Source organism: Rhinatrema bivittatum, chromosome 2, assembly GCF_901001135.1.
Source record: "Rhinatrema bivittatum chromosome 2, aRhiBiv1.1, whole genome shotgun sequence".
Lineage (NCBI taxonomy): Eukaryota > Metazoa > Chordata > Amphibia > Gymnophiona > Rhinatrematidae > Rhinatrema > Rhinatrema bivittatum.
In genome coordinates, this window is record NC_042616.1 from 14,992,796 (window position 1) to 15,064,884 (window position 72,089).

General features: G+C 47.6%; 1 protein-coding gene and 1 long non-coding RNA gene across 3 annotated transcripts; both read right to left on the bottom strand.

Annotated features, from left to right (window-relative positions):
- Positions 1-4,669: 4,669 nt before the first annotated feature.
- LOC115083581 (oocyte zinc finger protein XlCOF6-like) lies at positions 4,670-24,389 on the bottom strand (the record flags this gene model as incomplete). Its single annotated transcript, XM_029587492.1, has 3 exons — positions 24,334-24,389; positions 4,861-7,281; positions 4,670-4,776 (listed from the first exon to the last, which is right to left on the bottom strand). Coding segments are annotated over exons 1-3 (2,562 nt in total), but the record flags the coding sequence as incomplete, so codon positions are not given.
- An 8-nt stretch (positions 24,390-24,397) lies between these two features.
- Positions 24,398-33,925, bottom strand: LOC115083597. 2 transcript variants are annotated; one of them, XR_003854363.1, is made up of 3 exons: positions 33,730-33,922; positions 25,878-26,019; positions 24,398-24,460 (listed from the first exon to the last, which is right to left on the bottom strand). It is a non-coding gene; the product is annotated as an uncharacterized LOC115083597 (long non-coding RNA). The 2 variants fall into 2 exon arrangements; XR_003854364.1 differs by having other exon boundaries at positions 24,401-24,460; positions 25,854-26,019; positions 33,730-33,925.
- Positions 33,926-72,089: the final 38,164 nt, after the last annotated feature.

A 72,089-nucleotide genomic window follows, 5' to 3' on the forward strand; every position in this document is an offset into this window, starting at 1 on the left:
GGGCTATAAGGGTGGTCTGGGCCTGGAAATGCGGAAATATCTTCTCCTGGTGGAGGAGTAGGTGCTTTTCCTGGAGAAGATGGTGGTGGAGAATCCTGTGGGGGATCATTCGGTCCTTCCATGGATTTTATATCTTCGAAAAAGGTAGATAACGCCTGAGATATTTTAGACATGGCCTTTGATGCTAAGGTCCTCATAGCATCATAGTTTCACGTCCTTTAGAAGGTGGGTGGGTAGGAAGAGTTGGTAAGAGAATGTTCTGAGCATGTACACTTACGACCTGTTTTAATGGAGGACTAGTAGGCAAAGGTTTTTGTTTTTTAAACAACTGTTCATGCAAGGTTGGAGAATGGCTTTTCCTTTTATAGAATGAAGACAAGTCGGAACAAATGGAGACATCACAGTTGGAGCTCGCCCTGGAAGGAGAAGGCGGGTCAGAGAAAAACTCTATATCCTCATCTGTGAGGGTTGCTCGGGAATGAGACGAGCAGCCAGATGTACAAATGATGTAGCTGGCTTTTCCTTATGCACACGGTGTTTGTGCATCATCTTTGAATGTTGAGTATGAGGTTCTGTTGAATGATGCATCTTCATTTTATGCTTTTGGTAAGTTGCATGCGTCGTAGGGTCCGCATGCATCAATGGCACCGTAGATGGCGCAGCATGCTTCGAAGGCATCGTGGACGGTGCAGTGTGCTTCGAAGGCATTGTGGATGGTGCCAGCTGCTTCGTAGGTGACATAGACGGCTTAGTGTGCCGATGGCACTGTAGACGGCACATGCGTCGTATGTTTGAGCATCGATTGTATGTTTCGATGTTAACGGTGTTGTAGGGTGCAAAGAGCTGGGGACAGGTCCCTGTGCCCCGGATGACGCAGAAGACCTGTTTGGAAACCGGGGGAGTGATTTTCGACCCCTGCTGAATTTTCTTGGGCACAGTAGGTAGAGAGAACCTGGGCCCAGTCGGTGGTAGAAGTTGAGGCTTCTCCCATGGTCCCAGGGAGGAGGCTCTTTTATGATGAGATGATGGAGTCTTCACCCGGCTGGGCGAAGACTGCGCAGACGGCATCCCGGCATAAAAGCCTGATGATCTCAACCTGTCAACTTGCTCAGCGTAATGTCGGCGTGCTTACGGGGACATCCGCCCACAATCACGACAAGATCCCTGGTTGTGATCAAGCCCGAGCCAAATATAAAAGTAATTATGCCTATCTGTGAGGGACATAATTTTTCCGCATTGGCATAATTTGAAACCGGAAGGTTTCGGTGCCATGTTTACGGAGAAAACATGCGAAAAAACGCAATTTGAAAAAAGTCATTGAGAGAAAAAAAAGCCTGCATGCATTCAGCTCGTGGAAAAAAATAGACTGAGGAGGAGATGCCTGATTTGCGTGGGTCACTGAGGTAAGCTCCGCCTACGAAGGTCGCGACGCAATCACATACAGCATGGCTAAATCAGCCTGCTATCGATAGGAAATAATAATATGGCCTGACATAGAACATCAAAACATAAGAAATTGCCATTCTGGGTCAGACTAAGGGTTCATCAAGCCCAGCATATTGTTTCCAACAGAGGCCAAACCAGGCCATAAGAACCTGTGAATTACCCAAACACTAAGAAGATCCCATGCTACTGATGCAATTAATAGCAGTGGCTATTCCCTAAGTAAACTTGATTAATAGCCGTTAATGGACTTCTCCTCCCCGAACATATCCAAACCTTTTTTGAACCCAGCTACACTAACTGCACTAACCACATCCTCTGGCAACAAATTCCAGAGCTTTATTGTGCGTTGAGTGAAAAAGAACTTTCTCCGATTAGTTTTAAATGTGCTACTTGCTACCTTCATGGAATGCCCCCTAGTCCTTCTATTATTCGAAAGTGTAAATAACCGATTCACATCTACTCGTTCAAGACCTCTCATGATCTTAAAGACCTTAAAGTTCTTTTTTACTCAACGCACAATTAAACTCTGGAATTTGTTGCCAGAGGATGTGGTTAGTGCAATTAGTATAGCTGTGTTTAAAAAATGATTGGATAAGTTCTTGGAGAGGTCCATTACCTGCCATTGATTGGGTTGACTTGGAAAATAGCCACTGCTATTACTAGCAACAGTAACATGGAATAGACTTAGTTTTTGGGTTCTTGCCAGGTTCTTATGGCCTGGATTAGCCACTGTTGGAAACAGGATGCTGGGCTTGATGGACCCTTGGTTTGACCCAGTATGGCAGGTTCTTATACACCTCTGTTCATAGCTCTCAGTTCATCAAGTGTTAGATTCAAGCAAAATAATCCCATAACAGGGGGGGAAACAGAGCAGTGACAGGGAATGGAGGGGAGAGGGAGAGCGTGGGCACATGGGATGTAGGAGGGAGAAACAGAGGAGGGAACAGGGCTTGGAGAAGGATAAGAGACAGAGGGAACAGAAGAGGGAGAGAGATAAAACAGAGCAGAGGAGAGGAAAGAGACAGTGGTGGCACAAGGAACAGACAGAAGAGTGAAAGATTCAGGGGCTGAAGACAAATATATGTAAATGCATGCAAATAAGGGGAGGCACCCAGTACACAAGTGTGTAATCCTAGTCTGTGGAAAGGTTGGCATCCAAAAAAAAAATCTCAGCTGACCCCTTCATCAGATGCTGACATAATTTTGACACATATGTATTATATTTATAAAGCAAAGTTTCATATTTAAAAGTACCCATTGTTACAGGATTGTACTGAGATGGTGGTGCTGGGTTTCATAATGAATGATGAATGTAATTATCTCAGGGGCGGGTCAATGAGACTGAAGTTATTTTGGGAGAAAGAGGTACAAGGCTGAAGGTTCACTTAGGGTATTTAATACTCTTGTACCAGCTCTGCCCATAGCACAAAGCCCTTAACACCACACTGGCACCAGCCTGCAAGGGTCAGAAGGTGGAAGTAGCCTCATGCTGCTCTTGCATGGTCCTGCGAGGGCTGGAAGAAGGTAGAGATGTGCGTGCATTGGTCAGCATGGGCCAGAATGAGGAGGCAGCATGCGACTGACCTCCCATCAGCCAACAAGGAGTAAAGCTGCAGCAGCATCAGATTAATGGGGCAGGAGAGATGGAGGAGACTGCTGGGTGTGGCCCTGGCTGAGTCTGATCTTACTCTCTCCAAGTCACTGCTAATGCCCTCTTAGCACTCGCATTGTGTGAAAGGGAATTTCCTGCTGGAGTCCATGGGGAGTTCTATGCACAGGGAGCGTCTCGATGCATTAGACATGTGGCACTCAGTATAATTCAAACAATTTCCGTATCGTTCTGGCACATTTTCTTGGTCTTTGATTGCATCATTTGTTAAATGTCATCACGAGTCACCTGTGTGCATTTTCTGGCGCGGTGAGATGCGAGCGTTCCTAATGAAGCATCTTCTGCATTTATTGCATGAGACTGGTCTGTCTCGGGACAGGGTCTCCATATGAGTTTGTTTTGTGCAGACCTTGATCAGATTGAACCTCATTTGTATGCCATGGTTTATTGGGGATGATCTCATGTCTCCCCTGTGTGGATTTGCATGTGTCTTCTGTGAGAATGTTTTATTACACTCATATGAAAAAGGTCTCATCTGTTTAAACTTTCCTGTGCAAGATTAATGTAAACTTAGCAAGGAAGGTTTTCCTCCACTCAGGACTCCAGTGTGGACTTTCTGGTGTAGTGAGAGATCGGATTCCCCACACTCGGTACAAGACAATGGTCTCTCTCCAGTGTGGACTTTCTGGTGTAGTGAGAGATCGGATTCCCCACACTCGGTACAAGACAATGGTCTCTCTCCAGTGTGGACTTTCTGGTGTAGTGAGAGATCGGATTCCCCACACTCGGTACAAGACAATGGTCTCTCTCCAGTGTGGACTTTCTGGTGTAGTGAGAGATCGGATTCCCCACACTCGGTACAAGACAATGGTCTCTCTCCAGTGTGGACTTTCTGGTGTAGTGAGAGATCGGATTCCCCACACTCGGTACAAGACAATGGTCTCTCTCCTGTGTGGATTTTCTGGTGTGAGATTAGTATATAGTTATTTATGAAGCTTTTCTCACATTTGGCATAAGACAATGGTCATAGATGGTTGGGTGCTGCTTTGAAAATCTACCCCTAAGTGTCTGTTTAGCATGGAAGCTTTACCCACAATCAGGCCATGTAAGTGGTTTGTAGTGGGGCAAATGGATTTTTTGGTGTTTTGAGAGATTTTGCTTCCTAATAAATGAACTTTCATTTTAATGCATGAGAATAGTCTCTCCTATGTGTGAGTTTTCATGTGTGTTGTGAGAGCACCCTTCTGTGTGAAGCTTTTACTACATGCAACTCCAACATTACTCTCTGCATCAACGGTACTCATGCAACTCCAACATTACTCTCTGCATCAACGGTACTCATGCAACTCCAACATTACTCTGCATCTATGGCAGGGGGCGGAAGGAAATTCAAATCAAGCAGTTACCAACAAGGGCCCTGAACTTGGTGGTCGGTGAAACAGATAAGAATGGGAAAATAAGTGTGAGAGCTTGCTGAGAAGACTGGATGGGCCATTTGGTCTTTTTCTGCCATCATTTTTGTTTCTATCTTTTCTCTGAGAATGGTCGCTCCCCTGTGTGGATTCTCATGTGTCTTGTGAGGGCACCCTTCACAGGGAAGCTTTTATTACATTCACTACATGAGAATGGTTGCTCCCCTGTGTGGATTCTCATGTGTCTTATGAGGGCACCCTTCACAGAGAATCTTTTATTACATTCAGTACATGAGAATGGTCGCTCCCCTGTGTGGATTGTCATGTGTCTTATGAGGGCACCCTTCACAGGGAATCTTTTATTATATTTATTACATGGGAATAGTCGCTCACCTGTGTGGATTCTCATGTGTTTTGTGAGGGCACCCTTCACAGGGAAGCTTTTATTACATTCACTACATGAGAATGGTTGCTCCCCTGTGTGGATTCTCATGTGTTTTGTGAGGGCACCCATCACAGGGAAGCTTTTATTACATTCAGTACATGAGAATGGTCGCTCCCCTGTGTGGATTCTCATGTGTCTTATGAGGGCACCCTTCACAGAGAATCTTTTATTACATTCAGTACATGAGAATGGTCGCTCCCCTGTGTGGATTCTCATGTGACTTGTGAGGGCACCCTTCACAGGGAAGCTTTTATTACATTCAGTACATGAGAATGGTTGCTCCCCTGTGTGGATTCTCATGTGTTTTGTGAGGGCACTTTGGTCAGTGAATCTTTTATTACATTCAGTACATAAGAATGGTCGCTCCCCTGTGTGGATTCTCATGTGTCTTATGAGGGCACCCTTCACAGGGAAGCTTTTATTACATTCAGTACATGAGAATGGTCGCTCCCCTGTGTGGATTCTCATGTGACTTGTGAGGGCACCCTTCACAGGGAAGCTTCTATTACATTCACTACATGAGAATGGTCGCTCCCCTGTGTGGATTCTCATGTGACTTGTGAGGGCACCCTTCACAGGGAAGCTTCTATTACATTCACTACATGAGAATGGTCGCTCCCCTGTGTGGATTCTCATGTGTGTGGTGAGGGCACCCTTCACAGGGAAGCTTCTATTACATTCAGTACATGAGAATGGTTGCTCCCCTGTGTGAATTCTCATGTGTGTGGTGAGGGCACCCTTCTCAGTGAATCTTTTATTACATTCAGTACATGAGAATGGTTGCTCCCCTGTGTGGATTCTTATGTGTCTTGTGAGGGCACCCTTCACAGGGAAGCTTTTATTACATTCAGTACATGAGAATGGTCGCTCCCCTGTGTGGATTCTCAGGTGTCTTGTGAGGGCACCCTTCACAGGGAATCTTTTATTACATTCAGTACACGAGAATGGTCGCTTCCCTGTGTGAATTCTCATGTGTCTTGTGAGGGCACCCTTCACAGGGAAGCTTCTATTACATTCAGTACATGAGAATCGTCGCTCCCCTGTGTGGATTCTCATGTGTTTTGAGAGGGCACTTTTCTCAGTGAATCTTTTATTACATTCAGTACATGAGAATCGTCGCTCCCCTGTGTGGATTCTTATGTGTCTTGTGAGGGCACTTTTCTCAGTGAATCTTTTATTACATTCAGTACATGAGAATGGTCTCTCACCTGTGTGGATTCTCAGGTGTCTTGTGAGGGCATCCTTCACAGTGAATCTTTTATTACATTCAGTACATGAGAATGGTCGCTCCCCTGTGTGAATTCTCATGTGTGTGGTGAGGGCACCCTTCTCAGTGAATCTTTTATTACATTCATTACATGAGAATAGTCCCTCACCAGTGTGGCTTCTCAGGTGTTTTGTGAGGGCACCCTTCACAGTGAATCTTTTATTACATTCACTACATGAGAATGGTCGCTCCCCTGTGTGGATTCTCATGTGTATTATGAGGGCACTCTTCACAGTGAATCTTTTATTACATTCACTACATGAGAATGGTCCCTCACCTGTGTGGATTTTCTGGTGTTGGGAGAGGTGTGATTTGCTAATGAAACGTTTTCCACATTCAGTACAGGAGAATGGTCTCTCTCCTGTGTGGATGCGCTGGTGCCACATTAGCCTATCCTTACGACGGAAGCGTTTCCCACACTCCGTGCAGGTAAATGAGTTGTTTCCTGGGTAGTTTTGCTGGTGTTGTGTGATGTTTCTTTTCCTAACAAAACATTTCTCACCTTTAGTGCAAGAGAAGGGTCTCTCTCCAGTGTGGATTTTGTGATGTAATTTTATCTTATACTTACTAATTAAACTTTTCCTCCAATCACTGCAGGGGAAGGGTTTCTCTGTTTTATGTATGTTTAGGTGCACTTTTAGATTTTTCTTCTGACTGAAGCTTTCCCCACATTTAGTGCACAGAAATAATGTTTGGAGTGTGTGGGATTTCTGGTGCAATATTAAATGCGATTCCTTACCAAAGCTTTTACCACAAGAGTCACGCAGAAAGGATTTTTTCCCTTTCCCCTCCCTCTGGTGAAAGTCAGAAGTCTTTTGATCACTGTTATTGCACTGAAAGGGTCTTTCTGGGCTCACATGTCCCTGGTGCGCAGGGATGACTTTGACCTCCATCTCACATGCAGTGACTCCATCCCGTGGGTCTCCTGCAGGGTCTCTCTGCTTCTTCTCTGACTCCTGCTGATTATTCCTTGTGTTTCTCCTCTCAGGCCCCTGCGAAACATTCACAAAACCATGTCCTGATTCTCTTGAGATCAGTCCTTCTTCCATAGGATGTTCTTTTTTATTCTCCTCCTTTATGTGCTGTGTGACCTCATCACTTGCTGGTGATAGAAGAAGACATTAATCAGATATTAGTGATCAGCAAATGGATCTGGGTTTCTGATCTTATAATCACTGCTCTGGCAGTGTCACACAGTGATAAAGCTGTGTGCCCTGCTGACCAAGCACTGATGACCATGAAAAACTTCTAACAATGGGATTTGCACCAAAAGCCTTATGAGATGAGCTCCTAAATATGTATAACCTAGAGGAGAGGAGAAAGGGGGAGATATGATAGAGACACTTACATACCTGAAAGGTAATAATGCTCAAGAAGTAAACTTCTTTAATGGAAAATAATTTGTACAGCAAAGGTTCCAAGGGGGGAGACTAGGAATAATATCAAGAGATATTTTTTGTTCAGAGAAAGTGTGGTGGATGCCTGGAATTACGTATTTGCCAGCATATAGGACGCAGTCGCCTATAAGACGCACCCCCTTTTCTAAACCTAAATTTAAGGGAAAAAATAATTTTTGGGCACTAAATCAGTGTCCGGTGGGGGGGGAGTGTCTTGGTGGCATCTGTGAGCGATTCTGCAGTCCTATTTGCCGGTAAACAAAATTATTAATGTGCGGTGGGGGGAGTGACACGGTGGCATCGGGGAGTGAAGCGAAGGTGCGCCGCCCGATTGGCTGGTGCGGGGCAAAAGGGGCTTGCCGAAGCGCAGCTTCCCGAATCAAAATCACCTGTTAATTTTGATTGGGGAAGCCGCGCTTCAGCAAGCCCCATTGGTCCAGGACTGACCAATCGGGGAGCGATTCTGCAGGTCCTATGCACCGGTAATTTTGACTACCAGCACGTAGGATCTGCAGTATTGCTCCCCGATGCCACCGCGACACTCCCCCCCCCCCCCCACCCAACAGACACTGTTAAAGGAAAATTAGTTTCTTACCTGATAATTTCCGTTCCTGTAGTACCACGGATCAGTCCAGACTCCTGGGTTTTGCCCCCCTCTAGCAGATGGAGACAGAGCAGTTACCATAACAACGCTCCACCTATAAATAAGAATGGTGCCACCTACAGTCCCATAGTATTACTTAATATCAAAGCAGAATGGAACCATCATAACTGTATATAATAAAAGAAACAAACTGGTCCACTTAACCCTCCTGGGACCTGAACCTTGAAAAAACAACTTGAGGACAACACATTAAAAATCTCTGTCAATCTGAAATAACGAAATAGATAAGAACCGGAATAGATAAGAACCGCGTGGACTCTCCCATTCTTCCATGCCTCTGACGGGCGGGACTCTGGACTGATCCGTGGTACTACAGGAACGAAAATTATCAGGGAAGAACTAATTTTCCTTTCTCTGTATGTACCCGGATCAGTCCGGACTCCTGGGATGTACCAGAGCTTTCTTACCTGAGTTGGGATCCGGAGAGGCCCACTCGAAGCACTCCCTCTCCAAATCCTCCTGAAACTGGAGCCTGGACATCCAATCTGTAATGTCTCGCAAAAGTATGCAGAGATTTCCACATAGCCGCCCTGCAAATTTCCTGCGGTGATACCATTTGACACTGCCCAAGACGCCGCTTGTGAACGAGTGGAGTGGGCATGCAGATCCGTAGGAAGGGTTCTACCATGAAGGAGTTAGGCCGACCTAATAGCCTCCTTTAGCCAGCGAGCTATAGTAGCTTTGGACGCCTGCTGTCCTCGTTTAGGACCGCTCCACAGCACAAAAAGATGGTCAGTCACACGAAACTCATTGGTAACCTCAAGGTAACGCAGCAAAGCCCTGCGAACGACAAGCTTCTGCAAGTCACTAGCCAAAGGATCCGAACAGTTTAAGTCCGTGAAGGCCGGCAGCTCCACTGATTGGTTAACATGAAAAGAGGAAACCACTTTCAGCAAGAAAGACCGAACTGTCCTTAAAGAAATGCCCGAGTCCGAAATCCGCAAAAAGGGATCCCTACAGGAAAGCGCCTGGAGTTTCAACACCCTACGAGCCGAAATAATGACCACCAGAGAAATCACCTTTAAGGTAAGATCTTTTAGAGTTGATCTCTTCAAAGGCTCAAAAGGCGCTGAGCAAAGGGCAGTGAGGACTAAATTCAAACTCCATGACGGATAAGGATGCCGAAGCGGAAGACGCAAGTGTTTTGCTCCCTTAAGAAATCGAATTACATCCAAATGTGCCACTAACGCTACACCCTGGATGGAACCACGCCAACAACCAAGTGCTGCAACCTGCACTCTGAGAGAACTACATGACAACCCTTTAGAAAGACCGGATTGTAAAAATCACAGAATATCTGACACCGAGGCCCAGGTAGGCGCAACCTCATGGTCCAAAAACCAAGACTAAAAACTTTCTATACTCTAACATATTTAACATATCTAACATATAACATTCAATGTAAACCGATGTGATTTGTATTTCATACAGGAACACCGGTATATAAAAATAAATAAATAAATGTGAGATTGGTAGAAGTCTTATGCGATCGGAAAAGCGTAGCTACCACAGCTAGAGAATAACCTTTGTGAGTTAACCTCTGCCTTTCAAAAGCCATGACGCTAGACAGAAGCGATCGACGTCCTCCAAACAAACAAGGCCTTAATGTAGCAGGTCTGGGAGAATGAAAACCGCAGAGGACCGTCCACCGCGAGATTGAGAAGGTCCACAAACTAGGGACGTCTCGACCATTCTGGAGCTATCAGAATGATTTCCATTGGATGGATTTCATTGATCGGCAAAGTGCTAGAGCACTTTGCCGATCAATGGCCAAAGTAGGAAGACATACAGCAGAACCTCGGTGGGCCAAAGCAACTCTAGGGCATCTACCCCTTCTGCTGCCGTCTCTCTGCGACAAGCATAGAACCTCGGCGCTTTGGCATTCTGAAAAGTTGCCATCAGGTCCATGCTGGGTGTGCCCCATGCATCGCATATGAGTTGAAAGGTGGTCTCTGCCAGCTCCCATTCTCCGGGATCTATAAGGTGACTGAAAAAGTCTGCTTGCACATTGCCCACCCGGCGATGAGAGACGCTGCTATGCTTACCAAGTTTAGCTCTACCCAGCTAATCAATTGGCGAGCTTCTATTGCCACTGGTTGACTTCTGGTTCCTCCTTGGCGATTGATGTAAGCCACCCATGGTCGCATTGTCTGAGAGAATTCTGTCTGACTTGCCCTGGAGGAGAGGATGGAACACTTGCAATGCTAACCATACCACCCTGGTTTCCAGTCGATTGATCGACCAGAACTATTCGACAGGGGACTAAAGTCCCTGCACTGATTTTCCTTGGCATACCGCACCTCAACCTGAGAGACTGGCATCTGTGGTGACCACTATCCAGTGGGTCACCTTCAGGGGAACTCCTTGGGTTAAATTGTCCGTCACTAACCACCAATCAAGACTGGCTTGTGCTGTCTCCGTAAGCGGTAAAGGTAGATGAAAAAGGTCGGAGACTGGGTTCCATCGGGAAAGTAATGCGGACTGTAAAGGTCTCATATGAGCAAAGGCCCAAGGTACCAGTTCTAATGCTGAAGTCATCGACCCGAGAACCTGTAAATAATCTCTGACTCTGGGTGGGTGCTTGAGCATTAAACCTCGTACTTGGACTTGCAGCTTGGAGATGCGTTCCATGGTAAGAAAACCTCTGCCTTGCTGAGTGTCAAAAAGAGCACCCAAATATTCCAGCGACTGAGTGGGCTCCAGTCGGCTCTTGGCGAGATTGACCACTCAGCCTAGGGATTGCAGGAGCTGAAGTACTTTCTGAATTGCCTCCTGGTCAAGCACTTTTGACTTCGCATGGATCAGCCAATCGTCCAAGTAAGGATGCACCAGTAACCCCTCTCTATGGAGATGGGTTGCCACCACCACTATCACCTTGGTGAATGTCTTGGGTGCTGTAGCCAGACCGAAGCCAGTTCTGATGCAGAACTGAAAATCGAAGAAACCTCTGGTGGTCTGACCGAATGCCTATGTGAAGATACGCTTCCGTGAGGTCTAAGGATGCTAGAAACTCTCCCTTGCGAACTGAGGCAATGACAGACCGAAGCGTCTCTGTGCGAAACCGGGGAACCCGGAGACATCTGTTTACACTCTTAAGATCCAGAATGGGCCGAAAAGATCCCTCTTTTTTTTGGCACTATGAAGTAAATGGAGTAATGGCCCTTCCTTTTTGCCTCTGGAGACACTGAGATGATGGCTCCTAGTTGCAGAAGGCATTGTAAGGTGTCCTGCATTGCTCTTCTTTTGGTTTTGTAACTGCAAGGAGAAATTAGAAATCAGTCCGGAGGACACTGTGCAAAACCTAAAGCGTAGCCGTCTCTTATCATGGTAAGGACCCACTGGTCCATTGTTACTTTAGTCCATTCCTCGTAAAACAGGGACAGTCTGCCCCCTATCTCCGGCACCGAGGAATGGATCTGCGCCCCTTCATTGTGATGCTTTTGCACTGGAAGAAGACTGGGAGTTACCAGGTCTGCCAAATCGATGGCCCCGAAAGGACAGGGACCAAGTCTGTTGCCTGTTAGGAGCTTGTCAAAAAGGGGCCACGGGCGGTCTAGATGGGTGAAATCTTCGATTCCCTCTGAATCTGGCCCGAGAGGCAAAGGAATCTCTGGATTTCAGTCTATCCTCTGGTAACCGATGAATCTTATTCTCACCCAGAGACTGGATCATATCTTCTAGATCCTTACCGAAAGCAGTTTGCCTTTGAAGGGCAAGGACCAGTTTCTCAACCAGAGGAGCCTATAAGCTGAGAAAGGTGAAACCATGGATCTGGCCGATGTGCGCAAAAGATCATGCAGTGCATCTGCGCTGTATGCCACCGAAGCTTCCAGACGACCTACCTGGACCACCTCTTCATCCAATAAGTCAGCATTAGTTTGTATTGCTGAACCCAGTAGAGACCCGCTCGTAAAGCGAAATTGCTGCAGATAGCTGCACACACTCCCAGTGCAGAAAGCTCAAAAAATCCTTTTAAGTTGCACTTCCAATTTCCTGTCTTACAGGTCCTTGAGTGCTGTAGCTCCAGTGACCGGAATTGTGGTCTTCTTGGTAACAGTAGACACTGCCGCATCTACCTTGGGTACTCGAAGCAGCTCTAAAGCATCCTCTGGCAGAGGATATAGCTTGTCCATGGCCTTACTCACTTTCAAACCCAGATCTGGGGTATCCCATTCTCGGAAAAGCAAATCTGTAGCTGAGAAATGAAAAGGAAAAGAAGGAGGGCCTCTCAGACCCAGCAACACAGGATCCATAGCACCCAATTTAGATTCTTCTGGGGGGACATTCAATGCCCAGTTCAGCTAAAATAGCAGGAATAAGGGGACCCAACTCCTCCTTTCTAAAAAGGCGCACCACCTTTGGGTCATCCCCCTCCGCAGCATGTGTCCCATGCATTGCACTATGGTGCTGTAAATCAGAGTCTACATCCACCCCCAACGAGGGTTTGGGCTGGAGGTCTGGGTCATCTGGATCAGTGTCCTGACTAGAAGTATCTGGAGTAATCTGGGAAACCCCTGACCGACGGATACGTTTAGGCTGAGTAGGCTTCGTACCTCCCTTAGGGGTAGACCGTTTTTTAGCAGAAGACTTAGAACTCTGAGAATCATCCTTTTTGCCAGATTGCAGCTTCCCTAACTTCCTCTCCTTGTAAGCTTTATGGAGCAACAACACAAATTCAGGCCGATACAGTAAGGACGTGTAAGAAAGAGTGTGGCAGTGCCGGGCGTCTGCTTGTTTGCCGCCCGCACAATTTAGTTCACATACCGCTCGATTCAGTATTCAAATGAGACGCAAATGCAAGCGGCGTCCAAAGTGCGCCCATGAAGCGGTAGGCGTGTGCAATCCATTTTACTGTATACAGTGGTATACAGCGCCTATACAGTATCCCGAGTGCGTCAGTACCTGTCATTTCAAATGTCATTCCACCAGGTAAGTGGATGGTTCTTTTCTCGCGGCTTGGGCACCGTTCATGGACCTTCCCGCAGCCTTGAGCGCCCGGCTGGACATCCATTCATGGACCTTGAGCGCCCGACTGGATGTCCAAAGTCACCGGCTTGGACGTCCAGCTGGGCGCTCAAGGCAGCGGGAAGGTCCACGAATGGATGCCGCGATCTCAGACATTCATGGACCTTGAGCACCTGGCAGGACGTCCAAAGTCAGCGTCTACTACAGCCTTATTCTAGACGCAGGAGGAAGGCTCCATATAGGCGTCCGTAGAGATTCCGTATGGGCGTCCGTAGAGGCATACATGTCTACGCTGGCACCGGAGCCTCAGGACACCTAGCAGATGCCCATCTCTCCGGCGTCCATAGAGGCGTCCATGTCTCCGCCTTTACGGACGCCTATCTTAACGGACGCCCATCTCTCCAGCGTCCGTAGAGGCGTCCATGTCCAGAGCCTCAGAGACGCCCAGAGATGGATAGATGGTATAGTTGAACTGAAACATATCACATACTTCCTCCGGTCCAGCTGCTGGGTTCTCCGGTCGGATGGGTTCTCCTTGCTGCTGGGCTCCCCTGTTCGCCTCTCCAATCTGTCAAGCGTTTCTCATTCGAGCATTTCTCATTCTGCTTCTCAACCAAATGAAAAATAGCGCCAGAGCAATAATATACATGTTGTCCATGGCGCTGTCCGGTACGAAGCTGACCAAGCACCACACTAACGCCAGGGTCAGGGTAGGCGGTAAATTTGCAGGTTAAAGACGCGGCAAAATAGCTGGTTAAAAGGGCGATAATCTGGGCGCACGTTACTGTATCGGAGGGAATAGCTAAATCGATCATTAACATATCATATACATGCAGCGGGCGGAGACGGATACGCGTGCATTTCAGTAAGCGGTAAGGAAGCGTAAAACCAGATACTGAATCGCGGGTTGGCTTACGCGTCCAAAATGTGCGTCCAAAGCGGGTTAAAAACAGGGTAACCGTTGTCGCGCTTTACTGTATCGGCCCGACTGTGAGGAAAAAGAGGAAGAGGAGTCAGAGGCCCCCTCGGGGCTATCCTGCATGGCAGGGGAAATAGGATGTGAAGGTTCCCCGTCCGTTGGAACACCTTGCTGGGGAGAAAAAGGAGGAGGTAAAATTCTCTTCCCCCAGCGCTGCACTAGTCAGAACCCTAAAAGATTGAAAAAGAGCCTTCGTTCCCGCACTGAAAGGGAACTGATCAGCTTCAGAGGTCCCTACAGGGACTCGGGCAGACTTTGCTTTTGCTAGTTTTGCAGATTTAACATTTTTTCCGGCTCCCGATGACCCCTCCCTGCCCGGGATACAATTAGAGCAAAGATCCTCCCTAGAGAGTCGCGTGCGGGCCGACCCGCACGCGCGGCATCGAGTTATGACAGAAAAACTAAATTAAACAAAATACAACAAATTTTGACAAAAATCATGAAGAAATAGCCCAAAACAAAAAGCAAATGCCGCGCTGAGTCAGGGAGAGAGAGAATCGAAGCAGGAGAAAACGAAGGTAAAACTTTTAAAATTATAAAACTTGCCTGGCAGTGGTCCAAGGTGCTGATTCCTTCGGGTGGAGTGAGCCGGGCTCCCCGGTATCACACCCAAGCTGCTAAGAAGATAAGTAGGGCCCTCGACCCTGTGAAGCAGCTGCCTCAGACCAGCGGGGGATGGTTCCCTCAGAACCTAATGACCACTGAGCTGCCACAAGCTGCTTTCTTATGCTCTCTCTCTTTTTTTTTTTTTTTTTTTTTTTAAATTTGACAATTTTTATTCATATCCTTGGGGTAACAGATAACCAAACCATCAATTGCGAAAACAGATATGAAACATTCCAGAACAAGGATCGCTCAAACCCCATTAACAATCCCAAAAAACTCACCCCCCACCCCTTCCCCCAGACAGGGAGCCATTACACAGCTCGTTATCCATCCGCCCGCCATGAATACATAGGTTGGTAACTAGGTATCATACATCCACAGTGTCAGTACACGTAGACAAGGCATCCTGAGTAAAATAGGGTATCACATCGATTAGAAATTCCCATAAAAATTTTTTTACATACACCATAGGAAGGAATGCCTGGCAAAGGCCAATGCTACAGCGTCCCAATATCAGACCAGCAATGATAAAGATCATCCCACCCCGAAGATGGTAGCAAAGGGCTTCCACGAGTTGTTGAAGGCAGCCAGGCGGTGGTGACGAGCAGCTGTCAAATGGGCCAAGTGATAGAATGAAAAGAACTTAGCCTTAACCTCTGAAAGCGAGGGAATATTCCCTGATTTCCAATTAGCGGCTATCAGGCTACGAGAGGCAATAAACAATTGAACACAAACCCTGTGATATTTTTTGGGCACCTGGTCGGGGTAATCATGTAGCAATGCCATTCGAGCACTAGGGTCAATATGTAAATCCAGTATGTTGCTAAGCCAGTCAAATACCTCCTTCCACAAGGGGGCTATTATGGGGCATTCCCACCAGATATGGAAGTAGGTGCCCACTGCTCCACAGTTGCGCCAACATGTATCGTCGAGGTGGGGATAGAATCTGTGTAATTTATCAGGGGTGTGATACCACCGATACACCATTTTATAACAGTTTTCCTGGAGCTTAGCTGATATCGAGCATTGCCTAGCCAACTTCAAAATATTAGCCCATGCTTGTTGCCCCAGCTGAATTTCCAAATCGGCCTCCCATTGGGTGACAAATTTGCATTGCTCAATGCAGAGTGGGAAAAAAAGTTGATAGAGCTTTGAAATGGCCCCCTTGAGGAAATCACTGTATAGGAAGTAGGACTCCAAGATAGATCTACCTGGCCGGAGAGAGCCTGTTCGTTGTAATGTGCGGATAAAATGAGTGATTTGGGCATATGCTAGAAAACTTAGGGTAGGCAAGCTATGTTTAAGAGCTAGATGTTCCACTGATAAAAACGACCCCTGGGAAAGGAAGTGCCCTATAGTGATTATCCCCTTCTCTCGCCAGCTGTGAAAGCAAGAGGAGTCGCCTGCTGGGAATCTAGCATTGAAAGCTAAAGATGATTGATAGAAGTACTGATAGTCTCCTACGAGTTGTTTGCGTGTCTGCCTCCAAATTCTCAATGTGGTCTCAAGGGCCCAAGGGATACAACGCACAGGTCCCCAAGAGTCCAGCGGTTGCCATGGCAAAGCAGTGACCGCCATCCGTCCCACCATAGCCTGTTCGAGTTGAACCCACTGTTTGGGAGAGGTAGTGCGGTTAAGATCCAGGAGAGCTCGCAGTTGCGCAGCCTGATAATACCGCAGAATGTTAGGCACTCCCAACCCTCCCTGCGGCTTTGGTAAAAATAGAAGAGCACGGGGAAGCCTGGGGGGGGGTCGCCTGCGCCAAATAAAATCAAAAATCCTGCGCTGCCAGGTACGCAGAATAGAAGCAGGGATATAGACTGGTAGTGATGAAAACAGGTACAGGAACTTCGGCAATATACTCATTTTAACAATGGCAATTCTGCCCAACCAGGAGTATAGGCCACGGTTCCAGCGACTCATATCAGTAGTTATCTTATTGGCAAGGGGAACATAGTTTAGTTGAAACAAGTCGGACAACTGGGACGAGATCTCTCTCTTTTTAAATAAAGCTTAAACAAGCCAGAAAACAAAAACCAAAAACACGAGAATAACCAAGTAAGCACCCAGCCCAGACTGTAGGTTTGGCACCTGAACCATCTGCTGGAGACAGAGGAATACTGCCGGACTGTAGGTGGCGCCATTCTATTTATAGGCGGAGCATTGTTATGGTGACTGCTCTGTCTCCATCTGCTGGGGGGGGCAAAACCCAGGAGTCTGGACTGATCTGGGTACGTACAGGGAACTTTCATTACCGGCGCATAGGACGCACTCCTAATTTTTCCCTTATTTTGAAAAAAGTACATCTTATCCGCCGGCAAATATAGTATCTCACGGAAGTGTTGGAGATGAAAACTGTAACACATGGGAGGCTGGCAGGCACCTGATGTTCCCAATGGACAGAAGTGGGGAATGAGATTGGGTAGGGTTAGCGTCAGGAAGAGGAAGGAGAATGGATCCGTAGGTAGGGGAGAAGGGAAAAATGGCCATGAGACAAGCTGAAACCTCCCTCTTATATCAGTGCATGGCTAAGTATGTCACAGGGTAATGACAGTCATGAAGCAAGCTCAGACCTCTTGTATCCTGCTGTTCATATTCAGCTAATTGTAAAACAAGAATGCAGGCGACCGTACATGCACCTGGGGGCGAGTGAGCAAAGATACGCTGGAGTTTTAAATCACGTACACAAGTACATATGTATGATGTAAAATACGCCCAGCATGTGTACTCGAGCAGAGGTAAAGCACATTTCTGCCTTAAGAATTTGTCGGCTTTAACGCGTGCAGGGAAGAGGATTTTAAACCCTGCTCAGGTTAAAGCCATTCCCAGTTTTACTCATTAGCCCACCAGTTTGCCCAGTCTATCTCAGGGTCATCCAGACCCTTCCAGTTCCTCATCCTGCACTCCCCCCAATTGAGCAAGACCCCTCACCCTATCGTGTTAGTCCTAAAAAGTGATTTCTGCAGACTTACACCTCACCAGGAGCAACAGGAAATATACGCAGCTAACAGTGCACCACGAGCAGCGGCCGCCATATTTACACACTTAACTGCTGGCCCCGCCCCTTTTTTAGCACGAGCAAATAATCAGCAGCTTTTGAAATTCATGTCGCTCACGTGTGGCCACGTATTGTTGAGATTACTTACCTGGTAATCTTGTTTTCCTTAGTGTAGACAGATGGACTCAGGACAAATGGGATAGTATCCGCGTGCTAGCAGTTGGAGACGGATCTGACGTCAGCACGGGGGCGAGTATATATCCCCACAGGAAGCGCAGCTGTTCAGTAATCTTCCTTGCAAAAGCTGTTATGGATGTGTGTACTGACGCTCAATGAAAAGTAAAGAAAAAAGTGAAAACAGGCCTCCCCTGACCGATTGACAGTGGCTGGAGACCGCCAGCCTTCCCAACCGGAAGGCGTGGATATAGGCAGAGTGTACGCTCTTAGGAACACAAATGTCAAAGGCTTACCTGGAATCGGTGAAACCCATGTACACAGGCAGCTGGGCGGGATGCTGAGTCCATCTGTCTACACTGAGGAAAACAAGATTACCAGGTAAGTAATCTCAACATTTCCTGGCGTGTAGCCAGATGGACTCAGGACAAATGGGATGTACCAAAGCTTTACACCCCGCCTGGGCAGGAGGCTGCCTGAGGACCATGCAGTACCGCCCTCGCAAAGGCCGACTCCTCCCTGGCCTGGACATCCAGACGGTAGAACCGAGAAAAGGTATGGAGGGAGGACCATGTCGCCGCTTTACAGATGTCCGCCGGTGACAGCATCCGGGATTCAGCCCAAGACGCCGCTTGGGCTCTGGTAGAATGAGCCTTAACCTGTAGAGGCGGAGCCTTCCCAGCCTCCACGTAGGCGGCTCTGACAACGTCTTTAATCCAGCGGGCAATGGTGGGCCGAGAGGCCACTTCACCTTGCTTCTTCCCGCTGTGTAGGACGAACAGATGGTCTGTCTTCCGCAGGTCTTGAGTCATTGTCAGATACCTGGGCAGCAATCTGCCGATGTCGAGATGGCGTAATAAACGGCCTTCTTCAGACTTCTTCAAACCTACCGTGGTAGGCAAGGATATGGTTTGGTTAAGATGAAATTGTGAAACCACTTTAGGGAGAAAGGAGGGAACCGTCCGAAGATGGATAGACTCCGAAGTGATACGTAGAAAGGGATCACGGCAGGACAGCGCCTGTAGTTCAGAGACGCGGCGTGCGGAGCATACGGCCAGCAGGAATACCAACTTCAGGGTTAGAGACCGTAGAGACAAGCCCCGAAGGGGTCGGAAGGTGGATCCCGCAAGGAAATCCAGAACCAGATTAAGGTTCCAGAAGGGTATAGGCCACTTTAGTGGTGGACGAATATGCTTGACGCCTTGCAGGAAACGAGAAACATCAGGGTGCTTGGCGATAGTCTTGCCACCTCTCCTGGGTCCATAGCACGATAGTGCCGCTACCTGAACCTTGATGGAGCTGAGGGAGAGACCCTTCTGAAGCCCATCCTGCAAGAAATCCAACACAATAGGAATAGTGGCGGCATGTGGACTGGTGCCATGAGAGTCGCACCATGCTTCAAAGATTCTCCAGATCCGTACGTAGGTGAGGGAAGTGGAAAACTTGCGAGCCCGGAGGAGTGTAGTAATCACAGGCCCCGAGTAACCCTTTTTCTTCAGTCGAGCCCTCTCAATGGCCAGACCGTAAGAGAGAACTGAGCCGGATCCTCGTGCAGAATGGGACCTTGACGTAGAAGGTCCCGGAGAGGAGGCAGGGGGAGAGGCTCCCCTGCCAGCAGGCGTCTGAGGTCCGCGTACCAGGGTCTTCTCGGCCAGTCCGGGGCCACCAGAAGAACTAGGCCCTGGTGTGACCGAATCCTGTGGATGAGGGCACCCAGTAGAGGCCACGGGGGAAAGGCATATAGAAGAGTCCCCGGAGGCCACGGCTGGACCAGAGCATCGATGCCGTGCGAGCACGGGTCGCGCCTGCGGCTGAGGTATCTGGGTACCTGAGCATTGGACTTGTCTGCCAGTAAATCCATGGCCGGGATCCCCCAGTGATCGACAATCATCTGGAAAGCTGTGGGGGCAGCTGCCACTCGCCTGGATTCAGGCGTCCCCTGCTGAGGAAGTCTGCCGTGGTATTGTCCTTCCCGGCAATGTGGACGGCGGAGATGTCCCGCAGATTCGCCTCTGCCCAAACCATGAGTGGGGCGATTTCCAGAGATACCTGTCGGCTTCTGGTTCCGCCCTGACGGTTGATGTAGGCCACCGTGGTGGCGTTGTCGGACATCACCCTGACAGCTCTGCGCCGCAGCCGTGGAGCGAAACGAAGGCAGGCCAGTCTGACTGCCCGGGCTTCCAGGCGATTGATGTTCCATGTGGACTCCTCCCTGTTCCAACGCCCTTGCGCAGTGAGTTCTTCGCAATGTGCTCCCCAGCCGCTGAGGCTGGCATCCGTGGTGAGCAAGATCCACGTGGGCGAGGACATCCGCGACCCCCTGCTCAGGTGGTCGGACCGCAACCACCACCGCAGCTGGGTCCGAACATGGACCGGCAGAGGGAGGTGCGTGGAATAGGCTCGGTGATGGGGGCTCCAGCGAGAGAGCAGGGAATGCTGTAGTGGTCTCATATGGGCTCGTGCCCAAGGCACCACGTCCAGAGTGGAGGCCATGAGACCCAGAACTTGCAGATAATCCCAAGCTAACAGCCGACTGGTGCCCAACAGATACTGGATACGCTGCCGAAGTTTCAACTGTCTCTTGGACGTAAGACTGACCGTGTCCGCCCGAGTGTCGAACCTTACCCCCAGATATTCTATGGACTGGGAAGGCTGTAGGCAGCTCTTGCTGAGGTTGATGACCCAGCCCAAGCTTTCCAGAAGGGCGATCACCCTGTCGGTTGTCCGCAGGCTCTCCGCTCGGGACTTCGCCCTGATCAACCAGTCGTCTAGGTAGGGATGGACCAAGATCCCGTCCCGCCTGAGTGCCGCCGCCACAACCACGATCACCTTGGTGAATGTCCTCGGGGAGGTGGCCAACCCGAAGGGGAGAGCTCGAAACTGGAAGTGGCGGTCCAGAACCTTGAAGCGGAGGAAGCGCTGATGATCTGGATGTATCGGAATATGAAGATAGGCTTCGGACAGGTCTAATGCCGTGAGGAACTCTCCAGGCTGGACTGCGGCTTTGACGGAGCGCAGAGTTTCCATGCGAAACCTCGGCACCCGTAAGTACCGATTGAGGGATTTGAGGTCCAGCACAGGCCGAAAAGTGCCCTCTTTCTTGGGTACTATGAAATAAATGGAATAGTGTCCAGAATTCACTTCCCAGGCAGGCACTGGGAGGATGGCGTTCAAGGCCAGGAGCCTCGTCAGGGTGGCCGCCAATGCTGCCTTCTTGAGCGGGGAACATGAAGACTCCACAAACTTGTCCGGAGGAAGATGATGAAAGTCCAGATAATACCCCTCTCGGATAACTGCGAGGACCCACTGGTCCGACGTGATCTCGACCCATCTGGGGTAGAAGAGGGTCAACCTGCCCCCTATGGCTTCGTCCCCCAGATGAATCGGCAAAGTCTCATTGTGGGATGCGACCGGGACCCCCGCCCGGCCCGTTCCCCCGTCTGCGCAGCCTGGACCGAAAGGACTGATTCCTGGCCGGAGGACGCGGCGTCTGGTAGCGCCCTCTATATGGAACAAATCGCTGTGAACCCCTGCCCCTGGAGGGCCGGGGACCGGAGCGCTGTCCCCTCCTGGACCGGTCTTCTGGTAGGCGAGGCACAGGAGAGGCACCCCAGGAAGCGACAAGCTTATCAAGGTCACTGCCAAACAGAAACGAGCCCTGAAAAGGCAATTTGGTGAGGCGAGACTTGGAAGGGGTATCAGCGGACCATGGCTGGATCCATAGGTGTCTCCTGGCGGCCACGGAAGACGAGATCCCCTTAGCCGTGGTTCGAACCAAATCCGATGCGGCATCGGTGAGAAAGGAAAGAGCGGGCTCCATGTCAGCCGCCGGAGCGTTGTTCCGGACCTGAGACAAGCAGGCACGAGTGACCACCGTGCAACAGGCCGCAATCCTCAAAGAAAGAGCTGCCACCTCAAAATTTTGCTTCAGAATGGCGTCCATCCGCCTGTCCTGGGGCTCCCTGAGGGCCAAACCCCCTTCCACAGGAATGGTAGTGCGCTTGACCACAGCGCTAATTAAGGCGTCCACCTGAGGGCATGCCAGGAGGTCCTGGAGAGCCGGTGCCAATGGGTACATGCCTTTCAGGGCCCGGCCCCCTTGAAATGAGGCCGCCGGTGCTGCCCATTCCAAATCAATGAGTTGCTGAGCTGCCTGCAAGAAAGGAAAATGGCGGGCTGTAGGACGAAGACCTTCCAGCAGGGGGTTCTGCGCAGAAGGAATCGAAGCACTGAGTCCAGTGATCTCCAACTCCGCCAGACACTGAGACACGAGGTCCGAGAGGTCCTCCTTAGGGAAAAAGCGCCGCATAGTCCTGTATGGCGCAATCCCCGGGGGGAGGTCCCCGTCGTCCGGGAGTTCGGACTCGTCCGGTGAAACCTCCTGGTCCGAGTGATCGGGACTGTCCAATAGCGGGAGGTCCCGCTCCCGAGAAGGCTGCGAGGGTCCCGGAACCGGATCCCTAGAGGCTGCCATCATGGCGGCAGCCGCAGTATGCGCCGGAGACACCGCCCCCACAGGAACCGCAGCAACCGCCGGAAGAACAGGCGCAGCAAGGACCGTAGGGGCAGGACGCGAAGCCGTCTGCATCTGGACAAAGGCATGAATTCCCTGAAAAAGATCCACCCAGGAAATGGAAGCCGCCTCAAAACGCCGGGGTACCAGATCCCCCGGGATTCCCGAGCGGTCGAGACCGCCTCCCAAATCCGGGGTAGCCGCAGGTGAACTATCAAAAAACTGCGGCTGAGATTGGTCCTGGCCGGAGGGTCCCCCGGCCGCCGCACATTGGGTACACAGGGAGTCGGGGTCAGTACCGCGCGTGGCACGAAGGTGGCATGCGGAGCAGAGGCCCAGAGCTGAAACGTCTAGGGCAAGTGGCGGCGCAGCTGCGGCCGCGGCTGCGAGCTGATCCATGAGCAGAATATAGCAAGCGTGCGCTTCCTATGCGGCAGCAATAGGCGCAGGCTAGAACAGGCGCACAATAGCAATAGGATGCGGCAGCAATAGGCGCTGAATAGAGCAAGCGCACAATAGCAATAGGAAGCGGCAGCAATAGGCGCTGAGCAAAACAAGCGCACAATAGCAATAGGAAGCGGCAGCAATAGGCGCTGAGCAAAACAAGCGCACAATAGCAATAGGAAGCGGCAGCAATAGGCGCTGAGTAAAACAAGCGCACAATAGCAATAGGAAGCGGCAGCAATAGGCGCTGAGCAAAACAAGCGCACAATAGCAATAGTAAGCGGCAGCAATAGGCGCTGAGTAGGAACAGGCGCCCAATAGCAAGAGTATGCGACAGCAATAGGTGCTGAAAAAAAAACAGCCGCACAATACGAAGCAGGTAGCAATATACACCTAAGGGCAGTCAATAGACATACAGCAGCAATATGCGGCACATACTCACAGTGGCAGCCAAGAAGCAAGAACAAGGAGGAAAAAAAGAAAAAAAAGAAATAAAAGCCGCGCCCATTACAGGCGCGGAATACCTGAGTAAGGCCACAAATGGCGTCCTCCACGGCTTGCCACGCCGCCGGTCCTCTAGATAGCGGAGACCTGGGTGAAGAGACGTACGCCGTACCAAATCTTCAGCGCTGCCGGGCAGGATCACAGGCGGTCTCCGGCTGCGAGGGGAAAGGGCCGATACCTTTCACCGCCGCGGTTGAGGCACTGCACCCGCTACCTCGTCCACGCCGGGAGCGAGGGCCTCGGCTGAACCGAGGACTTACACCTCCGGGGGACCACGGCAGTCACCCCGGGAAGCTCAACTGGGGGGCACGGCCAGAACGGCCCCTGAGGAGCGCGGGGCTCAAAAAGGTGTTGAAGAAAGGTAAAGTAGAATCTAGAAGAGAAGAAAACAAAAATGAAAGTAGTCTTGGAAAGCACGCTGAACCAGCGTGCAGGCACTCCAAACTGCTTTGGAGACGGAAATTACTGAACAGCTGCGCTTCCTGTGGGGATATATACACGCCCCTGTGCTGACGTCAGATCCATCTCCAACTGCTAGCACGCGGATACTATCCCATTTGTCCTGAGTCCATCTGTCTACACGCCAGGAAATCATCTTTTAGTGTGAGTAATGCTTTTAAAATTTGGCCCATTCAGTTCTGTATCCTGGTCCTGCTGCTGAGGGCTCAGTCAAGTCCCTTGAGAAACTTTGTGGATGCTCCCCAGCAGGTGCCTCATGTAAGACATCTGAGATAAATTCCTAGACTGCCTCGCAGGGGCCTGTCTCACGGGAAAAGAGACAAACAACCAATCTCAGGTGCCAGCTCAGACCCAGAGCAATGCTGGAGCTGGAGTCAGGAGAAAAGTCACAAACGACCTTCAGTAAATCAGCCTTCGAGTCCACTTAACATGCAGATAATGCAATTTTTACCTAGGGAGATGAGGGTCTCATAATTCTCCTTCATCACCTCCCTGTAAAGCTCCTTCTGCCCTTCATCTAAATACCCCCACTCCTCCTGGGAGAAATAGACAGCGATGTCCTAAAACGTCACCGGCACCTGAAACACAAACCAGAAACACTCAGGGACACGTGGAGGGGCTCAGGATGCATTAGATCTCAGCTGGATTTATTCTCCTAACATTTTATCATTGAAAAGAGGGCACCAGGACCCCTCTTCCCCAGGAAATGCCAGATTTGTTCCCTCTGTGTTGCCCTCCATAGACCCCAAGGTTTTCAAATCAAACTGGAAAACATTCTCTAATACCAGAGACAGAGAATATGAAATGTCATTGCGTGGATAAATCACATTATAATAAAAAGGAAGCTATAGGAGCATTATCCAGAACATCAGGAACATCTGGTTCTATTCCATCAGGAGGACTCACTGTGCTAAATCCTAACAGGGCAGGAAGAGTTTGGTGTCCTGGGCAGTGACATATCTCCCATTGTGATGTACAAATTCTGTATTCAGGGTGTTGAAACCATGGGCACATAGGGATTGTGCCCCAAATCTCAAAGAGCTGTTTGGTTTCCTTCTCTGCAGGGCAAAGGAAAGGAAAAATTATTACTTACCTGATAATTTCCTTTCTTCTGCATTCTAGCAGGTCAATCCACAGAAATGGGTTATGCACCTCTACCAGCAGATGGAGACAGAGTAAAAGCTGACGTCAAGGACATATAGTCCTGTCCCGACCTCAGCCCACAAGTATTCTCTGGAAAAGCCAAACTGTAGACAAACTGATTATACTTGAAAATAAATTAATCCAAACAGAGAGGATATATAGAATTATTAAATTCGTTTTATATCACTATTTCAATAACAAATTATTAGGAACAACACCATCAGTAATAGTGCAAATATGATTTAATCCATCGCCTCTCGCCACGCAATGGGCCGCAGGCAATTTCAGCGATTAGTCAAGCACTAGGTATATAATCATTTGGTGTAGTTCCGAATCTACTCAAAATATTTTATTCAATTAATTTAAAACCGTTATTTTATTATTTTTATTTTTACCCCCAAAAATATATTTACTAAATCCTAAGATTTACAAATTTGTGTTCTAATACCACTATCACCATAGGTTTTACTTTAATTTCAAACCTGTCCCTGTCATTATTACTCTGGTTTTTATTGTATCATTAAATCCTAAGATTTATTATACTTAGCCCCACTGTAGACTTTTAATTCAACACTGTCCCGACATGGGCCATGTTTTGACTGTTTCCAGTCTTCTTCAGGGGATGCCTTGTATCTTAATTTCAACTTCTAAATCAATTTTGCCTTTCCAGCGCTAGTCATTCAATTTGACCTAGGACACATAAAGTAAAATTTAAATTCTAAAAGATTAAAAAGTCTTTCACCACAAGTACACAGGACACCACACCCTTCCTAAAAAGTCTCACATCTTTAAACAAACCTTATCCCATTTCACAGTGTAATTTCCTACCTTTAAAGAGATTTTACTACTCACAAAATCATTTCTGCTGGGTTTTCATTTGTGCAGTAATGGCGCATCGGCGTTCAAATTCGTATCTTCACTTCCTGCTGTTGACTATACCCGGGTTCAATCCCCGGCTTCTCCACCATTGCTGAATGTACTGATGGTATTTCTGCTAAAGGAAAAATACCAGAAAATACCAGAGATCTTGAATGCCAAGCTCTAAAGGAAAAGTTATAAACTATTCTTGCAGGACTTCAGAGATAACAGCAGAATCAACAGCGTGAGACACAGAAGGGGCAGGAGGAGACAGCACCAAGGGTACGCAGCAGTTAATCTGTGGGAAGGAATGCGAAGGGAGAGATGAGATAAGGGGGAGACAAAGCAGAGAAGCATAATAAATTTTGTGGTGTGAAATGTGCAAGCGGGAGCCAGATGGCTTGCTGACTTTGCTTTTTAACCTATATAAGTAGAGCTGATAGTAGCAGTTTTTTTTCCTTAAGAAAAGACGTTCCTGCGCCAGAGATGTGCTATACACATTATGTGAGTATGTAATACTTTCTTTCGCTTTCTGTATATCCATTTGCTCATGTACAGTATATGAATGATATATAATAAAGAATAGTAACGTAAAATGGTATCAGAGTTGTTCTTTTAAACATTTTTAAGTTGGGCCCTTTTTTAACACTGCCAAGGTATTTATGCATCTCCCCCCCCCCCCCCCGGAAATATCAGCTGTCAATCAACTTTAAAGGGATCATTCTTCAAAAAGCTTTATTTAAAATACCGACCAGTCAATTTCTCTATTTAACCCACTAGGGGTTACTGTTTGGAAATAATTAATCCATTTCTGCTCCTTTTGTAAAAGGATTAAATCAAAATTCCTACCTCTCTGTGGACGTTTTGGTTGTTCTATAACAGCAAATCTGAATTCAGAAAACTCATGTCCTTCTGTTACACAATGTTGGACCAGGGGCACTTCAATCTTTTGTCTTACTATGGAGCTCCTGTGCTCAATCCTTCTCGTCCTCAAACATCTTTCTGTTTTACCGATGTAGAGTAAAGGGCATGGGCACCAAATGCCATAAACAACCCCCACTGCAGAACAATCAGTATGTGTCCTGAATTTAAACATGCCCCCTTTAAAAAAAAAAAGGCAATGTTTGTCCACTGAAGGACTGCTTGCACACCCAGCACCTGTTACACGGATAATGTCCAATGTCTCCCAATTCTTCTTATATCATCAGTAAAATTTGAATGTACAATATTATCACGGATGTTTTTACCCCTTCTGAGGGCAAATCGAGGGCCATTATTAAATATGTGGTGTAGGCTCAATACATGCCAGTGTCGCTGAATACTGTGTTGTATCCGATAGACTTGGGGAGAGTATGGCAAAATGCAAATCATCCTATCACTACTATTTTGTCTCTGTGATGGCTTCAGAAGTGATTCACGATTTGCCCACCGAGCCCTTTTGTAAGCCTCTTTCACCACATAAGAAGGATACCCCCTTGCACAAAAACTCTGTTTCATTTCTTTTGCACATATTTTATATTCGTTTACTGTAGAACAGACTCTCCTAAATCTCAAAAACTGTCCCATCGGGAGATTGGAACGTAGGTGTTGGGGGTGGCAGCTCTCGTATCTAAGTAGAGTGAATTACTTCTGAAGCCATCACAGAGACAAGATGGTAGTGATAGGATGATTTGCGTTTTACCATACTCTCCCCAAGTCTATCGGATACAACACAGACTGCCAACAGGAAGGCTGTCTTCAAAGTTAATAGTCGGAGAGACAGGCCGCAGAGAGGTCTGAAAGAGGTTCCTGCTAGGAAATCAAGGACCAGGTTGAGGTTCCAAAGAAGCACCGGCCACTTTAGGGGTGGTCGGATCTGCTTGACTCCTTTCAGAAAGCAGGAGACAGAGTGAGAGGCTATGCTGCTGCTCTCGCTCTTGGTTCCGTAGCATGACAATGCGGCCACCTGTACCTTGATGGAGTTGAGAGACAATCCCTTCTGTAGGCCGTTCTGCAGGAATTCCAAAATCACAGGAATTCTGACTGAGCGTGGTATGATGTCACGGTCCTCGCACCAGGCTTCGAATACTCTCTAAATCCTTATGTATGTTAGGGATGTGAAGAACTTGCGTGCTCGGAGTAGGATGTCAATCACTGCCCCCGAGTATCCGCTCTTCCTTAGGTGAGTCCTCTCAATGGCCATAAGAGAGAATCGAGTTGGATCCTCGTGGAGGATCGGTCCCTGTTGGAGCAGGTCTCTGTGTGGAGATAGTGGGAGTGGGCTCCCTGTTAGCAGTCTTCGCATGTCTGTGTACCATGGTCTTCTTGGCCAGTCCGGGACCACTAGAAGTACTGGTCCTCTGTGGTGTTCTATCTTGTGAATGATTGCGCCCAATAGGGGCCACGGCGGGAAGGCACATAACAGAGTCTCCTGTGGTCAGGTCTGTATCAGGGTATCGATTCCTTGGACTGGGGTTCCCGCCTGCGGCTGAAGAAGCTGGGGACTTGGGCGTTGGACCGGTTTGCCAGGAGGTCCATGGTTGGAATTCCCCAACGGTTTACTATCAATTGGAATGCTGTGGTAGACAGCCTCCATTCTCCTGGGTCTAGACTTTCTCTGCTGAGGTAATCCGATGTTGTGTTTCCCGGCGATGTGGATGGCCAAGATCTCTTGGAGATTCACTTCAACCTATGACGTTAGGAGGTCTATTTCCAGGGACACCTGTTGGTTTCTGGTTCCTCCCTGATGGTTGATGTAGGCCACTGTTGTAGCGTTTTCCGAGATTACCCTGAGTCTCGGATTCTGTGACTGAACCGTAGGCAGGCTAGTCTGACTGCCCAGGCTTCTAGGCGATTGATGTTCCATCCTGACTCTTCTGTGTTCCATTGCCCTTGGGCGGTTAGTTCCTGGCAGTGTGCTCCCCATCCTCGTAGGCTGGCATCCGTGGTGAGCAGGATCCAGGTTGGTGAAGATAGGCTTGTTTCCTGGCTCAGATGGCCTTCTTGTAGCCACCATTGTAGTTGGGCCCAAACTCTGCCCAGGAGCTGGCGACGTACGGTGTAGTTCTGGGACAGTGGATTCAATCATTATAGTAGTGAGCATTGTAGAGGTCTCATGTGAGCTCGTGCCCATAGCACTACTTCCAGTGTGGATGCCATAAGGCCGAGGACTTGTAGGTAATCCCATGCTGTGGGGCGAGGTTCGCTCAACAGGGTTCATAACTGGCTCATCAATCTCCTGGTCGGTGTCAGGATGACCTTGTCTTGTTTGGTGTCAAACCGGACTCCCAAGTATTCTAGAGATTTGGAGGGCTGCAGACAGCTCATTTGTGTTGACCACCCACCCGAGGCTCTCCAGTAGTTTTGACTCAGTTGGCTGCCTGGAGACTTTCCTCTGGGGATTTCGCCCTGATCAGCCAATCGTCTAGGTAAGGGTGTACAAGGATTCCTTCCTTCCTCAGTGTTGCTGCCGCCACCACCACTATGATCTTGGTGAACGTCCGGGGTGCTGTGGCTAACCCAAATGGTAGTGCCCAGAACTGGTAGTGATGGTCTAGGATCTTGAAGTGTAGAAAAACGATGATACTCTTGATGGATCGGAATGTGTAGGTAGGCTTCCGACAGATCCAGGGATGTGAGGAACTCTCCCGGTTGTATCGCACTTATTACATAGCATAGGGTTTCCATGCAGAAAAAAGGAATCTTCAGGTGACGGTTGACCGACTTGAGGTCCAAGATGACTCTGAACGTTCCCTCTTTCTTGGGGATGATAAAATAGATGGAATAATGCCCAGTATTTATTTGTTGTGGAGGCACTGGTGTTATAGCCTCTAGGGCTAGCAATCAGGTCAGTGTAGCTTCCACTGCCATCCTCTTGGAGGGGTTGTGGCAGGGGGATTCCACAAACATGTCCGGGGGAGGGGGGGTGTAAATCCAGGTAATATCCCTCTCGAGTGATGGTTAGGACCCACTTGTCTAAAGGTATCTCGACCCATCTTTGGTAGAATAGGGCAAGTCTGCCCCCTATGGCTTCTTCCTTTGGACAGGTCAGCTGATTCTCATTGTGGGATGCGACTGGGGCCTGGGCCCGAGCTGGTTCCCCTTTTGTTGTGCCTGTTCCGAAAGGACTGGTTTCTGCTTGAGGGACAAGGCGCTTGATATGTGTTTCTGTATGGGTTGAAGCGCTGCAATCCTCTACCCCTGGAGGTTCGGGGGAAGGGTTGCTGGTTTCTCTTATTCCTGTCCTCTGGTAGCCATGGCAGTGGGGACTCGCCCCATTTGTTGGCTAGTTTATCTAGTTCGCTTCCGAACAGGAGGGATCCCTTGAAGGGCATCCTTGTGAGTCTTGTTTTGGAAGAAGCGTCGGCCGACCAGCTCCAGAGCCTGAGTTGACTCCTGGCTGCCACGGCTGATGACACTCCTCTAGCTGCAGTGCGCACCAAATCGGAAGCAGCATCTGTGAGGAATGATACTGCTGGTTCCATAGCTTCCCCAGGAGTGTTGTTACTGGTCTGTGATAAGCAGGCGCGTGTCATCATGGCACAGCAGGTCGCAATCTGTAGAGACATAGCGGAGACGTCAAAGGACTGTTTGAGGATGGATTCCAGACGTCTGTCTTGAGCATCCTTGAGCACTGCTCTTCCTTCCACTGGGATCGTAGTGCGCTTCGAGACCGCGCAGACCATGGCATCCACTTTCGGGCATGTCAGTAGGTCTTTGGCCGCTGGTCCAGAGGGTACATGGCTGCCAGAGCCCGTCCCCCTTTGAACAGACTCTGGGGCATCCCATTCCAGATCAATTAGCTGCTGGAACAGAGGGACAAGGCGTAAGGTCTGACGGAGTCCCTCTAGCAGAGGATTCGTCTTAGGTTCCCCCGAGGCACTTGTGCCCGGGATAGCAAGTTACTTCAAGCTGTGCGTGACCAAGTCTGGAAGCTCGTCCTTGGTGAAGAATCTGTCCCCAGAAACAGTTCCCCTTCCACCAGGAGTTCTGATTCCTCCTCTGAGTTGTCCGTGTCCCCGAAGGTGGGGCTTCTTGGCAGTGGAATCACTTCCCTGGGCCTGGAGCGTCCCGGAGTGTTGAGGTCCTCTGGTGGAAGTTGTGGCAGTATTATTGGAGGCTCCGGCTGCATGTGAACAAAGGTATGCAGGCCTTTAAAGAATTCCACCCAGGAGATAGATGCTGGGTCTAAACTATGAGGCACTGTGTCCCTGGGGGGTCCCGTTTGAGGGAGGGCCCCACTGGGGGTCGCTAGGTCCGGGGTACTGAATGATGAGATAGAACCCAGTACCGGCTGGGGGTGTCCCTGGGCAGGATCCCCCAGGGCCTCCTCGCACTGAGTACACAGGGCGGTGGCCTCCTCATGTTGTGCAGCTCTGATGTGGCATGCTGGGCAGAGGCCCTGAGCCTTGAGCTCCTTTTCCGGTGGTGCTATGGATTTGTGCGCGTAAATACTGTTATGCGCTCTGGTGCGAAGTTGTGCGTGTAGATTTGGCGTGCGCTCAGGATGTGCGCGCTGTTGTGCGCCTGGCACAGTGAGCGCGTTATGTGCGTCTCTTGTGCGCACGGTACTTGAGCGTGTATGTTGTGCGCCTCTGTGTGCAAGGATCGAAGCGACGGGTAGAGCAGCGAACAGATCAAAATGGTGCCGGCGACCACGCGGACAATATCGACCACCTCGGGGGGGTCTCTATGTGGGAGGACCCTTGGATATGACCGGGGTCTAGCCGTGCTAGGGCAGATCAACCCGGTGGCACTGGTCCCAGCTGGCGACCTGTGCAGCTCCTCGACCTTCAGAGACCGAGACTTTAAAAAGATTTCTACCTTACCTTGTCTCGGCATTTCCTGGTTTCGTTCCGGGCGGTCTCCGGCTGCGGGGGCAGAGGGAAAATACCTTCATCGCCGCGCTCGAGGTTGCACCCGCTGCCTCTCAGCCTCACCCGAGTTCGGGTGCTAGGTCCCCTCTGAGGGTCAGCCGCCAGACTGAGGCTTACCTCCGAGGGATCGCGGAAATCACCTTGGGAATTCTCAACTGGGGGAGGGACCCGATGGGTGTCACCGCAGGAGAGCGGGGCTCGTCTGTAGAGGTAAGATTTCTTCTTATTTTGGTTTTTCTCTGGTAAATTTACTCTAACGCTGTGAGAGGGTGCATAGAGTCCCTAACTGCTATGGAGATGGAAAATAATGAAGAGCTGCACTTCCTGCAGGGGTATATGTACTAGGGGCTGACGTCAGACTGAAATCTGATCCGTCTCCCAACTGCTATCAGGAGTACACTATACCCATTGGTCCTGAGTCCATCTCCCAACTGGTATCAGGAGTACACTATACCCATTGGTCCTGAGTCCGTCTCCCAACTGCTATCAGGAGTACACTATACCCATTGGCCCTGAGTCCATCTGCTACACGCAAGGAAATGCAAGATTTTTTTTTTTTAATTAGCTTCACCCACAAAGAGAACGAAGCAAAAATCCCCAGGGGGAGACTTCCCTGGTGAATCCAGCAACAGGCAGGAGGGGACCTCAGGGCACAGAGAGTGAGCCAGTCCCCTGGCTATCAGGGGCCCCAGAAACAGCCAGGAGTAACTAACCCCCCATTCGCCCAGCTCGACCCAAGGGATGGCAGCCACCGGAACCTGTCACCTCGGGGAGCTGCAGCACTTCTCAAACTTCCAGATCAGTCAGGAGTGCAGGTTTGCACCTCTACCAGAGAATACGGAGGGACTGCAGGTGGCACTCTCGGTTATGTAGCAGTGCCTCAAGGGTTTGTTCTCTGTCTCCATCTGCTGGTAGGGAGGTATAAACCCACCGGTCTGGAATGATCTGGGTACGTCCAGGAAAGTTGCATCAACAGTATAAAGGCTTACAGGATAAGGGTAGTAACCGCTGCACCAGCAAGTTACCCCCATGCACTTTTCTCCTTTCTGGCCTACAAAAAATAAAATAAAGAACAAACTACACCCAGGAAAAGTTATCTGGGTCACTACAGGACAGGGATTTCTCCAATCAGACTAACTTTACCCAGGCAGCACTGAATATCAAGTCTCTCCAGCTAAAATTTACCCTACCCAGAGCACCTCCACCAGCTAAATTTTCTACAAATAATGAGTTATGAGCAACCCAAAGTTTCACAGGAGAGTAGGGGGAGAAATTCCTATCTCCAGTTTTGTAAAGGCAACTAGAAAAGTACCCAGACAAGCCCTTGGGAGCATCAAACTCTCAGTGTAAAAAGGCAAAGGTGAGAGGAGGAGGCAGAGGGGGAAGGTAAAGAAATCACAGGAAGCAGAAACTGAGAGGGTCCTTAAGCAGGAGGAGCTGCTGCTGCTGTATGAGGGGGAGAAGCAGGAAGAAGAGCCTGAGCGGATGCAGAGAATAAGGAGCCCAAAGAATGGATTCAGTGAGAGGCTGGGGGGATGGGAACAGTCCCAGGCTGCATCCCCTGCCCCCCTCCTACCTGCTGAGCAGAAAGCCCTGCAGCCATTCTCCTGCCCCTTCTCCAGAGCAGGATTTCCAGCCCTGGCTCCCTCCCTGCACGGTCCCTGGGGTGGGGGATGGGAATCAGTCCCAGGCTGCATCCCCTGCCCCCCTCCTACCTGCTGAGCAGAAAGCCCTGCAGCCATTCTCCTGCCCCTTCTCCAGAGCAGGATTTCCAGCCCTGGCTCCCTCCCTGCACGGTCCCTGGGGTGGGGGATGGGAACAGTCCCAGGCTGCATCCCCTGCCCCCCTCCTACCTGCTGAGCAGAAAGCCCTGCAGCCATTCTCCTGCCCCTTCTCCAGAGCAGGATTTCCAGCCCCGGCTCCCTCCCTGCACGGTCCCTGGGGTGGGGGATGGGATCAGTCCCAGGCTGCATCCCCTGCCCCCCTCCTACCTGCTGAGCAGAAAGCCCTGCAGCCATTCTCCTGCCCCTTCTCCAGAGCAGGATTTCCAGCCCCGGCTCCCTCCCTGCACGGTCAAGGTTTTCAGCTTCCGGTCTCAGCACCACGTTCGGTACAGGGAGCACCGCCCCCTTCCAGCAGGAAGTGACATCAACCAGGAAGAGGAAGTGGGAACTGCAGCCGCTGCACAAGGAGCTTTCCCGTCGATAGCAGGCTGAATTAGCCCTGCTGTCATGGGACTGCCTGTCAGGCCCGGGAGGCGGAGCTTCCTAAGCTATGTCAGAGCTTTGCTCTGAGGCTGCGCGTGGGTTCCCGCGCCGGATTAACAGTTCTCCTCAGTCTGTTTTTCCGCGCGCGGGATCGCCCGCGGAGCTTCTATCCTCCTCAGGAAACATCAGTAAATAAAAAAAAAAAAAAAAAAAAAAATGTCTGACAAACAGCGAACGCCAAGACCATCGGGATTTAAACCGTGTGAGTGCGGTAAGGTGATGTCTATTACGGACACACACTCCTTATGTTATCGCTGCTTAGGGACAAATCATGATGCTGATAATTGCCCTGCCTGTGGGCGTATGTCGCCAAGAGCACAGAGGATGAGGGCAGAGAAAATTAGACTGTTGACACACCTCCGGGAGTCAGCAAATCTATTATCTGACACAAAATCTTCTCCGGGTCCGGGAACTGTTCCTCCTCAACCACAGAGAGGACGTTCCACAAAGAATGTCACCCACCATGATTTAAAATATAAACATATTGAGAACCGTAAACGCAAGGATCGCCCACCTTCAAGAACGAGTTCTCCATCACCCTCAAGAGGTAAATCGCTTACCAAAAAAGCGAAACGGCCCTCTAACGACGCGATTCCAGGAGTTGCAGTGCAAAGCGCCACGGCGCAAGCCGGCGCCGTACAAGACGCCGCTCCCCTCGCTGACGCAAGGAATGCTGGTAAAACCACTCACAGCACGCCCAGATTCAATCCGAGGCAACGACGCGACGCACCACGTGACTCTGCGTCATCATCCGCATCACGACGCAGCGCTTCCACCGGCGCTACTCAACAGGCTCCCCCTGCAAATAAAAAATCTAAACGGGGGAATCTAAATAAATACCATTCCCCTACATCCAGGGACAAAGACAGGAAAATTAAAACGGCAGGGGCAGTGCTGCAGGAACAGCCTAACCAAGGGCGACAGACAAAAACAACAGGACACAGACATCCACATCATAAACCTTCAACACACAAGGTACGTACTGTACTCTCTCAATCTCATTCCCCATGGGACAGTACAGATGATTCAGACATACAATCTTGCTCTTCTTTCTCCTATTTGTCAACCTGCAATTCATCTGACCTTTCAAAAAACCAGCATTCACCACGACATGCTTTACAAGAACCATCAAATACAAAGAGGAATTTATCTCAAGATGCTGAAAATTCACGAACTCCTACTTTTAATTCTGCAACAGGAGAAAAACCCCAAATGACAGGACAAGCAAAGGATGCTTTCCATACGCTATCGTTGGCCTTATCAGGATTTTTTGAAGCCATGCAAGCCTCATATCACATGCCAGCATCAGTACATGACGAAAGTCAATCCACTCCAACTCATACTGTGACCCATAATTATCAACAAGATGAGTCTCCGGTTCACCAAGGTAAGGTTACTCCGCCACCACAACGTCACAAACAACAAATACCATATCCACAGATCTCAAGACCACGGAATGGTACACCAGATCCACAACCTGCGTCTAACAGTAATTTAATTTCTTTAGACACAGATGTTTCGCATGAATCTTCCACAGGATATCCTTCAGAACCTGAGGAAAATTCCCAGGAGCATTATTCTCCTCCGGAAGATCTCACTTACCCCAAATTCTTGGAAAAAATGGGAACGGCTCTAAACATTCCAATCCAAAAGATACCGGACCCGAGAGCAGACACTCTCGACTTGTTAAAAATTTTTGATGTGCCAACTGAACCCACTGCTTTACCCTCTCATGCGGTTTTGGATACCTTGTTAGAAAAATCATGGGAAACTCCATTTACAATACAATCTGTATCCAAGAAAATAGATTTGAAATACAAAATGCAAAAATCGCAATACTATTCTACTTCTCAACTGCCTCATGCATCATTAGTAGTAGAATCCGCAATGACTAAGGCAAGAAAACAAAAGTTGCATTCTACGACTCCCCCGACCAAAGACCTTCGAACCCTGGATGAATTTGCCAAACGAGCATTTCAGGGAGCAATGTTGGGAGCACGTATTAGTCATCACCAGTTTTATTTGGCGCAGTACTTATTCAACTGTGTACAACAGTTAAAGACGGAACACAATCTTGTTGGGGTCCCACCCCTACAAGACATAGAAGAAGCTATACGCCATCTGCTACGCACAGTATATGAAAATTTTGACACAACTTCCAGAGTTTCAGCAAGTGCTGTGGCGGCACGTAGGCTAGCATGGTTAAAAGCTAGTTCCATACGGGAAGACGTTCACACCAAACTCGCCAACCTACCTTGTCGAGGTGACAACCTATTTGGAGATAAACTACAAGAAACAGTAGCACAACTCAAGGAACAGTCGGTAGCGGTACAATCTCTGACGGCACCTTCAACGTACAATGCCAATAGACGATACTACCCACAATATCGTCGACCTACATTTCAGCGTCGACCATATCGACAATATACCCCTTACCGACCACAACCTTACCAACCACCAGCCAGACAACAGAATACTCAGAACCAGTCTCGACGGGGCCGTCCACGCCCACAACGACAACAACAACAACAACAAGCTACGCAATCTAAACCAGCGCAATCTTTTTAGTGATTCCCTCGCCACTACCACACCAAATCATTGCGGGAGACATTTCATCTCATCTACATCAATGGGAAGCCATCACGACGGACCAATGGGTCCTCCACATAGTACAATATGGATATCAAATTCCCTTTCACATGCTTCCCACCCTACCACATCCACCACCCAAGAATCATCATCCAACCACGAATCAAATGGAAATGGAATTAACAGTGCTGTTACAACAGCAGGCAATTCAACCTCTTCCCAAAGATTCATGGAATACAGGATTTTACTCCCCGTACTTCCTCATCCCGAAGAAATCCGGGGATCTTCGTCCAATTTTAGATCTACGGGAACTCAACAAATTCGTAATCACCGAGAAATTCAAAATGATATCTCTAAAATCGATCTTACCCTTAATACAACACAAAGCTTGGATGTGCAGCATAGATCTCAAAGATGCATACACCCACATTCCAATGCACCCCTCTTCATGGCAATACCTCTCGTTTCGAGCCAACAACAATCACTTCCAATACAAAGTACTACCGTTCGGACTCTCGACGGCTCCCAGAGTTTTCACCAAATGCATGGCAGTGGTAGTGGCACATCTCCGTCAACAGGGGATCATGCTCTTTCCATATCTAGACGACTGGCTGTTGGTAGCATCAACTCCGTCCACCCTTCGTCAAAATCTTTCGGACACTATTCAGTGCCTGAACACACTAGGACTTCAAGTCAATTATCAGAAATCTCAATTACAACCAACACAAGTCCTCCAATTCATCGGAGTCATTCTGGACACCACCAAACACAGAGTGTTCCTCCCACAGGACAGAAGAATAAACATGAGACAGATATTTCTCCATTTACGAACACTGCATACAACATCAGCCCGCCAAATCCTAGTCGCTCTAGGACACATGGCAGCTTCCATTTACACAGTCAACAACACTCGCCTACACATGCGCATACTTCAATGGCATCTACGTCGACAATGGACACAACACTTACAACCTCTCTCTTGGAAAGTGGCTCTCACGTCCGCCATGCTCACTCAACTCGATTGGTGGCTCAAGAATCACACCTTGACAAACGGAGCACCGTTTACAATCTTACCACACAATGCCGTCCTCACCACGGACGCCTCCAAGAAGGGATGGGGGGCACATTTCAATCAACTCCAGACGCAAGGCCTCTGGACGACTATAGAAAAGACGTTTCAAATCAACCTTCTGGAACTCAGAGCGATTCGTTACGCACTACGAACATTTCTCCCGTATTTACATGGCCACAGAGTAATGATTTATACGGACAATCAAGTAGCAATGTTCTATATCAACAAACAAGGGGGAACAGGATCCTGGCCCCTGTGCAACGAAGCCTTAAAAATCTGGAATTGGGCATGCCAACATTCCATTCACCTACAAGCAACCTACATTCCGGGCATAGCGAATACTCGAGCAGACAAACTAAGCCGGGTGTTTCATCCCCACGAATGGTCGCTAAATCAAGACGTTGCAGACTCCATCTTCGCGACGTGGGGGTACCCTTCCATCGACCTCTTTGCAACAGAACACAATCGCAAAGTAGACAGGTTCTGTTCCGTATGGCCCAGTCATCTGCGACAAACGCAAGATGCGTTTCTCCTTCCTTGGACGGAACCGCTGATGTATGCGTTTCCCCCAATACCTTTGATCACACGTACGCTACAAAAGTGCATGCTAGATGCGACACAGATGATTCTCATTGCACCGGCCTGGCCACGTCAACATTGGTACACGCACTTACTCCAACTGTCCATCGCACAACCACTCCGTCTACCACCTCGAGTAGATCTACTATCCCAAGAACAGGGGACCCTGTTACACCCTCTACACTCGTCTCTGCATCTCACGGCATGGAGACTGAACGGATCCTCCTTGACGAACAACGTATCTCCTTGTCTGTACAAGAAGTAATCCTGGCAGCCAGAAAACCATCTACACGTCGGAATTACCAATTTAAATGGAAACGATACGCAATCTGGTGTACAACGAAACAGTTAGATCCCCTGTCTTGTCCACCATCAAAACTACTGGATTACCTTCACACACTATATGTAGAAGGACTTGCGACCACATCAGTACGGGTCCACCTCAGCGCTATAGCGGCCAGACATAGACCCTATAAAGGTCAATCTATTTCGCTACATCCAATGATATCCAGATTCTTAAGAGGGCTCAACCACTTGAGACCACCGGTCACTAAACTGCCAATTCAATGGGATTTGAATGTGGTCCTGAACCAACTCATGAAACCGCCTTTTGAACCAATACATACCGCTCACCCGAAATACCTAACATGGAAAACAGTCTTTCTGGTGGCCATTACCTCAGCACGGAGGGTGAGTGAATTACAAGCTCTGGTACATTATGCACCATATCTTCAATTTCATCCACAAAAGGTGACACTTCGACCTCACCCATCCTTTCTACCAAAGGTTGTAACTCCATTTCACCTTAATCAGAGTATAGACTTACCAACGTTCTATCCAGAACCCCATGCTTCTGAACACGAGAAGCTTTTACACACCCTAGACTGCAAAAGAACCTTAGCAATCTATACCTTAAGAACCCAATCGCCATCTCGACCATCGCAATTATTTCTCTCCTACAACCCAACCACACCAGAAAAACCGGTTGCGAAACGGACCATAGCCAGTTGGATAGCGCAATGTATCCAATTCTGTCATAACAAACAGAATATCACTTTGGATGATCGACCTAAAGCTCACCAAACACGTCAAGTGGCGACCTCTCTAGCATATCTCACACAGGCCCCTCTTCTCGATATATGTAAAGCAGCAACATGGGCATCTCTCCATACATTTGCAGCCCATTATTGTCTTCATCACCAAGCCACGAGTGATGCACAAGTGGGTCAATCGGTTCTGCAGTCATCACTTCTAATAAATTCAATGTCGACAGCCACTTAATCACGTCACGCTACAAGACATACCACCAAATTCAGCGTGACAGGGAGCTGTGGACTCCCATGACAGCAGGGCTAATTCAGCCTGCTATCGACGGGAAAAGCAAGTTTGCTTACCGTAAACGGTGTTTCCGTAGATAGCAGGATGAATTAGCCATGCTGACCCACCCACCTCCCTGGCTGTCGACTGATCTACACGATCACGCTTGCTATATCACAGACTGAGGAGAACTGTTAATCCGGCGCGGGAACCCACGCGCAGCCTCAGAGCAAAGCTCTGACATAGCTTAGGAAGCTCCGCCTCCCGGGCCTGACAGGCAGTCCCATGACAGCATGGCTAATTCATCCTGCTATCTACGGAAACACCGTTTACGGTAAGCAAACTTGCTTTTTAGAAACAGAAACTTGACGGTAGGAAAAAACCCTATGGCCCTTCTAGTTGGAATGGACACTGGGAAATGTAGTCCTGCACTGTCTTTCCTCAGTCTGAGTTTTATTGGAATTGTGGGAAATGTAGTCCTAGGGGTGGGTTGTTGTAATTGGCTGATTAATAAAGCCAAGTCCAGTTCCGTTCATAAAATCCAAAATGGGTAACTCTGCAGCCTCTCAGAGAGATTGGGGAGCAGGGGGAGGGGAAACAGGGGAAATAAAGAAGGAGGGGAGAGCAGGGAGGTGGGAGAAGGAAAGAGGGAAAAGGGAGGGATTCTGGGGACAGAGCAGGGTGAGGAGGCGCAGGAGGGAGGGAGACTGGGAAGGATCAGGGAGAGGGTAAGGAAGAGAGAGGATGTGAGAGAGAGCCCCCTCTGACTGCTGCCCTCTGCCTCCCCCGCCCAGCACTGACAGCAGGAGCTGAGGCTGCACACAAGGCTGCAGGATTCAGGATCAGCTGGGACTGCACTCTCAGGAATATTGGGACTGGCAGACTGGGAGCTCAGATTCATACATTATACCTGGAAGGAGAGCATCAGCTTGATGAGGAAGGAAGCAATCCTGGAGCTAGGACCTGCCCTCAGGATGATGTGGTATCCTCTAGCACTGAGAATAGTTCTCCAGGAGCAGGGACCCAGGAGGGAAGACTGGGAGCTCAGATTCATACATTATACCTGGAAGGAGAGCATCAGCTGATGAGGAAGGAAGCAATCCTGGAGCTAGGACCTGCCCTCAGGATGATGTGGTATCCTCTAGCACTGAGAATAGTTCTCCAGGAGCAGGGACCCAGGAGGGAAGACTGGGAGCTCAGATTCATACATTATACCTGGAAGGAGAGCATCAGCTGATGAGGAAGGAAGCAATCCTGGAGCTAGGACCTGCCCTCAGGATGATGTGGTATCCTCTAGCACTGAGAATAGTTCTCCAGGAGCACGGGCCCAGGAGGGAAGACTGGGAGCTCAGATTCATACATTATACCTGGAAGGAGAGCATCAGCTTGATGAGGAAGGAAGCAATCCTGGAGCTAGGACCTGCCCTCAGGATGATGTGGTATCCTCTAGCACTGAGAATAGTTCTCCAGGAGCACGGGCCCAGAAGGGAAGACTGGGAGCTCAGATTCATACATTATACCTGGAAGGAGAGCATCAGCTTGATGAGGAAGGAAGCAATTCTGGAGCTAGGACCTGCCCTCAGGATGATGTGGTATCCTCTAGCACTGAGAATAGTTCTCCAGGAGCACAGGCCCAGGAGGGAAGACTGGGAGCTCAGATTTATACATTATACCTGGAAGGAGAGCATCAGCTGATGAGGAAGGAAGCAATCCTGGAGCTAGGACCTGCCCTCAAGATGATGTGGTATCCTCTAGCACTGAGAATAGTTCTCCAGGAGCACGGGCCCAGGAGGGAAGACTGGGAGCTCAGATTCATACATTATACCTGGAAGGAGAGCATCAGCTTGATGAGGAAGGAAGCAATCCTGGAGCTAGGACCTGCCCTCAGGATGATGTGGTATCCTCTAGCACTGAGAATAGTTCTCCAGGAGCACGGGCCCAGGAGGGAAGACTGGGAGCTCAGATTTATACATTATACCTGGAAGGAGAGCATCAGCTTGATGAGGAAGGAAGCAATCCTGGAGCTAGGACCTGCCCTCAGGATGATGTGGTATCCTCTAGCACTGAGAATAGTTCTCCAGGAGCACGGGCCCAGGAGGGAAGACTGGGAGCTCAGATTTATACTTTATATAATGAGCAGGATAAACTCTCTGTAATCCAAAGCCGCAGCCAGGCAATTTGGTGCCTATGGCACCTTCACCCATGCAAGAAAACATGACACTGCGAGTTAGGATACTCTGTCACATGTTTGTACAGCAATACCCAAGGTTGGTAGAGCAATGCATCCCCATCCCAGCTTGTCACATCCTCCTTACACATAATTAAAAATTACACATTTATAATAACAGATTTTACATGAAAAAGGATATTCAAACTGCAGTCTTCTTGGATAAAATATCACTCACAATATGTATATTTACATGCAATGCTATAGTGCCGGCCAAAAAACCCTGGAAAACACTTGGAGGGCAAATTATATTAGGCCTGCATGGGCTTGGCCCTTTGAAAGACACAAGAAAACAGAATTACAATACAATACACTTTCTATATCAAAACAGCATTAACTGCCAGCACTCAAACAGTAACAACCCTACCCATGAAAAGGTAATAATGCAAACATTACAACAAGCCCTAAAAAAATTAAAACATCCCCTAATAGGAAAACAGAACAAGCCAAGCTGCTATAGATCTCTATACAGAAACTGTACACTAGCAGAATCCCTCTCCTCGTCACACATGCAGAATACAGACAGACCCTCACCAAATACAGACTAAGCAGACCATAAAATATAAATGGAAAAGTGCAGACAAAAGCTGAACTGGAAATCGCAAGAAGCCAGACTCCGTATGCAGTGCAACAATGGTCACCGCATCTCAAAAAGGATTTAGCTGCACTGGAGGAAGTGCAGAGAAGGGTGACCAAAATGATAAGGGGCATGGAACAGCTGCCCTGTGAGGAAAGGCTAAAGAAGTTAGGGCTATTCAGCTTAGAGAAGATACGACTGACGGGGGATATGGTAGAAGTCTACAAAATCATGAAAGGACTTGAATAAGTTAATGTAAATTGGTTATTTACTCTCTCAGATAATAGAAGGACCAGGGGCACTCCATGAAGTTAGCAAGTAGATCATTTAATACAAATCAAAGAAAAATTCTTTTTCTCTCAGTGCATAGTTAAGCTCTGGAATTCATTGCCACAGGATGTGGTTACAAAATTAGTATAAATGGGTTTAAAAAAGGTTTGGATAAGATCCTAGAGGAAAAATCCATAAACAGTTATTACGGTAATTAATAAGCAATAGCAACTTGTGATTTATCTAATGTTTGGATACTTGCCAGGTACTTGTGGCTTGGATTGGCCACCGTTGGAAACAGGATACTGAGCTCGATGGACCCTTGGTCTGACCCAGTATGGCATATCTTATATTCTTAATAAAATCATGAAATTAAAAATTAAATTAAAATTGCTTTTATGTTTCTGTTTTTGTTTATTCTGCTCAATGAGACTTGTTAGCTAATATGTTTACATTACAATGTTAATTTTGATCTAGTTTACCCTTTTCCAAGTTCTACAACCTTGTTCTATGTAATGCCTCTAGGCAAAAATTTATGTTCAGTTTCAATGTAAACCGATATGATCTGTATTTCATACCCGAACACCGGTATAAAAAAAAAATCTAAAAATAAATGAATAAATATAAATTTCATTCATAGCAATACAAATACATGAATAAAGAATGTAATTCATAACAGCTAACAAATAGAAAAATACGTAATAATTAAAACTCATATGAACATTTTCCAAACACCAATAAAATATTTCAAAATAGACACATTAAATAGCACACAATAATTAAAACACACAAGGATTTAAAAAAAACCCTGCTCTCCATATCTATGAACGTTTGATTTTCAGATCCCTGAGATTGTCATGATTTAGGAGGAAGAGAGGAAGAAGGTTTGTTGCACATAAATTTTATGCTCTCTCACACACACATGCTCTCCCTCTCTCTCACACACATGCTCTCACACACACATGATCTCTCACACATACTCACATACACGCATGCATGCACAAACACAATCTCTCATTCTTTCATACATGCTCACACATACACGTATGCAGATCTGTCTCATTCTCCCACACTCTCAGACATGCACATATGCTGTCATTCTCACTCACACACACACAGTCTAACTCCCCCCCCCCCCTGAAATAGCATCAGCAGTCTCCTTCATCCCTCACAACCATCAGGACTACTTCTAGGGGTTGACTCAGCTCAGGCCTAGAGCTCCTTCCTGCAGAGCAGGTCGTGCCAATCCTCTTTTCCTAAGGCCCTGCCGGCAATTCCAGCAGGGTCACGGCACTGCTCCTCCTCCTCAGATCCCGCCGGTGATTCTGTCAGGGCCGCGGTGTTGCTCCTTCTCAGGGTGACATCACCGGCAGTACTATGGCGCCCTTCAGGTAGCAATACCCATGGCTGAAGCCATAGCCACGCTACGGCTCTGCTATAATCCCAGGATAAAGAGGAGAAACAGCATCACAATCTGTGGTATCCTGCCACCAGGCCTGAAAAGAAACCTGACCAAGGATAATATGGTCCAGCACCAGAACCGGAGACTTGCCCTTGTTATCGGACTTCTCATAATCTGTACCTGAACTTGACTGAGGATCATTCTGTAATTTGTCCCCTTCTTTTCCTGTTCTCTGTTATTGAAATCGCTCTCTCTATTACTTTGCTAACAGATGTAAAATTGCCAGGACAGTGACGCTCCCTCAATCTGAATGGGAAGTAGAAGGGAAGGCCCTTCCCACTGCAGAATTTTGTCCTTTTGGGGGATTGGGGTGGGGGAGCCATTCTAGAAATGCTGGAGGGCTGGAAGGTGATCAGAGAGCCACAAGTCCTAATGCAGGGCTCTCTGTCACCGACAATGGCTCTAACATTGCAAAGGCTTTATTTCCTGTAAACCAGATCTCTCCACCTGAAATGTATTTATAGCTCTCTGTTGCTTATAGCTTGGTTGTTAAATCTGTCTGTATTGTTGATTCCTTGATCTATTGCAATTATTTTACTTTTTCCTTTGCTTGCATGTAGAATCTGTTATTTCCAATAAGAAATATAGAAGGGTGGCTCTTTAATCTAAGAGGAACTTAGCTTGGTGAATCTGCTGTGGGGTTCAAAGATTGGATTTACCTGTCCAGTCTAGTCCATTGTACAAACCTGTCTCTATAGGGGAGGAGCCAGTGGATGGAAGGTACTAGAAGAGAGAGAAGAAAAAGTAAAACCTGTCCTATCCAGTTCAAGGCACACCCTCACCGTGCAGCCTGAATGAAAAGCATACAGCATGGCTATGAGCTAAGGGATTTGTTTCAAAATATTTATAAATCATCCCCTGATACCTCTACCCTCACTGTCACAAATAAGAAAAACCTGATTCCAACAGAATGTGAGACTTAAGGCTACACCAACCCACATTCGTGCCTGGGACAGGGGCCTTGCTAGAGAAATCTCTTCTGACGATTGGCTGGATGTCTATGAACAGACAGGCAAAACTTCTATTTCCTGCTTGTTGGTTGAAAATAGCTACAAACTACTTTACAGATGGTGTTTATCCCCTGATAGACTAATGAAAATGTCGCCCAGGTTTGATGGGAGGTGCTGGAGAGGCTGCAGACATGTGGTGGACAGGAGAGGGCATATCCCCATTGTGGGAACAGATCGAAGTTACTCTCTCCGATATATTATCTGAACCTGTGCATTTACAGATGGATATGGCGCTTTTAAACAGCTGGAGACCTGGTAATCAGTCTAACTCCCATCCTTTCATTACACAGGCGTGCACAGCAGCTAAGCTTCAGACCTCCAGCCCAAGTTTGGCAAGTGTTTGGATGAGACTTGACAATGTTTGTACTGTGAACAAATTAAGAGCGGCGAAGCATCACATCTCGAGCCGCTTCCATTCAGTTTGGGAGCCTTATCTAAGCTTGTTTAGGGCTTCCCACCTCGTTCCTAGGAAGCATGGCACAGGGATGTTCATGGTATATGTTATCTATTTGGGTTGGAAAGCAGGGCCTGACAATTTGTCTTCTCCACACTCTCTTTCTGCTTTACCTGTCTCTCTGTTTTGTAACCCAGTAAGATCTAACGTTGTGATGTCCATAGGGGAGGGGTAATGTAATGTACTGGTATGTTTAACAAACGGCTGTTCTGCTATATGATTATTGCTCAAGTTATATGTGTGATCTCTGAAGAACACCAATCAAAATGTTTATTAAAAAAAATAGGGAGAATCAGAGGTGGGGTGCATAAAAGGCATAGGGATAAGTATCTTGTAGCAGCTGGAGTTGATCTTCTGATATTTTAACCCACGAGCGTGATTCACCTTATTTAATAGGTGTAATACATTCTTCTGTCTCCTCTCTGTACCAAATTATGAAATCCCACCCGTCCCCCCGAGATCTGCCCTGGTTTATTCTTTCCTGTAGCAGGAATTCACTGTTCTCTGAAACCTGTCACAGCATGTGACTGCCTTGAGCGCCGAAATTGCACGGGCATTCATTCACTGCCAGCGGGGGCCGTGCATTCATCCAGGTGGAGGGAGCCGGCGGCGAAAGCGGCCTCCGGCAGCCCCCTCCGCCTGGATGAATGCACGCCCACCCGCCCGCGGCCTGGATCGAACCGCGCCCACCCGCCCGCCGGCTCCCACCGCCGCCTGGATCGAACGCGCGCCCACCCGCCCGCTCCCGCTGCCGCCGCCGCCTGGATGAACGGCCGCCCACCCGCCCGCTGGCTCCCGCCGCCGCCTCGATCCAACGCACGCCCACCCGCCCGCCGGCTCCCACCGCCGCCTGGATCGAACGCGCGCCCGCCCGCCGGCTCCCGCCGCCGCCTGGATGAACGGGCGCCCACCCGCCCGCCGGCTCCTGCTGCCGCCGCCGCCGCCTCGATGACCGCACGCCTGGGGGATTCGGAAAGTGACAGGAAAGTGACAGGTATTTATACATATATATAAACAACTTACGCTGCAATGTTAATATGGAGGTCGTCCATGGTTTTTTACACTTTACTCCCTTTGGTTTTACCCCCATTTTTTACACTTTATTCCCATTTTAATTTTCGAACTCCACACTAACACCAAGTAGAGGGTAGGCGGTAAACTAACAGGTTAAGGACGCAGCAAAATAGCGGGTTACATAGGAGATAATCTGAGCGCGCGTCACAGTATCGGAGGGGAATAGCTAATTCCTTCATTATACAGCTAATTCGTTCATTTACATATCATATACATGCTGGGTGCGGAAAGGGTTATGCGTCTGTTTAAGAAGCGCTAAGGACGCGTGAAACTGGAGACTGTATCGCTGGATCGCCTTACGCGTCCGAATTGTGCGCTCACAGCAGGTTACAGACGGGAAATCTTCAACCGCATGTTACAGTATCGATCTGTATGTGGGTTAATGCAAACCCACCTCTCCCTTCTTCTGACCTATGCAGGCTGATGCATGCAGGCCTCTTCCTTCCAGTCCATGTGGGTTAATGCAAACCCACCTCTCCCTTCTTCTGGCCTATGCAGGCTGATGCATGCAGGCCTCTTCCTTCCAGTCCATGTGGGTTAATGCAAACCCACCTCTCCCTTCTTCTGGCCTATGCAGGCTGATGCATGCAGACCTCTTCCTTCCAGTCCATGTGGGTTAATGCAAACACACCTCTCCCTTCTTCTGACCTATGCAGGCTGATGCATGCAGGGCTCTTCCTTCCAGACCATGTGGATTAATGCAAACGCACCTCTCCCTTCTTCTGACCTATGCAGGCTGATGCATGCAGGCCTCTTCCTTCCAGTCCATGTGGGTTAATGCAAACTCACCTCTCCCTTCTTCTGGCCTATGCAGGCTGATGCATGCAGACCTCTTCCTTCCAGTCCATGTGGGTTAATGCAAACACACCTCTCCCTTCTTCTGACCTATGCAGGCTGATGCATGCAGGGCTCTTCCTTCCAGTCCATGTGGATTAATGCAAACGCACCTCTCCCTTCTTCTGACCTATGCAGGCTGATGCATGCAGGGTTCTTCCTTCCAGGCCATGTGGGTTAATGCAAACACACCTGTCTCTTCTTCTGCCCTATGCAGGCTGATGCATGCAGGGTTCTTCCTTCCAGTCCATGTGGGTTAATGCAAACACACCTCTCCCTTCTTCTGCCCTATGCAGGCTGATGCATGCAGGGCTCTTCCTTTCAGTCCATGTGGATTAATGCAAACGCAGCTCTCCCTTCTTCTGGCCTATGCAGGCTGATGCATGCAGGGCTCTTCCTTCCAGTCCATGTGGGTTAATGCAAACGCACCTCTCCCTTCTTCTGGCCTATGCAGGCTGATGCATGCAGGGCTCTTCCTTCCAGTCCATGTGGGTTAATGCAAACATACCTCTCCCTTCTTCTGCCCTATGCAGGCTGATGCATGCAGGCTTCTTCCTTCCAGTCCATGTGGGTTAATGCAAACGCACCTCTCCCTTCTTCTGGCCTATGCAGGCTGATGCATGCAGGACTCTTCCTTCCAGTCCATGTGGATTAATGCAAACACACCTCTCCCTTCTTCTGACCTATGCAGGCTGATGCACGCAGGGCTCTTCCTTCCAGTCCATGGGGATTAATGCAAACCCACCTCTCCCTTCTTATGACCTATGCAGGCTGATGCATGCAGGGCTCTTCCTTCCAGTCCATGTGGATTAATGCAAACACACCTCTCCCTTCTTCTGACCTATGCAGGCTGATGCATGCAGGGCTCTTCCTTCCAGTCCATGTGGATTAATGCAAACGCACCTCTCCCTTCTTCTGACCTATGCGGGCTGATGCATGCAGGGCTCTTCCTTCCAGTCCATGTGGATTAATGCAAACGCACCTCTCCCTTCTTCTGGCCTATGCAGGCTGATTTATTTATTTTATTTATTTATCGAGTTTTATATACTGTTGTTCGGTATCGCCATCACAACGGTTTACAAAGGATCTATTTATATATTCATATAGGCATATATTAATTAATGTAGTGTTTTTTCAGTCAATCTCATGTATATTCATTCGTAGAGTCACAATGGTTTACAAAGGATCGATTTAAACAATTATATAACATATATTAGTTCATGGTATTTTTCTTTAGTCATTCTCGTTTATGTTCTTTCATAGAGTCATTCTGGTGGAGATTAGTTTACTCTGGTATAGTCATTTTAAGAATGGTGACATTAGGAGTTTTGGTAGGCTTTTGTAAACAACCAAGTTTTTAGCTCTTTTTTGAAGGTTTTTATGTTTTGTTGTGTTCTCAGGTCCATTGGTAAGGAGTTCCAGAGTTCTGGGCTTCCAATGGATATGGCTCTCTTCCGGGTTGAGATGAGTTTGTACCGGGACGGTGGGATTTTTATAAGGCCTTTGCTCGCTGATCGGAGATTTCTGTTTCGTGCATGGAGTTTTATGGTTGCACTGAGCCAGTGAGTTTGGTTTTCGTATATTATTTTGTGAATTATGGATAGTATTTTGTTGTCAATCCTGTATTTTATTGGAAGGCAGTGTAGTGAAATGAGGGTAGGAGTAATGTGATCGAATTTTCTTGTTCATGTGAGTATTCTGACGGCTGTATTTTGTAGGATTTGGAGGGGTCGTATGGTGGTGAGAGGTAAGTTGAACAGCAGCGAGTTGCAGTAATCCAGGTTGGAGAAGATGAGTAGTTGGAGTATTGTTCTGAAATCATTGGGTGAATGGTTTTAGGTGTCGTAGTGTTAGGAGTTTGTGGTATCCGTCTTTGATTTTTGCAGAGATGTGGTTCTTGAAGGTCCTTGTCAATTATGACTCCAAGGTTGCTTGGGTGAGTGACGGGGGAGATTGCTGTGATATAATTCGTTATGTTGAGGGGTGGCATGTGTGTGGGATTGTTTTTTCTATCCAGCATGATAATTTCGGTCTTATCAATGTTTAGAACGAGGCTCATGTTAGCAATTGCTTTATTTTTGTGAGGTAGTTGGCTGTTTTTTTGTATGTATCTTCTAGAGAGTTTTGTATTGGGATAAGTATTTGTATGTCGTCAGCGTAAATGAAGTGATTCAGTTTCAAGTTAGAGAGGAAGTGGCATATTAGTAGAAGGTAAATGTTGAAAAGCGTTGCTGATAGGAGTTCCCCAAGGATCAGCACTATGTCAAGGTTTATTATCTTTGATAGGGTGTCATTGATACCTGGTATTTCCTTTGTGTTAGATAAGATGAGAACCATTGCAGTGTTTTATCCTTTAATCCGATTTCGGCGAGGCAGTTGATCAGTATTGCATGGTTTACTGTGTCAAAGGCTGCTGATATATTGAATATTGAGGCATAGAAGACACATCAGACAGGATTCATGGCAGGCAGGAAAAAAGGGCTGAGCAGTCCCAAGGGTCCTCTTTTTATTGTACATTCATTCAAAGGCAGATGATGTGTCATCACATGATTGGTTCCTTTCCACATAGCAACAGACGTGTCTCTACACTATTGGCTTGGCTCAGGGGGTGTGTACGGATCATTTCATTGGCTGCTGAATTCTATACCTCCTGTCTTTGTCCTGCCTCTGACTAGGGAACACCCAGCCCTTCTTTCAGGCTATCATGGTTAATTATAAGCTAGAGAAATACATGACAGTCAGGTATCCTCTCCTAGGCAGAGAGGCTTAAGCACAAGTGATGCTTCATTCAGCGCAAAGGTCAGGGAGAAGGGAAGTTAGTGTTAAACCCTGGCATGGCTTGCTGGCAAAGCTCATAATTCCCACATCTCACCCTTTCTGGTTTTATTTAAGCAGCATAAGAATATCTCTGAATTCATGCTTTAGATCCCTACTGAAGTCTGTTATGCCTTGCATATGGGCTGGGAATAGGAAAAGGGGGATATGGAGGAAAAAAAGCTGAGTCGGCGTGGTGTGCCAGCTGCCGCTGATCTCCTGAATCTCCACATCACCCAGAGCTGGTGCAGCATGGTGTGCCAACGGCTGCAGGGCTCAGGATTCTCTATTAAGCAGCATACAAGACATCTTTGTATCCGGGCTGAGAGCAAGGTTTCAATATGGATATGAGGTTGGGTATGCACTGAATACAGCAGCACAGGCAAATAATTAAGATAATTACAGTAATTATAATAGAAATCACCCTTTTGAGACCAGAAATAACAGGGAGCCAAGACCATAGCCAATCCCATGGAGAAGTTGGTATTCTGCCTGAAAGTGGTGCATCAGCAACCATGGTTTCTATCTGCTCTATGGTATGTGTGAGGTTTGCTCTATAGTCTGATATGTACACACAGCAATGAGATCCAATTAATGCACAAACACCACCCTTTGATGCTAAAATGGTGTCTAAGGCATAGCGGTTCTGAAATACTACTTCTCTAATCTGAGAAACTTCTGTTGTGAGTAGTTTTAATGCATGGACTGTCTGATTAAATAGGGCAGTCGTCCAGTTAGCTAGGATGTGTAAGTCTCTGTAATTCATATCATTTGGGTTATATAACTACAAAGGGTAAATCCCTCGTCCCCTCTATACTCTCTGCACCTGTTTGGGTCTCCCACTGCACATCCTGAAATCTGCCAATTGCACATATGTGGTATAATTATGTAAGTGTTCAGTGATTAATACAAAGGTTCGGTTACAATATGGATATTTCCCACCTGAAGCCCCTTCCCATCCTCTGTATCAATAGTCCCAACAAAGAGCGGCAGTCTCTTGAATATGGCTACCAATGTGTAGTATGGTATTATTAATTGGAGAGTTAATGAAAACACCTCTCTGTAAAGGATAATTAGTCCATACTGTAAGGTTAAATGGTACAGCATGCATCAGTAGTTCTCCGCAGGCTTGGGTTGGCATGTGTGTGCAGATCCAACAGTCTGTTCAACAGGTGTGAAAAGTTCTGTGCATCGAGGATGTACATGTTGTTCTGTCAGAGTCCTTGTTCTGAAATCGCCATAGCTGGAGAAATAAGGCAAAAGAGGAGGGTGCAGAACACAATTGTTAATGAGTTGGCATTCAGGCAAGAAAAGACGGCTAATAAGTTCTCTGGAGTTTTCTCAAGGCCTTGCTGTTCCAGGAGTTGTGCAGATTGGTTGGATAGGGCCTTGATCTGTCCCCAGGTCATCCGGTGCTGCTTTTTGCGAGGAGTCCGGTCTTTGTCCTTCTGAGGGCTGTGGAGGCTCAGGGAGAAGTTGGGGATCGGGTCCTGTAGGCCTGGACACCTTTCCATCTTTCCACGGCTTGATTGGACCTGTGGAAACAAGCACAGCAGCTTCCATGCCAGACAGGGTTAGGTAACATTCTATACAAGACTGATGGCTGTGGGTGACTAACCCTAGTCCCATAATGATTACTCATGGCTGTGGTCTGATTTGAACCTGATATGTTTAGATGATTTAAAGTGAACAATACTTTGTTCAGCCAGTCCTTCTTAGGGGAAAATCCAGGGGCAATCCCTGCTTTTTATTTGTGTTTGTCAAGAAGCTGTCTTAAGGGTAAGATTGGCTCTCTCCACAATGGCTTGCCCTGTGGTGTTGTAGGGGATGCCAAATACGTATTTAATGTTCAATTATTGACAAAATTCATGCAAAGGAATGGCTGCAGTAAGCAGAGCCATTTTTCAGAACAAAGGGAAGTCCCATTATCAAGAAAGTTTGTATGCAGTGATCAATTTTCATTCAGTAAAATAGCATACATGTAAATTAATCATTTAAAGGAAAAGTCAATTGTAGTAGGCTGAATCACAAATGACAAGTATTTTAGACATTACATTAAACATATGTTACACAAGACTGACACATATTCATATTCATTCATCTTGCACATATTCATTTACACAAAACTGACACATATTCATCCATCCTGCAAATATTCATTCATAGTCTTCTTGACATCAAGACAGACAACAGATAACACATAATTTGAGATAAAAATCTTATCAAAAAGTTATCAAAAACAAAATTAGATCAAGGATCAAAAATCAAAAGTCAAAAGGTGTTAGAAAAATGTTTGAAAAATGTTAAAATAAACTGCAAAGTGTTCATCTTCACATCTCTCATGGCAGGAAGGCTGTCAGTCTGGAAAATATTAAAAACTGGCATACAGCAAAAAATTTACTAAGGTAAAGATTAAAGTGAAATTCTTACTTTTTTTAACCTTGGAGAATCAATTCTATCATTCAATTTAATAAAATCAATTTGGATTTGCAAGAAAAGGCTTGGGAGGGATTGCTTTAGATGTAGCAACCTCTGTCAGTAAAAATTTTAAGGTTCAGAATTCTGTAAAAATTTTGTGAAAAAGAAAATAAAACTGAAGTTTCCTCAAGACAGGAGGACCGCAGATCTGAAAAATAAAAACTAGTATACAACAGAATTATTAAAATAATAATATAATATAACTGGTAGAATAGCATAGCGCCTCCTAGTGGAGACACCATCATTACTTTATAGATTGCAACCTGGAACAATAAATTCAATCAATAATACTCTGAGCTTAAATTCAATGTGGAATATCAGAATAGAATTTCTTCTTATAATTATTAGAATAGGAAATTAAACACGCTGTTCAGTAATCTCAGTTCAGTATTAAAGAAGTTTGAAAGTATTAAAAAGATTAACAACAGAAAGAGAGTGAGGAAGGGCTAGTGTAGAAATGCATTGAAGGTTGAGGGAAAAGATTTGGATCAGCAGGAGATCTGATCTGTCTCGTGCCCCCCTTTGAAAGCTGCAAGCCCAGTTAAAGAAATGTATCAAAGTTATAAACTAGGGAGAGAAACTGCAGTACTAAGTCCAGTTTTTTCTTTTCAAAAGTTCTCCCTCCCCCCCCCCCCCCCATGAATGGAAGAGGGGGAGGAACAGTGTTTCTCAAAAGAAAAGAAACAGAGCAGAGAACTTCATTCAATGAATTAATCCTTCAGTCAATAGGAACTGAAAGACAGCATTGTTTAACAATCTAGATAACATCAGCCAGAGACAATGACTGGCAAGGACTTGCTGATCTCTTGCAAACAGATTCTATCTTTCTCCTATAGGGAAAATTACAATAAAAATACAAGTTCTGTGCACTGGCAATTCAAGCAATTGCTATAAACTTAAATCTCAGAGAAATGGAGTCATTTTAAATGTGAGCCAAATTAACTTTGCAAAAGGGAAATTTTCACATGAAATTTACACAGTATATTGCTCAAGTTTCAGTACAGTTATAACATAAGGTTCTGCATACACTTTCTGTGGCGGAAATACTCTCAAAGTATGCAGATTTTCTGTAACTGAATATCAAAGACCAAGAGAAACCATTTCTTCCAAGTCTGCTCTGTCTGCTCAATTACTCTGTTTAATCTGGTCTGCAATAGGTCATTGAAGTGTCTAATTAAATCATTTCTTTCATATTGATATTTTCTTTGCTTGTAACGCAGGAGTGCAGCTGCTTGGCCCAAGGTCTTATACGCTGATTTCTTTGGACCTGGGGGCATAGCCACTGCCCATGGCACTCCGGGCGGCACTCAACTCTATTGCTGCCCCACCTAGTTCTTTAATCCCTTTTGTAATGGGAGAGGCTTGAATCCCTTCCAATAATTCCTCCTTTGTGAGATTTTCATTCACTTGCTCTAGGTAAAATCCCATGCTGACCGCGGCACATAAATTGTTACCGGGAGCAGCGGTTTGAGATGGTAATTTACCTGGACAAATTGGTGATGCAGAATCAATGACTGTCTCAGGCAATGGCAAATGGGGGTACAGGGAGTTGGTGGTTGGTGGGGGAAGGGCTTGCGGGTAAGGTGGAGGGAGGCTAGCTTCTCTGATTTCAGCGTCCCCAGTCTCCAGGGGCCTTCTCTCTGAGGTGGACGCAGAGGAAGCCACAGGAGCCATGGTAGGGGACGGTGCCTTGCGAGTGTGTGTCCCCAGATGCTCTATTTCATATTCTGTCCCCCCTAGTTCATGGGTCTTTTCTGTGATGGGAAAGGCTTGAAGTCTTTCTAATAATTCTTTTTCTGTAAGGTTTTCTTTTTGCTGTTTCTGGGGAAATTCTGTGCACAGGCCAGGTTGTGGCTTAATTGTGCTCAAGGGCTGCCTTTCTAAAGAAGGCGGGGAAGTGTGAATGGGTTGTGCCATGGGTGTGGGTATGGAGAGCTGATACAAAGAATTTGCTGTCTCTGAGGGAGATTGTGCATAAGATGGGGGAAGGGTATGTTGATTGAGTCTGCCTGCTTCTAAAGGCACATGAATTGAAGATGGTGCCTTGAGACTTTTTTTTCCTATGTGTTCTATGGCCTCTGTACATTTTTGCCAGATTAATAATTGCTTTATGGGAGCCCTTGGGGCCGTATGAAGACTGTTGCCTATTAAAATCCAGTCCTGGATATTCAGAGTTCCCGCCTCTGAGTACCAGGGGCAACGGAAAGCTATTTCACTTATTAATTTTTCTAAGTCCCCCAGGCTGACTTGTGCTTTTTTTCTTCTGGTGATGAAATAATGATTCTTGATTATTTTCTGCAGCTCTCTAGCATGAAGCCTTTGCTGTACAGTCAAATCACTTCCCATGCTCACGAATGTGGGGAACAAACTTGCTGACAAATACTTAAAAAATACTAAAAAGTACTTTAAAAATACTTACTATTGCGAAGGCAAGTCTGCTGTATGGTGCGCACCTAAGCTATGTCCAGCCGAAATGAGCAGAGAGTATCACGGCGCGGGTCACCAGATATTGAATATTGAGGCATAGAAGACACATCTGACAGGATTCATGGCAGGCAGGAAAAAAGGGCTGAGCAGTCCCAAGGGTCCTCTTTTTATTGTACATTCATTCAAAGGCAGATGATGTGTCATCACATGATTGGTTCCTTTCCACATAGCAACAGACATGTCTCTACACTATTGGCTTGGCTCAGGGGGTGTGTACGGATCATTTCATTGGCTGCTGAATTCTATACCTCCTGTCTTTGTCCTGCCTCTGACTAGGGAACACCCAGCCCTTCTTTCAGGCTATCAGGGTTAATTATAAGCTAGAGAAATACATGACAGTCAGGTATCCTCTCCTAGGCAGAGAGGCTTAAGCACAAGTGATGCTTCATTCAGCGCAAAGGTCAGGGAGAAGGGAAGTTAGTGTTAAACCCTGGCATGGCTTGCTGGCAAAGCTCATAATTCCCACACTGATAGGTCTAGTAGAATTAGAAAGTAGCTGTGGCCCTTGTCGAAGCCTTTGAAGACAGTGTCATTTAATGATAGGAGTAAGGTTTCCGTGTTTAGTTCTTTCCTGAAACCGAATTGCGAGGGATGTAGAATGTTGTTCCTTTCCAGATGGTCACTGAGTTATGAGTGGACGATTTTTTCAATGATTTTGGCAATGAATGGTAGATTTGATATTGGACGGTAATTTAGCGGGTTTTCAGGATCAAGGTTGGACTTTTTTAGGATGGGTTTGATAAATGCTGATTTTAGGCATTCGGGGTAGGTTCCTTCTGTGAGTGACAGGTTCACGATGTCAGTTAATGTTTTGGATATTGATGGTTCAATTGCTTTAATCGTCTGTATGGGTATGCTGTCAATGGGATGTTTGGCTGTGTTCATTCTTTTTATGATGTTTTGGACTTCCAGCGCTGATGTTGGTTCAAAGTTGGGCCAACTTGATGCTTGATTAATTAGTATTTTTATGTCTTGCGTGTTGTTGTTGAGGTTGTTGTTTATGAGGTTTTTTATTTTATCATTAAAGAAGTCTGCAAGATCATTGCTTGATAGTTTGGGGTTTTCTGTTCATTGGCACATTTGTTTACGCCATGTACTATATTGAATAACATTCTTGGGTTATGAAGAAATTCGTTTATTTCTTTTGTGCAGAAGTCTTTTTTTGCCTTGTGGATAATTTTTTTGTAGTATGCTAATTGTGTTCGGTATGCATTCAGTTGTGTAGATGTTTTGTTGATCCTCCAGGTTTTTTCTTTTTTTCTGAGTTCACATTTGTCTGCTCTGATGTTTTCGTTGTACCATTGGTTCTGGTGTTTTGGATTTCTTATAGTTTTCTCTATCATGGGGTTTATCTTATCCGCTATTATTTTTGTGATGTTGAGCCAAGATGAGGTGGCGTTTTCTGCATTGGATAATTCTAGGTTTGTTAGTTCTGTTTGTAGATTTTCCTGAAGTGTCTCTATGTTGAATGGTGGTATGTAGGAGAAAGATTTAGGTGTTTTTTTTTCTGCTGTCAGTATATAGTTGGAGGACAGTTTGGTGTAGATTAGCGAGTAGTCTGACCATGGTATTTTAGTGGTATTTGTATGGTGGTTAATCCATATGTCGGTGTTGATGAAGATGAGGTCTAGTGTGTGCCCTGCTTTGTACATTGGACCTTTGATAATTTGTTAAATCCAAGTGTTGATAGTGCGTCTATTATCATTTTGCAGGTGGGGGAGTGGGGAGTTGCGTCGGCGTGGATGTTAAAGTCTCCTAAGATGATGATGGGTTTGGTAATAGTAAGCTTGGATAAATAGAATTCTATCAGTCTTGAGTTGTTCCTATCCAGAGAGTTGGGGGGACAGTAAACTAGGTATATCTGTAGACGAGGTGAGTTGAATAGTGCGATTTCCAGTGGTAGGTTGATGTTGGTTGCGAGTAGTTTCATCTTTTCATCCAGTTTTGGTTTGTTTTTTTTTGCATGCAGGGCTCTTCCTTCCAGTCCATGTGGATTAATGCAAACACACCTCTCCCTTCTTCTGACCTATGCAGGCTGATGCATGCAGGGCTCTTCCTTCCAGGCCATGTGGGTTCATGCAAACACACCTCTCCCTTCTTCTGACCTATGCGGGCTGATGCATGCAGGGCTCTTCCTTCCAGTCCATGTGGGTTAATGCAAACACACCTCTCCCTTCTTCTGACCTATGCAGGCTGTTGCATGCAGGGCTCTTCCTTCCAGTCCATGTGGGTTAATGCAAACCCACCTCTCCCTTCTTCTGACCTATGCAGGCTGTTGCATGCAGGGCTCTTCCTTCCAGTCCATGTGGGTTAATGCAAACCCACCTCTCCCTTCTTCTGACCTATGCAGGCTGATGCATGCAGGCCTCTTCCTTCCAGGCCATGTGGATTAATGCAAACCCACCTCTCCCTTCTTCTGACCTATGCAGGCTGATGCATGCAGGGCTCTTCCTTCCAGTCCATGTGGGTTAATGCAAACCCACCTCTCCCTTCTTCTGACCTATGGGGCTGATGCATGCAGGGCTCTTCCTTCCAGTCCCTGTGGATTAATGCAAACACACCTCTCCCTTCTTCTGACCTATGCAGGCTGATGCATGCAGGGCTCTTCCTTCCAGTCCATGGGGATTAATGCAAACGCACCTCTCCCTTCTTCTGACCTATGCAGGCTGATGCATGCAGGGCTCTTCCTTCTAGCCCATGTGGATTAATGCAAACGCACCTCTCCCTTCTTCTGACCTATGCAGGCTGATGCATGCAGGGCTCTTCCTTCCAGTCCCTGTGGATTAATGCAAACACACATCTCCCTTCTTCTGACCTATGCAGGCTGATGCATGCAGGGCTCTTCCTTCCAGGCCATGTGGATTAATGCAAACGCACCTCTCCCTTCTTCTGACCTATGCAGGCTGATGCATGCAGGGCTCTTCCTTTCAGTCCCTGTGGATTAATGCAAACGCACCTCTCCCTTCTTCTGACCTATGCAGGCTGATGCATGCAGGGCTCTTCCTTCCAGTCCATGTGCATTAATGCAAACACACCTCTCCCTTCTTCTGGCCTATGCAGGCTGATGCATGCAGGGCTCTTCCTTCCAGGCCATGTGGATTAATGCAAACGCACCTGTCCCTTCTTCTGACCTATGCAGGCTGATGCATGCAGGGCTCTTCCTTCCAGTCCCTGTGGATTAATGCAAACGCACCTCTCCCTTCTTCTGACCTATGCAGGCTGATGCATGCAGGGCTCTTCCTTACAGGCCATGTGCATTAATGCAAACCACCTCTCCCTTCTTCTGGCCTATGCAGGCTGATGCATGCAGGGCTCTTCCTTCCAGGCCATGTGGATTAATGCAAACGCACCTGTCCCTTCTTCTGACCTATGCAGGCTGATGCATGCAGGCCTCTTCCTTCCAGTCTATGTGGGTTAATGCAAACCCACCTCTCCCTTCTTCTGGCCTATGCAGGCTGATGTATGCAGGGCTCTTCCTTCCAGGCCATGTGGATTAATGCAAACCCACCTCTCCCGTCTTCTGACCTATGCCGGCTGATGCATGCAGGGCTCTTCCTTCCAGTCCATGTGGGTTAATGCAAACACACCTGTCCCTTCCTCTGACCTATGCAGGCTGATGCATGCAGGCCTCTTCCTTCCAGGCCATGTGGATTAATGCAAACCCACCTCTCCCTTCTTCTGACCTATGCAGGCTGATGCATGAATGCAGAGACAGAAGGGCACAGAGGACAGAGAAAAGACACAGAGATAAAAGGAAGCAGGGGAGAGGAAAGAGAGGAAGTGGGGGTACAGGGAACAGAGCAAGAGAGGAGGCAGATTCAAAGGCAAATATCTGTACATTTATGCACCTAAGGGAAGGCATCTAATCCTAAAGTGCCCAGCCTTGCTCTGTACAAAAGCTGGCAACCACTGACTAGCCCAGAGCTTAGCTCTCTGAACCCAGTCCACCTTAAGCCCGGGAACCGTGGTTCCAGGCTCCCCCACGTTCCGCTACTCCCAGGGCCGACCCAACCGCGTGGCAGCGGCTCTCCCCACGTGGAGACGCCGCTGAGGCCCGTGTCTGACTCCTCCCCCCGCCGGGGAACGCACGCGCTAGCAGGAACAGCTTTTGTAGGTCCAGCACCCGGAAGTGCTGAACCGCCCCGTTTTTGACGTCAGACGCCGGCGGGCTATTTAAACCGGCGTCTGCCTCCCTTACCTTGCCTTTGCAACGAGGTCGCTCCTTTGAGTGCTTAGTTGCTCCAGCTCTGGTTCCTGCTTGTTCCAGCCGTGCCTTGCTTCCAGCTCCGGTTCCTGCTTGTTCCAGCCGTGCCTTGCTTCCAGCTCCGGTTCCTGCTTGTTCCAGCCGTGCCTTGCTTCCAGCTCCGGTTCCTGCTTGTTCCAGCCGTGCCTTGCTTCCAGCTCCGGTTCCTGCTTGTTCCAGCCATGCCTTGCTTCCAGCTCCGGTTCCTGCTTGTTCCAGCCGTGCCTTGTTTTCAGCTCCGGTTCCTGCTTGTTCCAGCCGTGCCTTGCTTCCAGCTCCGGTTCCTGCTTGTTCCAGCCGTGCCTTGCTTCCAGCTCCGGTTCCTGCTTGTTCCAGCCGTGCCTTGTTTTCAGCTCCGGTTCCTGCTTCTTCCAGCCGTGCCTTGCTTCCAGCTCCGGTTCCTGCTTGTTCCAGCCGTGCCTTGCTTTCAGCTCCGGTTCCTGCTTGTTCCAGCCGTGCCTTGCTTCCAGCTCCGGTTCCTGCTTGTTCCAGCCGTGCCTTGCTTCCAGCTCCGGTTCCTGCTTGTTCCAGCCGTGCCTTGCTTCCAGCTCCGGTTCCTGCTTGATCCAGCCGTGCCTTGATTCCAGCCCTGGTTCCAGGTTTGCCTTGTCTTCAGCCAGCCACGACCCTCGGACTTCCTCACGATTCTCCTTGTCTTCAGCCAGCCACGACCCTCGGACTTCCTCACGATTCTCCTTGTCTTCAGCCAGCCACGACCCTCGGACTTCCTCACGATTCTCCTTGCCTTCTGCCAGCCACGACCCTCGGACTTCCTCACGATTCTCCTTGCCTTCTGCTAGCCACGACCCTCGGACTTCTTCACGATTCTCCTATCTTCAGCCAGCCTCGACCTACAGACACCACTGGATCTCCTAAGTCCCAGCGACCCGGACCCCTACGGGCTTCTCCTGGGGGGGTCTCGGGTTTCCAGGGCGAAGACTTCACCAATTCGCTCCAGCTTGGGTCCGCCTCCCGGCTCATTAACAACTATTGGACTTTGTCTCTAATCAGCCGGCCCAAGGGTCCACTAATTGACTCTCTACACAACAGATTGCAAAGGCCATGGACCCGGCGGACTCCTCTCCCATGCAGGCCATTCCCGGTATGGCCCAAAGAATCCAGCAACAACAGCAATGCCTGGAGGTGTTGGCGGCTATGGTGGATCGTCTAGCAAGCCGGTTGGATGCTAATCCTCCAGAGGTGGTACAACCCCCACCTCCGCCTGCGCCTCAGACTCCCGTGCAGACTCAACTTCCGGCGCCCACACATTACTCCGGGGATGCCAAGTCATGTAGGGCGTTCCTGAATCAATGCTTCATCCGCTTCACGTTGTTACCGGGGCAGTTCCCTTCAGATGCCGTCAAGGTGGCATATAGTTTGTCACTACTCGATGGGAAGGCCATGCTTTGGGCCTCGCCCATGTGGGAGAATCAGGACGCCATGCTTCACAATTTGCAGGATTTTGTGGCTCATTTCAAACAAACCTTTGATGAACCAGCCCGTATGACTACCGCTACCACAGAGATCCTGCAGCTAAGACAAGGGTCCCGTTCTCTGGCGGATTACGCCATTGAATTCTGCACTCTGGCTATGGAACTCGGGTGGCAGGATGACTGCTTGCGAGGTATTTTCCTGGAAGGACTCGCAGGTCGTATTAAGGACGAATTGATGGCCCGGGATGTTCCTTCCACCCTGAACGAGGTAATAGATTTGGTGGGGAAGATTGACCGGCGTCTGCAACAACGGGCCAAGGAAGGCCGAGTTCTTCGCCGGCTGGTTTCGCTGGCACCCTCCTTCTCCCGATCTCTGACCGCACCTCACAAGACACAATCGGCTACCAGCAACTCCTCGGAAGAGCCCATGCAGCTCGGGCGGGCGCCTTTGACCGAAGAAGAGAAGAGACGACGACGCACCCAGGGGCTATGCCTGTATTGCGGTACCAAGGGTTATTTCTTGGGTCAATGTCCAGAGAGACCGGGAAATGGTCGAGTCTAGGGAGAGATGAGGAGATTTCCCTAGGCTGTATTAATGCTGCTCCTCAATGTACGGTCCCTATAACTTTAGAGTATCCTGGAGGCTCCTTCCAGACTCTAGCTTTTATTGATTCCGGAGCCGGTGGGAATTTTATCCTGGAGGAACTAGTACACCAGTTGGGACTACCTACAAAGCGCCGGGTACCTCCGCTAAGAGTTACCTCCATCCGGGGAACCCCTCTTCCCGGCTACATTTCCGAGACCACGATGCCTCTCACCTTACGAACTGGCACGCTTCATACCGAAACAATCTCTTTTTTGCTACTCGAGAAATCAGTGCATCCTGTGGTCTTGGGACTCCCCTGGTTGCAGCAACACGCCCCTGTGATCCATTGGGATTCTCTCCAAATTGCTCAGTGGAGTTCTTATTGCTTCCAGAACTGCCTGGCCCCCCTCCCGAGGCCCAAAGTGCTGCTCTCTCACTCAGCTCTGGAGCTTCCTCTGCCTATGTGTTCTCTAAGCAAAAGGCAGAAATCCTCCCGTGCCACCGGCCCTTTGACTGTGCCATTGATCTACTTCCAGGATCCTCTCCCCCGCGGGGTAGGGTCTACCCTCTTTCACTGCCAGAGACCCGCGCAATGTCAGACTACATTACAGAAAACCTTGCTAAGGGCTTCATTCACCCTTCACACTCTCCTGCAGGAGCGGGCTTCTTTTTTGTAGCCAAAAAGGATGGCTCCCTCAGGCCATGCATAGACTATCAAGGGTTAAACTCCATCATTAAGAAGGATCGGTATCCCTTGCCTCTGATCCCGGAATTGCTCGATAGACTACAAGGGGCCAAGGTCTTTACAAAACTGGATCTGCATGGGGCATACAACCTGGTTCGTATTCGTCCGGGAGACGAGTGGAAGACAGCATTCAACACTCGTGACGGACATTACGAGTATTTGGTAATGCCTTTCGGCTTATGTAATGCTCCTGCTGTCTTCCAGAATCTTATGAATGAGGTACTCCGGGAGATGCTTCATTCTTTTGTCATAGTATACCTCGATGACTTCTTGATCTATTCTCAAGATCTCTCTACACATCGCCAACACGTCAAGCGGGTGTTACAAGCCCTTAGAGACAATCACTTATACGCCAAGCTTGAGAAATGCCAGTTTGAATGTGAGACACTTCCGTTCTTAGGATACATTGTTTCCTCATCTGGTTTCCAGATGGACCCAGAAAAAGTTGCAGCCATTATCAATTGGCCTCGTCCGTCTGGCCTGAAGGCCCTACAGCGTTTCCTTGGCTTTGCCAACTTTTACAGGCATTTTATACCTCATTAATCCTGGAAGGTAGCTCCTCTCATCGCGCTTACTCGCAAAGGAGTCAACGCCCACGATTGGCCTACCAACGCCTCCAATGCCTTCGAAGAATTAAAACAAGCATTCTTAGCAGCATCTTGCTTACGTCACCCGGATCCACGGCGCCCCTTCATTGTGGATGTCGATGCTTCGAACCTAGCTGTTGGAGCAGTCCTCAGTCAACACGATGCTTCCGGCAAGTTAATGCCATGTTCCTACTTTTCAAAAAAATTCTCGCCCGCCGAATGTAATTACGGCATTGGAGACAAGGACCTTTTAGCCATCAAGTTAGCCTTCGAGGAATGGAGGCAGTGGCTAGAAGGAGCTAACCATCAGGTGACCGTGTACACTGACCATAAGAATTTATTGTATTTAGCTCAAGCTCAGCGACTGAATCCATGGCAAGCGAGATGGTCACTCTTCTTCAGTCGCTTCAATTTCATCCTCAAGTATCGACCTGCAGAAAAGAATGTTCGAGCCGATGCCCTGTCTCGTACCACCCAGCTGGAGGAAGAGGAGGACCCTCCGCAACCTATCCTGGACCCTGCATGTGTCCAACTAACTACCACCTCACTTGATTCTACAAGTAAAACTCCGGTCCCGAAAAGGCTTTGGAAAAAAGTTTTGTCTTGGGGACACGGTTCTTTGTCCGGAGGACACGCCGGCAGACACAGAACATTGGACCTCATAAACCGCTTTTATTGGTGGCCCGGACTTCGACGTGACGTCTCGCTCTACGTTAACTCCTGCCCCACCTGCGCCCTGCAAAAACCACTAAATGGTCCTCAGAGAGGTTTACTGCAACCGTTACCGGTTCCTACAGAACCCTGGACACATATAGCCACGGATTTTGTGGTAGAACTTCCGCCTTCTCAAGGCAAGATTGTGGTTTGGGTCACGGTGAACCGTTTCTCAAAAATGGCTCACTTCGTGCCCTTGACCAAACTACCCTCCGCGACTGAATTGGCTTCTCTGTTCACACACCACGTGTTTCGCATCCATGGCCTGCCCCAAGACATCGTGTCTGACGGGTCCACAATTCACGGCCAGATATTGGAGGGCCTTATGCAAGAAATTTAAGATCCAGTTGAGTTTCTCTACCGCTTTTTACCCGCAAAGTAACGGTCAAACTGAACGCATGAATCGTTCATTAAAGTTGTTCGAGCATTTATCAACCACAAACAAGACAATTGGGTGGATCTTCTCCCTTGGGCAGAGTTTGCCTATAATAATCAAATACATACGGCGACAGGGAAGTCACCCTTCCAAATTGTGTATGGTAAACAGCTTAAGCCACCATTGCCCTTGCCTGTACCCACCTCTTCACCTGCCGCTCAGTTAACCGCTGACCAACTGAGTAAACTTTGGACCTCTACTCAACACCGACTTCAGAAAGTCGCACACACTGCTAAGCGCTACTATGATCGACACCGGAAACCCGCATTCTCTTTTCTCCCTGGCGATCGTGTGTGGCTTAGTACAAAAAACATTCATTTAAGACAACCTTCCAAGAAGCTGTCACCCAAGTTCTGTGATCCCTTTCGCGTAGCAGAAAGGGTAGGTCTGTTCTCCTATCGCCTACGACTTCCTACCACTCTACGCATCCATGATGTCTTCCACGTCTCCCTGTTAAAACCAGTGATTCTTTCCAGATTTCATCCCAGGCCACTCGAAGACGGTTTCACCACCGCAGCTGAGGATCCCACATTTCAGGTACGAGAGGTCCTAGATGCTCGATTTGCCAACAGGCGTTGGGAATACTTGCTGGCATGGGAGGGTTGTGGGAACGAAGATAATACGTGGGAGCCTGCCCGCAATATTTTGGACAAGACCCTCCTACAGCAGTTCCATCTAGACCATCCTGACAGGCCAAGTCCTTTGAAGAGGGGGCGAAAAGGGGTGGGTACTGTTGCGGTCCTGGTCGCTAGGCTAGCGACCGGGTCCTTACCTTTTCGCCAGCTCCCCCACGCCCACTGCGTTCCGCTGCTCCCAGGGCCGACCCGACCGCATGGCAGCGGCTCTCCCCACGTGGAGACGCCGCTGAGGCCCATGCCTGACTCCTCCCCCCGCTGGGGAATGCACGCGCTCGAAGGAACAGCTTTTGTAGGTCCAACACCCGGAAGTGCTGAACCGCCCCGTTTTTTACGTCAGACGCCGGCTGGCTATTTAAACCGGCGTCTGCCTCCCTTACCTTGCCTTTGCAACGAGGTCACTCCTTTGAGTGCTTAGTTGCTCCAGCTCTGGTTCCTGCTTGTTCCAGCCGTGCCTTGCTTCCAGCTCTGGTTCCTGCTTGTTCCAGCCGTGCCTTGCTTCCAGCTCCGGTACCTGCTTGTTCCAGCCGTGCCTTGCTTCCAGCTCTGGTTCCTGCTTGTTCCAGCCGTGCCTTGCTTCCAGCTCTGGTTCCTGCTTGTTCCAGCCGTGCCTTGCTTCCAGCTCCGGTACCTGCTTGTTCCAGCCGTGCCTTGCTTCCAGCTCCGGTTCCTGCTTGTTCCAGCCGTGCCTTGCTTTCAGCTCCGGTTCCTGCTTGATCCAGCCGTGCCTAGATTCCAGCCCTGGTTCCAGGTTTGCCTTGTCTTCAGCCAGCCATGACCCTCGGACTTCCTCACGATTCTCCTTGTCTTCAGCCAGCCACGACCCTCGGACTTCCTCACGATTCTCCTTGTCTTCAGCCAGCCACGACCCTCGGACTTCCTCACGATTCTCCTTGCCTTCTGCCAGCCACGACCCTCGGACTTCTTCACGATTCTCCTATCTTCAGCCAGCCTCGACCTACAGACACCACCGGATCTCCTAAGTCCCAGCGACCCGGACCCCTACGGGCTTCTCCTGGGGGGGGGGGTCTCGGGTTTCCAGGGCGAAGACTTCACCAATTCGCTCCAGCTTGGGTCTGCCTCCCGGCTCATTAACAACTATTGGACTTTGTCTCTAATCAGCCGGCCCAAGGGTCCACTAATTGACTCTCTACACAACACACGGGTGTGACAGAAGTAGGCACGCCCACAAAGCGAATATAACTTACTGTTGTACATTTGCTTATCATTTTACTCCTCCCCATCTCATGATACTCAGCCTAGCTGATGCCTTCAGTTCAGTGTCACCCCTGCTTCAAGCATTTCTCAAACTTCCCATATTTTTCATTCTGCTTAAAACAACATATTTCATTTTAACCTACTGTTGCTGCATCCTTCATCTGTTCCTAAATGGCGTTCTTCATGCTGTTCCTAAATGGCAATTTCTCTAGTTAGTTTGTACTGCTATGGGAAAGTCTTTGTTAGAATCAGGTGCAGGGAGGGATGTGGGAGGAGATACAGCCTTACACATTCCTTTCCTTGTCTGTAACGATCATGCTGTGTAGTTAAGTGTTTCTCAGCGAGAAGTGGGGGAGGGAAGAAAAGGGGAGCTGGTTGGGTTTTGTAACTCAGCCTACTACAGCTAGAGATTTCTTTACCAGAAATTGAAATATAAAAGAATAAAGAAATACAGTTCTATTTCTATATTGAACTACCACCTGTAATAGCAACATTAGTGAGCCCTAGCTTACACTTAGAATATTGAAAACTCTTAAAGGTGCATTTTAAAAGCCCGACGTGCGCACCAGTCAGGGGATGCATGAATAGGTCGGGCCGGCGCGCACCGAGCAGATTTTGGAAGGCTCGTAAATGCCGCTGCCCGCACATCTCAGAACTTCTGAAGAAGGGGTGGGGCATGGGCGTTCCGGGATTTTCAACCTGTAATTATGCTCTTAAATACTTAGCAATCTCTCGCACGCCAGGGTTCCCCGTTCATAACTTTACCTCTGCTATGGATGATGCATAAGTGATAAGAGAAAAAAAACCGGGGCAGAACAGCAGGGTTTTAATGGCTGGGGTGTACAGGGGAAGGAAGGGGGGTTTGGAAGACCTCTCTCTTAACTGGGTGAAATGGGGAAACTGACAATGGCGTCAGTGCACATCTGCTGCGTAAGTGGAGAAATTGCGCGCACAGGGGCACGTCCACTTAAAATTGGGGGCTTTTGTGCACCTCACTCATGGTACCCCTTTCCAGATCATTTGTACATATATTAAATAGCATCGGTCCAAGTACAGATCCCTGAGGCACTCCACTATTTACCTTTTTCCTCTGTGAAAACTGATCCTTTAATCCTACTCTCTGTGTCCTGTCTTTTAACAAGCTTGGAATCCACAAAAGGACAACGCCTCTGCGATAATAAAGAAATATAGGGGGCCATCTGTTTAATACAGATGCAGCATCTGAGGTCCAGGGGGCACTGCTGACTTGTAAATCAAGATAGTCTGTTTTTCTGTCTCTCTTTCTCTTGATAAATAAAAGAAAGGATGTATCTTTTCAAGTTGCATGTTCCCAGGAAAAGGGCTGTAAAACTTAGATATCGTCAAGGTTAGTTAATTTCTCAGGGCGCTGAGAAAATGTTTAAACAAATGTTTCTCGTAACCTTGTGACCCTAAATCAAAGGAGTGTTGATTTAATTATTGCAGAAAACGCTATTTAAGAATGACCAATTCAAGCACAAGTCAAGTCAGTCTTTTACTGACTTCCTTGTGCGCACAAGTAATAAAGGCTATTATTCATAAAAATACACTGTCTTTGTTGTCCTCTGTGTCCTTGGTAAACTTTTTTATTGCAGATGGTGCATTGGCCGGGAATCAAAGACGGGAATGCTGGCCTGGCCTGGCCTGAGCCGGGGGAAAGGACGCCTAAGGACAGGACACGCACAGCCATTCCCTCTCTTGATTTGAACAAAATACAGGACACAGAATCCCTGAAGGTATTTTTAATCTTTTTCTCTTTGTTTTTTTTTGTGCTGTACCATTTGTATTGCACTAACATTGAGACCTTTAAGGGAAATGTGTTTACTATTAAGTGACTTGTGTGTTCCTATGAATAACAAAGCGTTCAGTATTACAAAGGTACCTAATAAAAAAAACCCAGTAGCTTAATTGATAGGGCACTGGGTAATGGCAGCCTGCTGCTTAACGGATAAGGGCGCAAGGCTCCAGCCGGCAACTTAAGAAAAAGATAAGCCAGCTGCTAACAGACAGGGCGCTAGGCTTCTGCATAAAAATACCGGGCCCGGTGAACTATAGGGAAGTAAAATCCCTAGATTTACAGCCTAAGGCTGGGACGGTCTGGTCAATCCACATTCAGGGAGACGAATTCTCTGGGATTGTCTAGGACTGGGATACAGGGTAGTGAATTCCCTGGGTATTTAGCCTTGAAAACAGCTAAGTATGGGAAATGCACCCTTGCTTATAGAAAAAAACCCCCCAAAAAAACAACCTTGATTTCTTGGGAACACTTGCATACATGGAGTATTTGTGATACAAGAGGATTGCGTGCCTTTCTCTTTGAACAGAGCAGATGTTTGCAGAGTACTGAAATGAGAAAGTGATTTCTTTTTACTTTCTGAGCTTTCTGAGTTTATATTAGGAAAGTGTTTTACCAATTAAATAGATGAGAAATACTAAAGTTTCTTCTGCAATAAGAAAGTTCTTTCCCATTTGTCTTTGTTTGCTTATTGTTCCTGTTTTCTGCCCTGAACTATGGAATTGTAAGACAAAGGAATTCCCAGGAGAGTGAATGGTTGATTGTTTTCTGGAATTATTATAATATGTTTGACTGGGCTCTAGCATAGCTACTATACAACAAATTAATTTATAGTGTTAAGTTAAAATACTGATTTGATTACTGAAGAATGCACTTACTGGTGTTGAAGTTTAGAACTTGATGACAGTTAAGGTTAGCGGCAGAGATAATTACAGGAGAGAGGAGGGGGTCGAGCCAGAGAGAGGAAAGAAAGAAGAAAGAAGAAAGAAAAAAAAGTTGAACTAGCCTGGGTAAATGAAGACAAAGGGAAAGAAAACATTAAGTTTCGTTTGTTTAAATAGAACATTATTGGAAGTTAATTGACGGTGTGCGTATGTGAATAAAGGTAGAGTTGTGGTATGTTAATTAAACGAAAGGAAGATTGCTTGGCATTCAGTCACTAGTGGGGGTTGGTCAAAGGTTTAGTACTCACATCAGTACATTTACTCCCTAGGTTTTTTTTTCCTGCAATGTTTTGCTGTTTCACAGAAGTAAAAGTTTTTTTTGTAGCTCAGAGTTTCTGTTGATTAAATTTATTCTCCAAGGTTAAAAACAAAAATTGGTATTATTCCACAATGGCTCCGAAGGCCTGTCGTTGCTAAGACTGTCTGTAATCTGACAAAGGATTGCTACTTGCAAAAGAAAAAAAAAAAAGATAGATTTACCCAGCAAAGAAATACCAGAACCAAGGGTCCCTTACAAATCATTTTTACGGAGCACTGTAATAACCTAGAGGTTTCTTTTCTATTAGATGGTTTGTTTAATCTCTGCATTAGCTACAGCTCCTGCATACAGGGAAACAGTGCCTTATGATGCAGGCTATTTTTATATCTATTAGGAAAAGTGTTATGCAAGTGTTGCTGCCTATTAGCCAAACTTCAAAGTCTCTGCTATGGTAGATTGGTTTGAAAGATTTCTTTTTGGTCAAATGCACTATTTCTTTTTATCTACTTTGGAAACGCCCATTGCAGACTATTTTTATTAAGGAGAACTTATTAAAAGTGATTGTGAAGTATTTATCTGTATATTTGTTAATAAATGTGTACTGAGAAAAGAAAAAAAAAAAAGAGGGAAAATGAAGTTTGCAATCTGGTTTTTTATTTATGTCTGATTTCTGCTGTAATGCATTACAATTATTATGGCAATTCCAGCACTTGAAAGGTCACAGTAAGTACTTTAATTTAGTAGAATTCTTTCAGAAAGATTGGTTTCATCAGCCTTCTCTGGCTGGCTAACATATAGTTAAAAGTTAATAAGCTATTGAGTTTGTAAACAATAAACTTAAAAAGACCTTACAATAAGCATAGGAGATATTGCATTTTTGTATTGAAAGCACCTAGTTTGGTTCTTGTTGATTTAAGTTATACGATTGATTTATGGGATGGACAGTGGCTACTTCTCAGTGTAACAATTTAACCCCTAAAACATTTCTCTGGTATGTTTGGGATTTCAAATTATGAATTAAGGATTGTGATATATGCAGCAGCTATCTTTTAATTGCAAACACATGTACCAAGGATTTTTTAATTGTTTTTACTTGTTTTAACCCCTAATAGGCAGAGATTTTTGATTTATAGATGAATCTTGTACAAGATGCTCTAGTTCCCCTGACAGTTTTCACTGCTTCACACTCTATATATACATATATTTTCATCTACCAGCATGTGGATTCCAAACTTACAGACACTTTTTCTTTGTGACCAGGTTAAAAATGTTTCTTAATATTTGTCATTATAGAAAATAGAAAAGGATGTGAAGATGTAATAAACTCCTAACTTAAGGTAGCGGAAGGATGTAGGGCTGTCATCTCCCAATTAAATAAAAAACAAAAACAAAAAACAAAACAGGGATGGGATCCATCAGGTCTAGAGGACACATATAAAGAGCAGGTAGTAAAATACTGCACGGAGCGGCAGTAGCCACAGAGGCATTCACGGAGCGGGATGCCAGTGGCCAGTGGTAGGTGTCCATATAAAGAGCAGGTAGTAAAATACTGCACAGAGCGGCAGTAGCCACAGAGGCATTCACGGAGCGGGATGCCAGTGGCCAGTGGTAGGTGTCCACCTTCACGGAGCGGAAGGATGGAGGGCTGTCATCTCCCAATTAAATAAATAATAAAAAAACCCAGGGATGGGATCCATCAGTTCTAGAGGACGCATATAAAGAGCAGGTAGTAAAACACTGCATGGAGCGGCAGTAGCCACAGAGGCATTAACGGAGCGGGATGCCAGTGGCCGGTGGTAGGTGTCCACCTTCACAGAGTAGAAGGATGAAGGGCATCCATCTCCCAATTAAAAAAAGAAAAGAAAAAAAGAAAAAAAAACAGGGATGGGTTCATGGGCTTATAGGTATTACCAATTATTAGGCTTTTCAATATTTGATGATAGTTAATGTGACTTTCAAGGCATTCTTCACTTTCGGTGCATGTCCGGCATGACTCCTTGCTTCAATGACAGGGGAAAAGAAAAACTGATACTTCACACATTTCCAGCATTGCCCTCTGCTTCATGGCAGAGAGCTATGCTGCCGCTTACCCAACTAATCAAACTTAATATTTCACTTGGAAGCAGCTCCAGCACTGCTCTCTACATTAATGGTGGGGGTGAAAAGGGAATTAGAACATAAGGTTACTAAGAGCCAAGAGAAACAGTTAAGTATGAGAACAAATGTGTGAAGCTTGCTGGGCAGACTGGATGGACCGGTTGGTCTTCTTCTGCCGTCATTTCTATGTTTCTATGTTTCTAAGAATTAACTATAGCATGGTAATGTAGTGTCTGTAATTAGAGTCAATCACACAAAAATAAGGATTCAGAATTAACCATGACTTACAACATTTATAGTTTATAGCACTGACAGTTATCCCAGAAGCTTAAGATACCTTACTTTGTTAATGTTCTTTTGTATTGTCTCACCCAGTTTTGCATAAGCCATATTGGAGTAGAAAAATATTTTCTGCATTCATTAGGTCTTAAAGTATTAAAAGGTAAATTTCAAATGTGTCAATTAAAATAAGATATTATGTTTTGTTTCTGGAACGCATGATAAAGTATGAACTCCTTTTACAATCAAGGAATATCATCTCTGTCCTGCTCTCACCCCTGTTACCTTGTGACCAGAAATAATTGATTTAGATGTTCCAGACCCTGATTGTGCAATGTTAATGGAATGTGAATTACAAGCCCGGGCAGGCTTAAAAGATATCCCTCTCTCTAACGCTGGCGCAGTTTACTCTCCATGATAGTGCAGGCTCGCTGCAGATTGAATGTGCTGTGTGTGTGTGTGTCCGGTGTAGGCTGGACCTCTCACCGGGGGAGGGGGATTGTGTCTCACTTGTGGGGCATTGTGGAAGGTGAAGGAGTTTTTGGCAGTGGATGGGGAAATGATTGGGAGTGGTCCTTTGTTAAAAGCTTTGCTGGAAGCTATCTTATTGCCTCTCGGGCTGGCAACAGTACAGTAGGAGTTGCAAGATGCCTTTTACTAAGGAAAACAAAGATTTTACTATTAAAAATTTGATACAGTGGCAGGCACAGGATAAAGGTGACTGGATATTGTGGGGACAAAAGGAGGGGCCACAATCCACAATCAGGGACAAGATCAGATATGGTTCGGCCCAAATAGCGAAGTAATGGCCCCCCGGCACATACTGCCCCATATCCTACTCTCCCTTCACC